The 59081-nt window shown below is 43.7% G+C and overlaps 1 protein-coding gene and 1 long non-coding RNA gene across 2 annotated transcripts; one reads left to right on the top strand and one right to left on the bottom strand.

Annotated features, from left to right (window-relative positions):
* Positions 1-7291: 7291 nt before the first annotated feature.
* Positions 7292-37832, bottom strand: Atp6v1c1 (ATPase, H+ transporting, lysosomal V1 subunit C1). Its single transcript, NM_025494.3, has 13 exons — positions 37653-37832; positions 26716-26879; positions 25772-25839; positions 23623-23708; positions 22123-22217; positions 20325-20416; positions 18571-18669; positions 16727-16795; positions 12840-12932; positions 12627-12720; positions 10514-10611; positions 9077-9203; positions 7292-8124 (listed from the first exon to the last, which is right to left on the bottom strand). Exons 2-13 carry the CDS (start codon positions 26845-26847, stop codon positions 8029-8031), a joined length of 1149 nt encoding a protein of 382 aa, NP_079770.2. The 5' UTR covers positions 26848-26879; positions 37653-37832; the 3' UTR covers positions 7292-8028.
* A 14222-nt stretch (positions 37833-52054) lies between these two features.
* 1100001I12Rik lies at positions 52055-58790 on the top strand. The gene is made up of 2 exons (XR_383959.1): positions 52055-52092; positions 58466-58790. It is a non-coding gene; the product is annotated as an RIKEN cDNA 1100001I12 gene (long non-coding RNA).
* Positions 58791-59081: the final 291 nt, after the last annotated feature.

The raw sequence follows: 59081 nt of genomic DNA, 5'->3' as shown, positions 1-59081 counted from the left end.
TACGCAATCTGAAAAGGAAAGAAGTGTTCGAGAGTTTGCAGCTGTGGTCACAGCAATGGCTGACTATGAGAGATTCAACCAGCAGCATACTCTGCATGGGGACAAAGGCCACGGTACCCTGAAAGCAAGACCTCACCCAGGAGTCCAGGGCGTAGCAACACAAAAAACAACTCAGGAAAAACCTTCCATTTGAAAAGTGTTCACTGGAATCCTGAGAAGGGACCGATCACTCCATATAAAATATACTTCATACGAAATACAGTTTTTGAAAAAGAAACTTCAAGCGGGGCAGTGGGGGAGCGCACCTTTACTCACAGCACTGAGGAGGCAGAGGCAGGGAAATATCTGAGTTCCAGGCCTACGCAGTGATACTCTCTCAAGAACAAAAGCAAGAGGTGATGAGTGAGGCCTCCAGCCTTAGGAACCAACCATTAAGTGAATGTTCCCAGGGCACTGTGGCCTGGGCATGGCGAGCACTAAAGCAACAAAGATATTGGCAAACTGGCAGAGCCCAGCCACAGCTCCTCAGCCAGGCAACTTCTGAGGGTGCTAGGAACAAACTGTCACTGTAGACACTGTGACCATCCAAGGGGACGTCAGTCCTGGAAGCAGAGGAAGGTTTGCAGGAGGCTGCAGCTGAGGCTGTAACAATGTGTGTGGCAAATGCAGAGGGAATGCACACAGAAAATGGGGAGCGAAACTTCAGTGCTCAAGACTCCTTACCCATCAAGAGAGCATGGGGGCGTGCATGTCCTCAAACTATGCAGGCAGACAGAAAGCAAATCACTATTGAGAATCCCAGATATCCCTAGGTAGGCTGTTTAAATTGAGTTTCATAAAATAATGTTTTTAAAATTGTGTCACATGGGGCTAGAGGGATGGCTCAGCAGTTAAGAGAACTGGCTGTTCTTCCAGAGGACCTTGTTCAGTTCCCAGAATCTACGAGACAGCTCACAACCAACTGTAACTCCAGTCTCATGAGATCTAACACCCTCCTCTACTCTCAGACTCACATACACACACACTAAAAAACTAAAAGAATTAAAAATTAGGTCACTTGAAGGTTTTTAGTATGTTCACAAAGTTGTACAACTATTACCAACACATCTATTTTTTATCATTTTCTTTAAAACCCTCTACCAATCGACTGCTATCACCAACCTCTTTGGTACCTTCCCACCACTGAGCTTGAGTCTATGGAGCTGCCTATAGATTTCATCATGTGATTTTTGTCTATCTGGCTTCTTAGTGTGTTTTCATGGCTCATGCATATACTTCGCATGCTTTGAACTTCCTAAGTTTTTGTGTGGTTTCAATTTCTTTGGTGTGTGAGATTCTCAGCAGCTAAGAACATTGGCTGCTCTTTCAAAGGACCTGGGTTCCCAATTCTCAGCAGCTCACAGCTGTCTGTAATTCTAGTCAAAGAAGTGCCTTCTTCAGCCCCCTGAAGGCCCTGCATGCACGTGGTGCACAGATATACACGCAGGCAAAACACCCATGTACATAATATAAAATAAAAAATAAAGGAAAAAAAACGGTTCCCAGAAAATTAAAAAAAAAAAAAAATTTGAAGAAAATTCTGCTTCCAGGAAACACAGCAAAGCCAAGTGTAAAAGAGAGAAAGCCCCATTTGAATAAGGCTTTTGTAGGCTATGAGCTCATGATTCAGAACTGTGACTGGCCATCCCCTGCCTCAGAGCTAAGAGGTGGGGACGAGTAGCCACCAAGGGGCTGTCAAATATCCTGGAGAAGACATAAGCAGCAGAGACAGCAAAGGAGACTCTGGCGGAGGGATATACCCAAAATGTACACGGTGCAAAGGGTAAGCAACCCTAGCCTGCTACTGGGCAGGGCAGCGTCTCTGCACTCAGGGAAGAGACAAGACTCTTCCTTACCTGCACACTACTAATAAAATGTGACCCTTTCCTAAACACAGTGCCTCTTCCCGAGGGCATCGGTGCCTCTCGCAAGAGCCTGAACTTCTCCCATTTGCTGTTCAACTGATCGTGTCATCCAGAAGCATCTCCTGATGTCTCCCCAGAGTCGGTGCAGTGAGTGCCCTGCACACAACGGATGCTAAGTAGGCATTGACAGACAGGAAATTATGCTCCCATCAGAAGCACACAGCTGTGTTTTCAGTTCTGCTGATTCAATATTTCCCATCAGAAACAGCTTTCGGTCTTTCAGTACTGCAAGCGGTTTCTCCTCGTGCACAGGGGCACAGAATGTATGCAGTCCTCTGTGATCAGAGGGAATGCTGTGTGCAGCAACCCAAGGCACATTAACAGTGATTCACACAGCAGTCCTTTCCTCCCCTCCTTTCTCAGATTGCTGGGAAATCAAATCTGGCCATCAAGGTAAATAGAAGCAGGGCTAGCTCTTCTGGTTACAGGAACATCAAGAAGGGGGGAAAGGGGTCAACAGATACAGGCTATGTGGCAGCAAGGGCAAAGGGGCTCACTACCAGACACGGTCACCACATGACCATGGAGCCACACAGACAGCCAAATGTCTATTCCTGTCATGTTAGTTACAAGTCAAGTGATCAGCACAAAGCCAGACTAACTATTGTATAATCATAGACAATTATTTTGAACAACGTTATCTTCAGCTAGACCTACTGTGCGGTTGGAATTAGCAAAGTACAGGTCTACAGGCTGACTTTCCGGACAGGCAGATGACACCATATTAGCTACATTTCTCCTTTGTGCCCAAAAAACTGGCAACAATTTAAGTGGAGGAGGATTTATATGAGCATGAGGTTTAAAAAGGGACAGTCCACTCTAGTGGGAAGGCATGATGGCAGGAATGTGAACGACCAGTGATACTGCCTGGATGCAAGGTAGGAGGAAGATGAGTGCCAGAGCGCCTCCTTCCACTCAGTCTGTAACTCCAAACCCTGGGGTCCAAAACACACTCACTCACACACACACAAATGAGGGGAGCAATTAAGTAAAAAAAATTAATTACTTAGCATTTTCTGGATCTTTTCTATTAATATGGTTTAATAAAATACCCCCAAGCAGAATGTTGCCCCGTGTGGGCTTCTGTTAACATCATATAAATTTTAGAACAAGGAAAGTGATTTCTTTTCAGCAGCACAGCAGAGCCCTCTGGTGGCAACACACGGGACCTGCATGGTCATGATTTTTATAGGAAGCCAAAGTGACTTTATGCTTTCAATAAACATAAAATCTGTACAAACCTACACTCAAAAGAATTAATCCAAATATAAAATGTGTAACTATGAGACATGGTGATCTGTGTTAAATAAAAGGAACTATTTGAGCAAATTAAGTCCTCCTTGAAAGAAAGGTGGACCTGCTGAGGTCCTCCATGTATCTGGCTCTTGGCAAAGTAAAATGAAGCCAGGTCAGCCCATTTCAGTCCCATAGACCTGGCAGAACATCTCTGCGTTGTCACTGCCTCCTGCTTAAAAAGTCTAATTTTCCTGATTTCTGTTTCTCCAGACAATGTTTCTCTAACAGCCTTGACTGTCCTAGAAGTCACTTTGGAGACCAGCTGGCCTTGAACTCATAGAGATCTACCTGCCTCTGCCTCCATAGGATGGAAGGTATGAGCCACCACGCCCAGTTTTACAGTCTCCATGCTGAACATTCCTGACTGTCTTTTCTGCAGAGCTAGACAACAGCAAAGGCGTCTCTGACTGAGTAACACTGTGGCTCCCCTCTAACCCCATCTCTCTCAGATAATGGAGCTTGTATCCAAACAAACCATGAAGGCAGATCTTCTGGACAATGAGATGCTTCCAATGCAATACATCCTTACTGAGAAACCAGAATTACATTCAGTCTTAACAGACTTGTTTTTGTGTGTGAGTATTTATCTGTGTGTGTGCAGTGTCCACAGAGCCAGAGACTCCTGATCACTCGGAGCTGGAGTTACAGGTTCCTGTGAGCCTTTAAGTGCTAGGAATCAAACCTGGGTCCTCTGCAAGAGCACTAACTGCTGAGCCATTAAAAAAAAAAAAAAGAAAAAATTCAGGGGCTGGAGAGGTGGCTCAGCGGTTAAGAGCACTGACTGCTCTTCCAGAGGTCCTGACTCCAATTCCCAGCAACCACATGACTCACAACCATCTGTAATGGGATCCAATGCCCTCTTCTGGTGTGTCTGAACATAGTGACAGTGTACTCAGATACATAAAATAAATAATTCTTCTTAAAAATGCAGACTAAGACTGAGTTTACACTGACATACTTTTTTAAAAAATTAGTAATGTTTTTGTTGTTTTATTTTATTTTTTTTTTATTTTTGTTTTTGAGACAGGGTCTTCTCTCTACATAGCCCTGGCTGTTCTGGAACTCACTATGTAGACCAGGCTGCCCTGGTCACAAAGATCCACCTGCCTCCCCAGCTAGGGACAGGATCAAGCATGCACCATCACACCTGGCAGTAAGGATTTTTTAACTGAGTGCTGGTCTCAAAATTGTAATGTTTTCCATGTTTTCTCTATAACACAACACTGTTACAGACTTTACAAACTGTCTTTCACTGACTTACTACATTTGATTTTAACCAAGAAACTGAGAAATGATTTCTTCTTTTACTAACCCTAATACAACAATGACCATCTATTTTTCTAAAGGTAGCAAAGGTTTTCACTGTAAGCAGTCTAGTATCTACACATGTGGTTTTTAGCTTTGTGCATATTTTCTTAAGGTGGAAAGGAAGCCAGTAGAGAAAATTGTCAACATCAATTCCTGTTTCATTTCCAATACCTGGGAGTATAATTCAGAAATAAGAGGAGAGATGCGGGGCTGGAGAGATGGCTCTGTGGTTAAGAACACTGTTCTGCTGAAAGTCCTGAGTTCAAATTCCAGCAACCACATGGTGACTCACAACCACCCACAATGAGATCTGCCGCCCTCTTCTGGGGTGCCTGAACAGCTACAGTGAACTTACATATAATAAATAAGCCTTTAAAAAAATAAATTAAAAGGGGGGAGGGGCACTCACAGTACTGAGTGGATGAGCACAAAGGAGTGCTCTGAAGACACTACCTGATGTGTGCCTGCTCTAAAATCCATCAGGACAAGCTCCACAGAGGCTCCTTTAAGAACAACTAGAGCAGAAGTGCAGAGGCAATCTATCTTCTGGGCACTGTGCTGTAGGTCACTAAAGCACGACTCACCATCTGAGACTACTCTGGGCTCCTGCCAAACACCAACACAGTTTAGTACCTGGGTAATCCACTCTCCAAGCTCATTTCTATTGCAAAGAGTAAGGGGTGTGCTCCGGCCACTCACATGACACCGAGGATGTCATGGGAAGATCCCAGCAGTCAGAAATGATAAGATTGAAACATGTCTCTGACACAAAGTTTGTGAGCCCAAGTTGTAGGGCTGGGGAATGTAGTGGTGGAATGACTGGTTACCTAGCACGTGTCAGCCCTGGGTTCTATGCCCAGCATCACACATGCATGTGCACATGTATGTATTTGTGGCTTAACTCCTACACTGAAACAGGGCTGACCATTCTATCACCACAGACAAAGGCTACGGCATCAGGTAAGAATGGTCTCCAAATGTTTTCAAGACGTCTTACAATTACCTAGGCTTCATAGAGGAGACCCAGGAGACTCCTTGGGAAGAAGGCAAGGGAACAGGACCAATCCTCTCCCAAATGGTGGCTGCCAGCAACACCACCACTACTCCACCATGGACTGAACTCACTGACACTGAAGCTGCTTTAAGACTATGCTCCCAGCCGGGCGGTGGTGGTGCACACCTTTAATCCCAGCACTTGGGAGGCAGAGGCAGGCGGATTTCTGAGTTCCAGGCCAGCCTGGTCTACAGAGTGAGTTCCAGGACAGCCAGGGCTACACAGAGAAACCCTGTCTCGAAAAACCAAAAAAAAAAAGGCTATGTTCCCGACACAAACTTGATTTGATTTGTCAGCATTTCTAGCCTTTAGACTCCCCAACAGTGTGTCCCCCAAAGTTCTATGTTCCCATATTAGTCACCGTGAAGCAGCTTCCAGCCATAGTAAACACATGTGTTAAGCTCCTGCCAGGCAACACTGAGCTATCTGTGCACATATATAGGGGGTTCCAGTTACTCATTACAATAGCCTTTTACCATCTCCACGGGGATGGGCCTGGGACTCACAACCTCTGTAACATTGTACACAACGAAAGGGACAGTAAAGTGCCAGAGCTTCAAACACACACTAAGAATTCACACGGGAGCAGGGTCTTTACCCACTCAGTTCAGAATTAGAGCCCAAACACAACCTTAAAGCCTACTGTCTAAACACATTTCCTTATCCACATCCCTCAGATACTAAGGTTCAAAGAGCACTTGCAAAAGAAAGGAAAAAACCTACAAAAATGTCTTGACACTGAAGTGGAAGATGTTCAGCTTCCTCCTGTCTACAGGAAACAGGAACTAAAACTGCATCCCTGCCACATGTGGTTGCCTTGCCTTTTAATCCCAGCACTTGAGGCAGAGGCAGGCAGCTCTCTTCAAGGCCAGCCTGATCTACACAGTGCGTTCCAGGTCAACCAGAGTTAAGTAATGAGACTCTGTGCCAACGACAATCACAGCCTGCATTTCTAACATGTCTGGAATTTAGAATTCTGACCAGTAATTTGGCAGCATGTGTCAAATTTTAATATATACACTCATAGAGTCTCTTACTGGGTGCATCTGAAGTGCAGAGACCTATGCAAGGATGTGTAAAGAGGCCCTGCAGCACTTTGGACACCTCGACACCAGAAGGCAGTGAGGGACACTTGGTAGACCAGCATGGTCAGGAAGGTGGAGAGCCGCAGCCACGTGGTCTCAGCGTGCAGTATAGTCCTTATTTTCTTCAAGAAGCTCTAAGTTGAGGGCGAGTGGAGGGAGCAGGGAGGAGGGAGACAAGCTGGGTAAGATAAGATGTTGGACATGGGAAAGGGCCACAAACCTCCTGAGGGTAGAAATTAGCAAGGCAGGGGTATCTCTCACATGTTCTGCTTTGTAGACATTTGTATGTTACTAGTAGATAATTACTTATGAAACAAAATGCAAAATCCCAAATAGCAAAGCTGCTGACGGCTGATTTTCTAACGGATAAGGCAGTGCAGACTAGTTCTCCACTCACAAAGCTGTGTGACTTACAGGAGTACAGTGTTACCTCAACTCCACCCTGAGTTCTTCCTAAATTTTACGTCAAGTTGTTCACTTCAGGGACTGTACCAGAAAGGCAAAGTAAAAGTGAGGCCTTTATGATTATCAACATCAAAAAAACAAACGTAAAGACTTAGACAAAATAAATGACTAGCACTGCATAGTTTTGCTACACTTTATTCAAAACTGGTCCCACTTCTTATTTAAGAGAGCTAAACGCCCAGTGTCCAAATATAAATATCACCATGTGTTGGAAAAATAACCTTCTGATTTGCGCTCTGACCCAAATTTGGCACAACTAAATCCTATGCGAGTCAGACAGGAGTGCTCAGAGCTCGGCAGCAGCAGCCCCTGAAGCAGCCCAGGAGGCGGCGGCCCCTGGAGCCTCTCAAGTCACACACAGCACAGTGGGCACAGGTTCTTTTATTCTGTCCTGTGGGGTCAACAGTGCTGACAAGATAGTCAGAGCATTCCAAAAGCACACACCTGAACGTTGTCACATAGCACTACATCACAACTTAGTAACTACTCAACAGTTATGTCTACTAATACAGTGAATGAAATGGTATGCTTAGACCATTCCCTGTAAACAAGGCTGTGCACAACAGTAACACACAGAATTATGCATACCATGATATCAAGGAGGAAAATACCTCTTTAAATAAACTATTCTATTTATAAATAAACTCTGATTTTTTTCAGTACACATTTACAGACCTGATCAATAAAAAGAAACAATATATATATTTTTCTTTAAAAAGCAAATGTTGAGATATGGACCACATGAGAAATTCATCTAGGGGAAGGGGAAGGAGCAAGCAGAGGGCGTGAGAGTTATGAGAGTTACTTGTGTGAGCAACACCAACACAAGGCCAGGATTGACTGGGAGGAGCTCAGTTTACTTGAATTCCAGCAAGTTGCAATCAATCTTGTAATACACATAGGGGTAGTATTCCTGCTGACTCAGGTTTAGGCCAGGGATATCCATGGGAGCCTGCAGAAAAACCACAAACAGCAGTCAGCTGCTTACAAGGTCTTTTACGGATACCTGGTCTGGCTGAAGTCATGCATGTACATGAATTTAATCTAAGTCTTCACTTAGCTGTAAGAACAGGAAGAGCCTATGCCTGCTGAGTCACGGAGAGGGAGCCAGGCCAGGCTCCGCCCCAAAGCCTGTCTGACTGACTGAACCATGACTTTCCCGGTTTACTATGTAGAACTGTAAGAGGTAACTTTTTAAATCTTGGGTTTAGGACACAAGGCTTTTAAAACGTAGTATCTAAATAAACCAAGTGTGGTTTGAAAGATTCCAGATCTATTTGTGCCTTGTAAGAATTTAGTGAGAGCAAAATTTGTACCAAAGACTTAGGATTCTTAGTTTCTCCAAGATTTTAAGATATCAAGTTATTTCCTACATTTTCTCTTATCAAGAAAACTAATTTTTCATTTTTCCTATACACAAGATCATAAACTATAGAGAAAACCAGCAAGATCTGTGAAATTTAAACTGTAAATCAAAGCCCAAGAATACAGTGAAATGATAACCACACACACACACACACACACACACACACACGTACACACGCACGCCCTTCCAAAATAAATACAAACATAAATTGCTAATCTACTATTACTTCTACAAAACAAAACTGAAATAATTTCATATTTCCTTCCTGTCCGCAATCTACAATTTTTAAAAACAATTAGAACATTGGTTGTTCCTGAACGTCTGCAACTATAAACATCTGATACATATAACAAAACAATGATGAGCTTCTAGAAATACCCAGAACAGCTGCAGCTAGTATATACAGCCATGGAACGTTTACCTAAGAAAGGGGGTGCTCAGGGGACACAAATGGCCTGGTGTCCATGCTTCTGAGAATCCTCATGCAGTCTTTTCTCCACCTCCCAAGTCCTACTGCCCTAGGCTAAGGTGCACTCACGTCAATGATGGCAGCCGCACTGCTGTCCAGATGCTTGTACAACTCGTGCAGCACTTCTCTTAGCTTCTTCACTGACTTCTTATTCGGCTGAAGGAGCATTGCTTGGAAGTTCACCGGCAAGCCATACCTTAGAGAGCAACAGAGACAGTGCACAGCACAAGCACAGAGAGCCATTTTCCTTGTAGAGCAAACAGCGTCCCGCGTCTCTCTTCATGGACACAGTGTGTTCTGTGTTAAATACTCCCTTTCCAGGTCTGTCACCAGCCACAGATGCTTCCACTAGCATGGAAACACAAACCTCCAAGCCCATTAGTGCCCTTTCAGTAAAAAGCAAGCCACTTTAAGGGGTGTGAGCTCAGGCCTGCGACCCCAACACTGGGGAGGCTGAGGCAGGGGTTGTACAAGCTTAAGGTTAATCTAGGCTGTAGAGGAGGAAACCCAGACAAGCCAATCGCTAGGAATTAATTAGTATTCAATTTCACAATAATCTATGAATATGCCAGTATGTAAAGACAATCTACGGCTAGAAGATCTGTTTGTACTTAAAAGCTGAGACTTTCCATGCCTACTATAAGCACTTGAAATTTAAAACTTAAAACTGAGGGGCATGGCTGCATACACAGCTCAAAACTAATGGGTTTCCATGAAGCTGGAGAGATGGCTCAATGGTTAAGAGCACAGGCTGCTCTTCCGGAGGACCTGGGTTCAATTCCCACACCTACATAGCAGCTACCAACTGTCTGTACCTCCAGTTCCAGAGGATCTAATGGCTCTTCTGGACCTCACAGGCACTGTGGTACACAGACAACACACAGGCAAACACAAACGGTGGTGCTCCCCCCATTACAATGGAGTTCAACATTTCTTAGCCTAGAGCCCTTCATTGCAGGGCAGTCCTGGGTTTATGGGGGAGCTGGAGTACACAAACCTGCCCCTCCAGGGAAGTCCCACATACTGGTCAGCACCAAGAGGCCATGTGGAGCACACATGACAGCACAGACCTGCACTTAGGAGGTTGAGGCAGGAAGATCAAAGTTTGAGCCAGCCTACGGTAAAACTGAGCTCCAGGTCAGCCTAGAGAGACTACATCAAACAAAACAAGTGGCCATGGTGAGTGAGCAACTGATTCGTACACCAACTACACATAACTACACAGTACATTGTGTGTGCCCCACAATGAAATCGCTAACTGCTCACACCGACTCTCCTTAAACAGTACATGACTAAATGTGAGAGACGGAGCAGTGTGGGTCTCTTTTCCTGAACCTGGTGTTAAAGAACCAGATAAATATGCACTTGACAAGCTGTGTGACCCTGACAGCCACTTCCTCCTAACTGGCTCTTTGGCTGGTCCAAATCACCTTCACAAGGCTGGACTGGGTCATGAGAGAGGCACACCGAACTCTGCGACTCCAGCTTTCTCCATAAATTTCTTACCTTAAAACAGACTCCACAAAAACCCGTAATGCTTTTATATGAATCCACGCAATAAACGCCTCACTGAAATTCACTTTAAGCCACCGCACAAGTGGTCCCTTTGAAAAGAGAAACACAAAATTACCACAAATTTGGTTTTCAAATGGCAATTAGACAAGTCAGGCATTCTTTTTAAGTGATTAGCCACAATATGAAAGTTTCAAATATTATACTGGATACAATTATCTTACCATGCTCTTAAACGAAAGGGTAAGCCACTACTCAGTAGCCTCAGCAGACTCTAGAGTGAACTAGGTACATCAAGAGCAAGAGGAACATGCCTTCATGAAAGCAGTTTAAAGTGGACTTGAAAGCTGTAGCATAAACACTTGAGCACACTATGATACTCAACATTCTTAACACACTAGCAGAGAAGCCAACCTGCAAATTCTCAGGAGCACAGCCATTCCCACCCAGAGTCTCTGAAACCTGCTCATGATTTATATTTTCCTGATTCTATGCAATGCAAGCTCTTGTTGAACTTAAGTCTTTAGTACAATTTAAGAACTTTGCCCCTTCTTAGAATTGGGAACAAAACACCCATGGAAGGAGTTACAGAGACAAAGTTTGGAGCTGAGACGAAAGGATGGACCATCTAGAGACTGCCATATCCGGGGATCCATCCCATAATAGCTTCCAAACGCTGACACCATTGCATACACTAGCAAGATTTTGCTGAAAGGACCCAGATATGGCTGTCTCTTGTGAGACTATGCCCGGGCCTGGCAAACACAGAAGTAGATGCTCACAGTCAGCTATTGGATGGATCACAGGGCCCCCAATGGAGGAGCTAGAGAAAGTACCCAAGGAGCTGAAGGGATCTGCAATCATATAGGTGGAACAACAATATGAACTAACCAGTATCCCCAGAGCTTGTGTCTCTAGCTGCATATGAATCAGAAGATGGCCTAGTCGGCCATCAGTGGAAAGAGAGGCCCATTGGTCTCGCAAACTTTATATGCCTCAATACAGGGAAATGTCAGGGCCAAGAAGTGGGAGTGGGTGGGGGAGCATGTAGGGGACTTTTGGGATAGCATTGGAAATGTAAATTAAATAAATACCCAATTAAAAAAAAAAAGAACTTCTTCAAAGATGTCAAACAATGCCTCTTCCTGTCGACCTACAAAGACATCATTGACTTAACACCTAACTTAGGATCATTTGGATGTACCAAACAACTATGTTTAGGCCAAGAGGATACAATAAGCTCTGATGGAAATGTCTGCTCTTTGAGCTTCCAGGCACACAGCATGTGACATCTGCCTGCTAGGAAGCAGAGCAGTCAGTGGGGTAAGTGGTTGTGCAGCTGTGCAGGGTCAAGGGTTCCCTGGTGTCTGAGGAAAGCCTGGGCTGGCCTGGGAGGAGCTGCCACAGGCATCTCCTTCTTATACACAACCCTGAGCTGCTGGGGATGGACACATATTTAATTGTACATCTTCATTACCTTTGAGACAAGCTCTCATGTAACCAAGGATAACCTAGAACTCCCTTACCCTCTGCTCTTCCCCCAGTGCTGGGATTACAGGGTGTGCCCCCACAGCCAGTGTTTGGCACTGTGGCACTGTGGCTTTGTGCACGTTAAGTAAGCACTCTACTGAACTACATCTTCAGTCCCAACATTTACATTTTTCAAGCACCAAATTATAAACTACATTTTCATATTTTCCTCCCCTTTCAGTATCCCCAGAATGTATTTTTCCATTTTCCAAGAATCAAAAGCAAAATAAGCTCTAAAAAAAATCCAATGAAGAGACTACAAAAGGAGGCTGCGGCTCAGAGGTGGGACCTGAGGTGTAAAGGGGCTGAGGCAGGCATGGACACACAGCCCAGCTGTGGGAGTGCTGACAGAGGGACCTGGCACTTGCTGGCTGCCTATAATCCCTACACTCTAAAGCTGAGGCAAGAGAGTCCCCGAGCTCCAGACGGCCCTGGGCCACACAGTGCATTCCACCTGACCATGGGATGAAACTGTCTCAAAAGAGGAGGATAGTAAAGGACCTCAAACCCTAGTCAGAGACAGCAGCACTGCTTCATCCTCTGCTGCACACTGACAACACTAAGGAAGGACACGTACAAACTGCTTCTTCTTGTCAGTAGACAGCCTGGTCATTTCTTCTTTATCTGCTTTCATCTCCTCCTCGTTATACTGGAAGTCACGAACTATGAACCTAAATATGGAGGAAAATCCAAATTTGTCTACACCACATATAGCCAAGCCAACACATTTAAAAAAAAAAAAATATACATCTCTGTATATACATGAGACAGATTAGACAGATAGACTTACTTGTTTTCTCTGGCTTTGTGTCTGAAATCATCAACTGCTTTTCTAAACAAGGTGACGTTACAAAGATAACTGTCTTGGTCCTCTGAAAGAACACTAAAGGGGGAAAAAGTCATTTTAAGCTCTATACTTAAACAGCAGAATTGAGAAACAGGATGAGAAGGGACCCTCACCTCACTTCATCTGCACCACCTCCAACGGGAAAGACAATGGGCACTCCTGACAGACAGGCCTTCACACCCTCTACCACACCTCCTAGCTAACAAAGTTATCTGCTCACACTCTGGAGCGTGCAGTTCAACTTCTAGCACCAGTCTGCTTGGTCAAACTGTCTCTTCTTGTCTCATGAACTATTCTTCCTCTTTCCAGTCTAATCCAGCCAGCTCACCAGGGTCTGCCTCAACCACTCTGGACTGCTATCAACTCCTGTCTCCCCACCCACCACACCCCCAATCAGAACTTGCCAGCTCGGTAACAGAACCCAGGTACTCTCCTAACCACTGAGCCACCTCTCCAGCCCATAGTATTTATTTATAATATGGTGATTCTAAAACAGAAGCAAGACTGATGAAACTGAAAGGGTTCTTGAGGAATTTAAATGCTTTCTTTTTAATTAAATAAATTAAAATTAGACAAAGTATTTTAAGTTTCATTTTCCCCAGAAGCCTAGTGAACTCCTCATCCGTCCAGTAAATTCAGGTGCTAACTACAGAGCTCACCTAAAGGCTGGCTTTAAGAACTAAATCTGCCCTGGCTCTTGACCAATCAGCTGGTCAGTCACTTGAGGCCACCTCCACAGCACAGGACAGGGAGGGCCTCACCGCCATCATCAGTGAAGTGCTCCTGATTCAGAACACTGACACCTCCTTCCCTAAGCCACCCTATGAAATGATCGCCTAGTTCTTTTCCTAGTGCCTTTCAAACTCAGGTGGACAGTGAGCCACAGGAAGGGTTTTAATGAGAGCTGGAGAGATGGCTCAGCAGTTAAGAGCAGGTTGAGGTTGAGGTCTCAGATTCATAACTACAGTTTCAGGGGAGCCAATGCCTTCTTTGACATCCCTGGGCACCAGGCATGCACATGGTACACATGTACACACACACACACACACACACACACACACACACACACACACACACACACAAACACTCCTAAAAGAATCTTTCAAATTTAAGAATATTAGTTGAAAACAAATAAACCTGGATGTGATGGATCACACCTGTGATCCCAACACTTGGGAATCTGAGCCATGAAGATCATTAGGAGTACAAGGCCAGCCCGGGCCACAGAGTGAATTCTAAGCTAGCCTGCACTACAGAAAGAGAATCTTTCTCAAAAGGAATCCAAAATCTAGGTAAGATGATACCCACGTATGCACTATCTAGCTAAGATGGTATTACTCAGCCCTTGGGAGGCAGAGTTGAAAGGATCATGAGCCCCAAGCCAGACCTGGCTACACATATGTCAAGCTTGGCCTGGTGGAACATACAGCCCTTGAGAGATAGAGACAGGCAAAGTATGAGTTCAGGCCAGCCTGGGCTACATGAGAAACTGTCTCAATAGAAATAAAAAGAAAAGGAAAGGAGAGAGGGAAGGAGGGAGGGAGGAAAGAATAGAGGAAGGGAAGGAGGGCGGGCAGGCAGGTGATCAAGTGATACTATCTATGTTTTTTTAATACTTATTTCTATTTTGAGTACTGGTGTTTGCCTGGATATATGTCTGTGCATCATGTGTGTGTGTATGTGGTACCATTGGAGGTCAGAAGAGACCTCCAATGTAACTTAAGTTACAGGTGATTGTGAGCTACCATGTAGGTGCTGGAACCAAACCTGGATCCTCTGCAAGAATAGCCAATGCTCTTAATGGCTAAGCCAACTCTAACCCCATCACTATGATGTTTTGCCTGCGTGAATGTTTGTGTGATGGTAACAGAGCCTTTAAAACTGGAATTTTAGGCAGTAATGAACTGCCATGTGGGCACTGGGAATTGAACACAGGTCCACTGAAGAGCAGCCAATGTTCTTAACCACTGAGCCATCTCTCCAACCCTACTACCCATATCTAATTTACTTAGTTTGAGTAAAGGCTTGAAACAATAACTACCTCGGGGTAACTAAAATTTTAGTTAACCGAGATGAGGATCAGAGCAGGCTACTTGCCTACTATGTGCCAAGTTCTGGGTTTAACCCCCAACACCACACACCCAAAATGAAAAATGTTAGCTACAAGGCAAACAAAAATCTTTATCAAGCCAGAGTTCCTTCCTGAATAGTGGGTGCCAGAGCAGGGCCCTGAAGGCCTAGCTGGCTTGTGTGAACTATATGCTCTGCCCATTGCTACTTGGCTAGCTCTATGTTCTCCATGGACATTGATGCCAAATGCACTTTACACTGTGAGGTGGGGCTGGGGATCCAAAAGGCCATTAGGACAAGTACTGCCTGGATTTTACTATCCTTCCTTTAAATTATTAAAGTGATTAGCAAACAACCTAACTCTCTGAAATGGTATAAAGTCCTTTCAAAATCAGAGCTTATTCACTAACTTATGCAGTCCCCCACCCAACCCCGAAGCCTGACTTCTACATGTCTACCACTAGAGGACACTGTGCACTGAGCCTCACCCTCCTCCTGGATACCTGCTTCCAGAATACTGTGTTGACCTCTGAGCTCAAATGATGTAGAGAAGTTACTACTGGTCAGGATCGACGGCCCAAATGAGACTGCATGTTAAGATACAACCACTGTCTTCAGTTTGCCATGTGAAGAGTTGGCTTTAATAAAGGGTATTACTCCAAATACAGGGGGAAAATCACAATGAGCTCAGATTTGTGACTTATTTCTCAATACTTGTCAAATGTCAACGATACCTTATGTTTTATATACTCTATCACGTCTTAAACTAACTTCCTAACTTCTTTGACATTTGAGAAAAGACAGTGGGACCCAAAAGTTCAAAGACATACCCAGGCAAGCTAGAAGAAGAACCATCAATAGGGTCCATGATTTTCCATTATACCAAACTAACTCCTGTATGGCACAATGAGCTGGAAAAGAAAGTACTTCTGGCCTGAGCTTACGAAGTTCACTTTCTCACTGTCTTTGATACCTTCTCTTTAACAAGGCATGTCATGCAGCAATAACTGGCCACAGACTGGTGATATAGGTCACAAGCTACAAAACCATTGTCAACCCTGCCTTGCCTTGCCATTGGGCACTTGGAAACCATATGCTTTAGACCACCTAAACACAGCCTCCTATCCTATGTAGAAATTAGCTGGCTAAAGTGCCTCACAGCACTGCTGTAACTAATAAATAGACAATGCACATTAAACTCATAACTCAAAATGCTTACTAAAAAGGCAAGCATTCTGTGGCTTTTTAAAGACTATACAGATCTGGCCCCATCATCTACTCAAACAAAATTTGAAGGTTCACACATTCCAGGAGCTACCTGATATGACTCCTTTGCTAGGTAAATGAAGACTTAGTTCCTAGAGGAGACACAGCAACAGCGGATGGAAGCTTCAAGGAGGCAACAAGATGTAGCAGAAGCCCCATAGCTGGCCCTGGCCAAGCTCCTTAAACCCATGGCTGGCCCTGGCCCTGGCCCTGGCTCTGGCCCTGGCATCATCTTCCCGGTAAGTGTGGCTCTGGCCTCACCTTATAGTCCTCACACCTCCATCTATGAAAATGAGGGGTCAAGCCAGGTATGCCACTCCCTTCTAGATATGAAATGGTGATAACTAGAGTTGACAATTTATGAAGTAAAAACAAGGGCTCTAAAATTACAGATTTACTGCAAAGGAAACACAGACCACAAAGAGATTTCCTAATCCCACAAGCTGTTGGAAGACTTGTAGGAAACAAAGCACTGTTGCAAGATGGCTACTTACTTGCTTGACCTTGGTACTACCATTTCTGCGAGCGTTTCATACTGCTTAATCCAGTCATTGTGGTTCAGCCTGCAGAAAGGACACAGTAAACATCAGGAAGGACAGACAAGTCCCATTTCTGCCATGTCCAGGAAGAGAAAACATGGGACACATGGGAAATGTGGCTCCAATAAAGCACATCATATGTGTAGCAAAACATCAGTCTCCTACTGAGGGCGCCTCACAAACACGGAATGAAGCAAGAAGTCTGGACTGCCTCCCGCACAGCCAGGGACTGTTGCGACAGAGGCACAGCTTGGCTTGTTAACGTGGCAAAGCACAGTACAGATTCTACATTATTTTTAAACTGCATGGCTGGAAAACATTAATTTATACCTCATTTAAAAAAACAGAAGAGGCCATGGGAAATTACTACCATTTGGTGGCCATTACAAAAGGCTAACTAAAACCCTATTTTACAGAAAGCAGGGCGTACCTCAGGAAGTAGCGAGGACACAGTAACAATAAAGGAGACTGCCTCAGAACACTGTGCAACAGCTTTCTGGAAAGGCCACTGGCTTTGGGGGTGTGGAGAGATAAGTATGTGTGATTTACAGTAAAGGTTGGTAGACACAGGTAGCTGACTATGTAAAGTGATCTACAGGGGCTCTTGTTTACATCTTATGGTACAAAAAGCTGAAATTTTCTCAACACAATTTTAAAATAAAGCCAAGTAAGAAAAATATGGGCAAATATAAATAGGATTTTAAAATAAATATCATGTTCCAATGTTCTGGGAACAACTGTGCAAGAAAAGCATGGAGCAAAGCTTTGCACCCTGGGCACAGTGATGTATGTGTGCCTGTGACTCCAGTACTTGGGAAGTGAAGGCAGGAGCAGGGCAAGCCCCAAGCCAGTCAGACCATAGTGCCAGTTCAAGGACAGCCCTAAAGAAAAAAAAAACCAGAAAAATCCAAAAGCCTACACTCTGAGGAGAAATGCTCCAGTCAGGTACCATTAGGGAAACTGATTCCCTTACTATTCCTCTCCATCCTCCTCCAGGAGCCAGTGTTTCTCTTTTATTCCCAATTCCCTAACCAGATAAAATACAGAACAAAGAAGGTAGGCTTCATGCAGTGATATTCTAAAAAAACAATGCAGCCTGTCTCAGCTTAGAATCCCCAGAGATGTCAGCAGTGCAGGACCTGAGGCCACTGAACGTGTCTCTCCAACACAGGCTTTTACGCCCTTCTTTTGAAACAGGGCCTTACCATGTATCTGGCTGGCCTGGAATCTCTTGTGCAGCCTAGGCTAGCCTCAGCTCACAGAGATCTGTCTGCCTCAGCCTGCCCACTGCTGGGATTAAAGGTGTATGCCACACTGTGCAAGCCACCCACTCAGTTCTACTCTTTACTTTCTACTCTTTAGATTCTCCAAAACTACACATTGAGCAAACATTCATACAGAAGTCAAAGGGAGACCTCAAAGGGTTATTAGATCCAAAGGTGAGCAAACTATGTGCATTTGTGTTAGTAAGCACAGTGCTTTTACTTCGCCTGTTCACAGACTCTGCGGCTGCTTCAGCTCTAACAACCAATTGCCACGGTAAAGCACAGCAGTTGTTAAGAGTGGCAAAGCCAAAAAGACTGCCCAGCCCTTTATAGGGAAAAAACACATTCTTCACTTTCTGGGGTCTTTCTGTTGTTTTTTTTCCGAGACAGGGTTTTCTCTGTGTAGCCCTGGCTGTCCTGGCACTCACTCTGTAGACCAGGCTGGCCTCGAACTCACAGACATCCACCTGCCTCTGCCTCCCCAGTGCTGGCATTAAAGGTGAGTGCCACTATGGACTCTTGAAACAGACATACTTGGGAACTACCACCAGCAATGTGACAAGATACTCCGAATCAAGAACAAAGTCATCTTTCTTCACGATTTCCGCCAGGCTTCGCGTTAGCAAACTTCCCCTGAAGAGTAAGAAGAGAATCACTGGTGAGTACATGTCCAAATGCTTCTGTAACCCAAGGAAAGAAGGGCAGGGTGATCTCGTGGTAAATGCACCTCAGAGGCATCAGTCTTAGGAAACAGTTTTGCTCCATAAGAAGTCAACAGTTAGGGGCTGGAGAGCTGGCGACTCAATTCCCAACACCCACATGGTGGCTCAGCTACCAGGTATCTGACACCTTCTTCTGACCTCCAAGAAAGAGCCCTAGGCATGCACTTGGTCCACATACATACAATAATACACAGAAAATAAAAACTTTTAATTAAAAAAAAAATGTATATAAGAAGTCAATAGTTAGCCAGATGTATCCTATCCCTGCAACCCAAGAAGTGCCAATGCCTGTCAAAGTTTGACATCAATGTCCAACTCTGTGCTTATTTTAATTACCATAGCTCGGTTCTTCTCTTAATTACATATCCTGGCTGGGACAGTACGAGTTACCAGATACCAGAGTCTATTTCACTGTAATTATGAAATTATGTCATCTAAGCACAACCTCTGCTTTCTCTCTTTCCCCAGATATAATGTGATACTATTTGGTCTTCCATAACGAAAATGCCTGTCCTGTTTGTACCACAGACCATCTCCATCCAGCTTTCTCCTTGGATGATGATACAACTTTGAACAGCTATGTACTTAAAACTACACTTGGCGGCTAGAAAGATGGCTCAGTGGTTAAGAGCACTTGCTACACAACCATGCAGACCTGAGTTCAGATACCAGCATCCATGTAACAAGCTATGCACACCTATAACCCAAAGAAGTGGCTAACACCAGGAGGGAATCTGATGACTCCCCTGTTCTCCGCATGTACACACACAGACTCATGTGCAATTCTCTCAAATACACCACATACATACATACACACACACACACACACACACACACACGCACACACGCACACACGCACGCACAAGGAAACTACCAATAACAAAACAGCCTAAAACTACACTTGCAATAATACTGTAAGATCAACCAAATAAGATTCCAAGTTAATACTTTAAAAAATCTAAACCTAGAAACAGAGAAAGTAGAAAATAATCATTATAGCACAATTACATAAAAAAAAAACTTTGAACCAGCAAGTGATTGCTATGTAATAAATAAATTGATAAAATAATTAACTTTACACAAATTTCAGTAAAACATCAAATGCATTAAAGGAACTAAACCATAGCTCACGTGACAAGTCAATTTATAAACAGTTTAATAAACCAGCAAACACTGATTTCTTCTCATTGTTCAAATTCTGTAAAATTACTGAACTTTCTCTATGAAATACTTTAGAAATCATAAGAAGTATTTTCCATGTGTGTACACGTAAAGAAGTGTACGTATGGCACACATGCGGGAGCCTGCAGAGGTTAGAAGAAGAAATCCGGATCACCTAGATATGAAGTTACAGACAAGTGTCAGCTACACGCGAGTGCTGGGAGCCAACTCGGGCCCCCTGCAAGAGCAGCCAACACTCTAACTGCTGAGCCATCTATCCAGCTCCCCACAAATCATTCTGATTACAGAAACAGCACAAACTAGAACTTTCTAAACCCTAATGGTGTCCCGCACAACATGCATGCATGCACCACACACACACATTTAGCATCCACAAAGACTTACGCGTTCTTTCGCTCTAAATTCTGAAGATTCCCTTTCAGGTTATTGTATGCAGACGCCCGAGACTTTAGGTCATTATCGATCTGAGTCACTCCCTTCAAAAGAGAAGAAAAACGGGCAAGTTATTTCTAGGTTTGCCTCTACCAATATAATTTAAATATTTTCTGGCATAAAAATATATGATTTCATTAAAACTTTAAAAGGACATTTAAAAAATAATCAACTTCACTGCCTTTAACCCCACTTGAGAGGCAAAGGCAGTTTGATTTCTGTGAATTCTAGGACTGTCTGGTCTACAGAGTGAGTTCCAGGACAGCCAGGGCTTTACGGAGAAACCCTGTCTCAAAAAACAAACTAACGCAAAACAAAAACAAAACTTCATTATTAACAAATTTCCTATGAATCTTTTTTTCTTTTTTTTTTTTTTTTTTTTTTTTTTTTTGAGACAGGGTTTCTCTGTATAGCTCTGGCTGTCCTGGAACTCACTCTGTAGACCAGGCTGGCCTCGAACTCAGAAATCCGCCTGACTCTACCTCCTAAGTGATGGGATTAAAGGCATGCGCCACCACGCCCGGCTCCTATGAATCTTTTGTACTACATTAGTCCACGTAGTTCATTTACTTGCTATTGCCACATTACTTCCTAAATCAAGTGACCCAGCCCACTAGGTGGAAGATTACTAAACAAAAATCTTCTAAGGCTAGACATGACGGCACACACCTTTAATCCCAGCACTCAGGCGGCAGAGGTAGGAGAACCTGAGTTCAATGACAGTCAGGACTACTAGAGAGACCCTGTCTCAAAAGACAAAACAAAGGGGCTGGAGTGATGGCCCAAAAACTAAGAGCACTGGCTGGCTGCTCCTCTAGAGGACCCCAGTTTAATTCCTAGCACCCAAATGACAGCTCCCACCTGCCTTTGCCTCCAGTGTAAGGGGTTCTGACACCCTCACACAGGTGCAAGCAAAACACACCAATGCACGTACAATAAACATCGAAAAAAGTTTAAAAAAGGAAAAACCTAAAAAGTATTTCATGGCGCTCTCTCTCTCTCTCTCCCTCTCTCTCCCCCTCTCTCTCTCTCTCCCTCCTTCCCTCCCTCCCTCTCTCTCTGTGTGTGTGTGTGTGTGTGTGTATGTGTGTGTATGTGTATGTAGTGTAGCAGAATTTTCCCTGTCCAATCAATTTAAATATTAATACAAGAAGCATGTGACTGGACAGAGAAATGGGAGACGGAGCTAAGAGTTTTAGAGACAGAGACAGGAGAAGGAAGGAAGATGGAACAAGTGGAAGATGATCCAGATTCCATGTGCTTTAAATAGCCCCAGGTAGCTATGAATATCACAAAGGATAGAATAATTGGGATAGCTTGTCTAATCTAGGTGGGCAACTTGTATCATTATCAATTGGCTCTGAAATTATTGTATGGGCATCTTGCGACTTGAGAATCTACTGATATATAAATCTGGCTGATTACTTGTAAGTTTCTAGAGTTTTGGTTTTACCAGGCTACTGGGATTTGGGACCACTAACCACAGGGGTGGATGGCTGGGAATGGGAGCAGAATCTACAGAAAGAGAACCGTGATGGGTCGCTGCATGTGGCAAGCCTAGAGGCAGCGAGACAGTGGGCAGCGAGTAGCAGGGAATAGCGTGGGATGGTGCCAATTTTTTAATATTTCCCACAACATGTATGTATATATGTATACACACACATATATATGACACATATCCATGCACATACATAATTTAAACAAATCTTCTATAAATCAGTGTGCCCATCTGCCTCATTTCGTGTCTTACCTTGGCAATTATTTCAGAAATATTTTTCAGAGACTGCTTGATTGGATATTTAGCCATATCCCACTGGAACCTTGTTATGTAAGTAACCAAGTCAACTGAAATAAGACAATAAATTAATTACTGAAGAGAAGTAGCAGCATTTTCTTGTGGGTTTTGTTTGTTTGTTTAGATTCTTTCAAGACACAGTTTCTCTGAGTAGCCTCTGCTGATTTAGAACTCACTCTATAAACAAGGCTGGCCTTTAACTTAGAGATCCATCTGTGTCTACCTCCTGAACATTGAGATTAAAGGCATGCCTCACTATGCCTGAGAGTTTGCTTGCTTTTAACACAGGCAAAGATATGATTTCCAAAGGGTCCTGATTAAATAAATGTGAATGAGATTAGAAGAACACTAAACTTAAGATTTATTTTTTAATCATGTACATGAGGTGGAGGGCATGTGTGTGAATATGAATGCAGGTGCCTGCAGAAGGAGGCCAGAAGAGATTCCCTGAAGCTGGAATTACAGGTGGTTATTAGCTACCCAATGTGTCTGCCAGGACTCAAACTCTGCAAGAGCAGTATGCCCTCTTAACCACTGAACCATCTATCCAGCCCCAGAAAACTAGAATGTTTAAAAGTGATATTGTTAGATGTGGTGAACACCCTTTTTCTTTCTTTTTTTTTTTTCTTTCTTTCTTTTTTTTTTTTTGGAGACAGGGTTTCTCTGTATAGCCCTGGCTGTCCTGGAACTCACTTTGTAGCCCAGGCTGGCCTCGAACTCAGGAATCTGGCTGCTTCTGCCTTCCGAGTGCTGGGATCAAAGGTGTACGCCACCATGCCCGGCTTGCTGAACACCTTTAATTCCAGGTAAAGGTAGGATAACTTCCTGAATTCAAGTCCAGCCTACTCTACATAGTGAGTTCCAGGCCAGCCAGGAAATCGGAGACTGTCTCAAAAACAAATTAATTAATTAATTAATTAATTAAAATCAATAATAAATGAATAAAAATCTTCTTTATAAAGTCATCATCACTGAGCAGGCTCAATATAAATATTAACTTATAGCTGCAGGCAGATATCTGTATCTATATAGAGATATGGATATGTATAAATTATGGGTACTAAGACAGCAATACTCTAACTTTAATGGAAAAGAGGCATTACCATGTAATAAAATCAATCACTTCCTGGGTACTATTAAGTAGAAAACAGGAGGCATCTAGCAGCAATAAAACTGGGATGTCCAGCTTTAAGTCAGCAAGTAGTTCCCGACGGAGCTAAAGAAACAGCGCTTCTGCAGGAGGCCTGATGCCGCACCTAACACTACATGTACCACCTAAGAGTAACATGGAATTGTGTTCCAGGGGGCAGATGCAGCTAGTAAATCACCAGTCATACCCTCCCTCAGAGCCTTGCCAAAGCAGCCCACCCCCCATCTGTGATTTACCGTCCTTTCTGATGTTTCTAAGCACGATGTCACACACTAGTAACCAGGAATCATAACTAATGAGCTCACCTCCGCTGGCCAGCAAGTTCTCCTGAACTTTATCTTTGCTGTCCTCCAGCACATCAGCCATGTACTGAGCCACTTTCTTGACCACACTGGGAAATTAAAAAAGAAAATCATCATTTTTTGAAAAAAAAAAAAAATCTTTGTTACATAGACTATCATACTATACAATGAATCCTTATATAAGACATAAAAAATGAAGTGGATCAAGATTTGGTTGTGCGCAAAAAGCAACTGCACAACCGTAGGGTTTTACAGAGACTACATGTAAAATGTTTCTCAGTCTAGAAAGTCATGAAAACTGGTCACAGTGGCACATTCTTGTAATCCTAGCACTTTCAAGGTGGAAGCAGAAGGATCAACTTCAAGACCATCCTCTGCTGCATGTGGACTTACAACCCTCATCCTAACTTGATACTTTTTTCTCCTTCATGCTTTTTCGTTTTAGTGGGCAAGCCCCTGACCTCATTTGAGGCTTCCCCCCAGCTTGGTTCTATGACATCATACAGTGCAGGCTGGCTTAAACAGGCAATCCTCATGCCTCAGCCCTGCAAGAACTGGGAGACAGAAAACAGGTGTACAGCATGGCTCAGTCACTCACCTCTTCTACACACAACTGTTGCCTACAACAGGCCTTCTTTTCTTGCCTTCAATATTTTAGAAAACCAATACAATATTGGGACTACTTTCTTACTGCAGGCTCTTATTTTAAAATAATTTCTCAAAATGAGCATGGTAGTGTACAACTGTAATCCCAGCACTCCAAAGGCTGAGGCAGTAGGATCATGATGAACTGTCTCAAGCAAATAAATAAATAAAAGGTCAAGGGAGGGCCTCCAGAGATAGATGGCCGAGAAGCTATGAAAAAAAAAAAAAACATAATTCTAGAGAACTCAAGTTCAGTTTCCAACACACCCACGTCAGGTGGCTCACCACCAACTGCAACTCCAGTTCCAGGGGATCTAAAGCCCTTTTCTAGTCTCCACTGGTATCTGTACTCATACTGCACATACACACACTGACAACACATATATACATAAATAAAAATATACATAAATAAAAATAGGTCCTTACAAATAAATAAATAGAATAAGCCATACATCATTAGTTAGAGTAACATGAATGAAAATCAGAATGTGGCCAGTCAGGACAGGCCTTTAGTCTCAGCACCTGGAGGCAAAGGCAGGCAGACTGGCCTACAGAGAGAGCTCTAGGCCAGCCAGGGCTACAAAGTATTCCTCTGTCTCCAAAACAAAACAATCAAAAACAACAAACAAACAATGAGATACTGCTTTGTACCCACCAGGAGGGTTACAGTAAAATCAGTTCATGGTAGGTCCTAGCACAAATGCAGCAAAATTAAACTGATTCAGCACTGATCACACTTGTAGTCTCAGCACTGGGAAGACGGAAGCAGAAGCACTCTAAGTGCTGGGCCAGCCTGAGCTACACTGTGAATTCCAAGGCAGCATGGGCAACAGTGTAAAAACCTGTCTCAAAAAACAAGAACAATAAAATCTAATAATGCAAATAGGAACTGGTACAGCCACTGTAAAAACAGTTCTTCATAAAGAACCAAGAAACCCAATGACTCCACTCCCAGGCACACACACATTCAAGAAAAACAGAAATGCAGCTCACAAACAGTACATAAGCCAGAAAGAGAATAAACTAAATGTTCTCCAGTTGATGGATTAATAAGGCTTGATATGTAGTGGATAAGTGATAATATCAGGTATGTTTGCAAACTCAGGGTTGGGAAAGCAGACAGGAGGATCCCAAAGGTTTCCTGGTCAGTGGCCCAATTGAATCTGCAAGCCCTGGGGGTTCCAATGAGAGACCTTGTATCAAGGAAAAAAACAAACAAACATACAAACAAACAAAAAAAAAAAACCCAAGGTAGAATGTGCCTGACATCCATGTTCACCGGCACACACAGTGCATGAACATGCTTGAACCATAGGTGCACATGTGCACACATCCATACATTATACACATAAAATATTCATATACAGAGAAAAATAGTCATCTCCCAAAATCCTTCAGCTAGTGTAGCATACACATGGACTAGAACAGTGTCTGGAGAGACTCTCTAGATAGCCTGGTACTGACAACTGAGTCTCTCTGTTCCACCCCATACATGCATATACATTACCCTTCTACAAATGCATCCAGTTTAGCCAGTTCATCCGACAAGCCAACCAAGACATCCAACGTGCCAACCTACAAGGGAAACTCAGCTTAGTACTCAGCTTTTGTCATGTCCATCCTTTTGATTGAAGAGGGATCGTCTGCTTAGCTCTGACACTGCTCTTACTGTGTGATCCAGATGAGCCTGGGGCTCCCATTCCTCCTCTCTCTCTCTTCAGTGCTGGGATTACAGCCTACACCACCCCACCCAGCTCCACATCCCTTTACTTTTTTTTTTTTTCTAAATAGATGGTGTATCTTTATCTGAAGGGTCTACAAATCTTTTATTTTCCACTTATTTCATAAAGTATAGCACAAAAAGTTTGTTGAACATTTAAGTCATTTGAATGTATGAGTTAATTCTGAGTCGGAAAGCACCATTTAGAACATGAAAATCTGGCACATAATGAACAGATCTGTATTCAACAAGCCCAGGAACAGTGGCAATGTGAAGCTCTGCTTTACAAGGCCCTACGATGGGTCTATGAATGTGTATCACTGGCAGGTTGATTACTGGTCTTCAATGAATGTTTAAATACATTAACTGGATTAAATAATGCCTAAGTAGGTACTGTGGTAACAGAATATGAACTTAACAACAGACATATTACTGTGATATTTAAAATATATATACTAAGATTTTTCTCTTCTGAAAATCCCACTTTGTGATCCAATATCTAGGCTTCCCTATAATTTATGAAAACAGAAGACTCAAAACAAGATGTGACTTCAGTGGTGTCCTTGTGATATTCACAGACTCAGATCCACTGAAATTAACTCAACCGCTAGAAAAGACTGACTTTTCCTCTCAAGGAACAAAAACCTCGATTCTGCCAGAGCGGAGAGAACCTCACCGGGCTCCTGACAGACTCACAGTCCTCTGCACTGTGAAGTCACCTGTGACCTCACCTTTAGGTCAGGAATGTTGAACTTGGAAGAGACGGCAAGATTATTGTTCTTGGTGGTCGCTGCATGTAGTTTCTCCCATGTTTGCTGACAGGTTTTCTCCCCAGGAGCAGATATGAGCCAGAACTCAGTCATGTTTGTTACCTCTTTGGCAAGCAAGGGAGAAGCTGTAATGTTAAAACAGAGCAGTAACATTTAATGTCCTACAGTACAACCTTACAGCAAACACTTAGGATCTAAAATGCCCCAGAAACCCCAGTGTCCAAAGGCTTGATTCCCAGGCAGTGAGACTACTGGGAGACTATAAAACAGGTGTAGGGGTGAGACCTTATAAGAAAAAGTTAGGCCACTTAGAAAATGCACTTGAAGCAGATATTAGGACCCTGGCCCCTCCCTCCTTCCCCTGTCTTTATCTAGGGTCTGATTATTCTGTCCAAGCTGGCCTCAAACTTTTGAGCTCAAGCTATCTTCCCACTCTGGCTCTCCAAATGGCTGCAGTTACAGGAACATGATGTCATCAAACTTGGCTTCTCTTTTTTGCTCTCAGCAGCATGAAGAAAACAATTCTTCCCAGCTACAACAGCAGGCTTGATGCACTGAGACACCAGCAGCCCCAACGGTGGTTGGCCTCTTCACTGCTATCTTGGCTATTCAGCCTAGGCTATTTTCCCATCACCCCAGATACTAATCAGGAGACTGTCTTGACTACACAATCAACAGCTTTTATCAGAGAATTACCTGTATCTCTAAGGCTCTGGTTGCTTGCTTTGTGTACATACAGTATGGAGCTTAAAGCAGGACCTCAAGCACTCCTATGACTGAACCTTTCCCAGTGGTCCTCAGACAGGGTCTCACTAAACTAAGTTGGCCTTGCACTCTCCTATAGCCCAGGCAGGCCTTCAACTTTTAATCTTCCTGCTTTGGCATCCCAAGTAGATAGGATTACAGCCCTGTACCAAGTCTAAAACACCTTTAATAATACTGATTTCCTAGGTGACCACAGTTTTGGGGAAGTGGATGTTTTATTACATGTTATACCAGCAGATCTGGTGAAGTGTACTTGTGGGTGTATTTTCTACTTGCTGTCTCTCCAAAGGGCAGGTAAGGAACACAACTGTCCTTATTCTTCCTGACAGCAGTGTCACATCTGCTGAGCTTAGCCTTTAGCCTCTCTCTAACACTGTGAGCCAGCAGATGCCTGTTCCACCATTCTAAATACCTTTCTTGGCCCACATATGTCCAAAAGACTCCCAGAAACAGGAGAGAAAACCCTATTTTCTCAGCTGTAAATACCTGCCTCTATACTCGACTGAGTTTTTATCAGCATAAAAGGAAATAATGTCACAAATCATCCTATACACAGTGGAGCAGTGTCTGGGAAAGTCATAGAAAGCTCTCTAAGTCTTGCTTTTAACTGGAGCCCTTTTAAGGAAAAGGCCACTGTACTGCATACACAGGGCTGCACACTGTCATGTTCCATTCTCACAATAACCCTATAAAATAAACACTCACAGAGCTTAGTCATTTACCTAAGGGCACAACACACAACTGGGATCAAGTCTAACATGGGACACCAAAGGCCACGCTCTCTAAAGGACTCTTTCCTAGGCTGTGCTAGGAAAGAATGCTGGTGTGTGTGTGGGTGTGTGTGTGTGAGCTAGCACCCACTGCACATGTGTGGAGGTCAGAGAACTCATCTTGGGAGTTGCTTCCCTCCTAGTTTATTAGGCAAGGCAGGGTTTCTGGTTTCTGTTGCACCGTGTTCTCTGGGGTGATCTCCATCTCCTTCCAGCCCCATTACAGGGGTGCACTGCTGCACCTGGCTTCCAGGGTCATGAAGTTTGTGCAGCTAGGACTTGCCTTCACCCACTTAACATCTTCAAGTACTGTTGAATACTGCTGAATGAATAACCCTGAGGATTAAATGAACTAACAGGTAAACTGAATTATAACTAGTCATCTTCTTTCCCTTTCCTACTCTTGAAATATAATCTACATACAGTGAAACACACCCATCTTAAGACTTCAATCAGTTCCTGAGCCATGTATAGACTTGTTGAGCTACCACCAAAACTAAAATTAAGAACATCTGTAGTATGCCTAGCTCATGCCTTTTACCCACCCCAAAAGGGTTTACGTGTGTGCATGCACACACCCCTAATCAATCAATCAATCTCAATCTCTCTCTCTCTCTCTCTCTCTCTCTCTCTCTCTCTCTCTCTCTTACACACATACCAGTGCCCTCAGATGTCAGAACAGGACTGTGGATGCCTTGAACTTGATAGAGTTATGAATGGCTGTGTGAACTCCATGTTGGTGCTGGGAAGTGAATCCAAGAGTTCCCTGTAAGAAGAGCCACGCTCTAGCCCTGACTTGGTTGGCTGTGTGGTCTGCCATTCTCATCTGATAACATTGTACTTCACATACACTTTCCAGCTTTAAGTTCTATCTCTTACATTTTTCCATTTACCTGCTCATTATGATTCTTTCCAGTAAAATCACTGATCATATTTCTAATTCATCGTGCTACATTATTGATTACTGCACTGTATACTCCTTCTGAGATGGTGGGAGGGCTGAACAGACGGCTCAGTGGGTGAAGGAATGAACACAACACCAAGCTTCATGACCAAGCTGCATCCTTTAGGAGGGATGTTTCCTACAAGCTGTTCTCTGACTTCCACACATGTTCATGCACATGCATGCACATACTAGCATGTGCATGCACACGTGATACAATTTTTTAAAAAAATGTTTGAGATAGGATCTTACTATATATCCCTGGCTGGCCTGGAGTTTGTTATGTAAACTAAACTAACCTCAAACTCAGAGACCAGCTTGCCTCTGCTTCCTAATGGCTGAAATTAAAGGCTTGTGACACCAAGCCCAGACTTTTTTTTCTTTTTAAAGACAATGCTGTGCTTTGTTCTAAATCCCAAGTCTGGATTCAGAAAAAGACAGGGGTGGGGGGGGCAGGAAGGAGAGGGCAGAAAGGGAAGCTATTGTACTGGCAACTATTCAGGTACCGCTGTCTACTCATTCTTCGCTCGACCCACTATCAAGAGCCCTACAAAGGCTGCTCATGCTTCTCTGTGGACTTTACCTGCCAATTACCTAGATAAACTTTCATCTAGCCTGATGTCAGCAAGATCCACGGCTACAGTGCAACACATCTTCGAGAAATCAGGCCAGCTTGGGCAACACAGTAAGTTCTTGTCTTGAGTGAGTGTGGGGGTGGAGGTGGGGGATAGTGAATTTATCAAGCAACAGATGGCTTAATGCCCACACTGTTTCCTCGCCAGGTAACAGAAGGCTGAGTAGCTCATTACACATATGCACCAAGTTCTGGTTCCCCTTGGAATGGAATTTGAATCTACCCTCAGTCCTTGGTTCCATTTTTCCTGCTTTACCCTCACAAACTTCCTGGATCCTCCTTTTCCACCTTAACCTCCAGTTTGCCCTTCCTTCTCTTTCCTATTGTGCTTTTTGGTTCAATTCATTTTGCACAAACTCTGCCTATAAAAACCACCCAAGCCATTTCCTCAACTAAGTCCATCTATCCACCAAATCAATCAACATATGCCCAACTACATCTCTCTCAATCCACAGGCACTGAACTCAAGTAAACATGTTAACTATATTAAGGCAGACACATATGTCTAGTCCCTTACTATTTAATTAGCAATTGTTTTCCATTTAGGATCTTATTCCCCTCAAATCCCTGGAGCTGTACTTGTGTTTGGGAAGCAAAACGAATGAAATGTAGTCCCTGTCATCAAGGAACTTGAATGATGGCCACAGATCTCTATGAGAAGGTGGGAGGGTGTAAGTAGGTAGAGAGAGAGATGAGAGGGAGGCCCATGCAGAGATCAGGACAAGAAAACAACCTCAGCACAATATATTAGCAGCACAAGGGCACAAAGCCCAAATACAAAGAGGGAAAGCATAGGTCCAAAGCTCCGGGATTGCTTAATTACTACATCTCTTACCTAGGGTAATTTGAAGGCTAGAATTATTCTCCTACTACACTGATATAAAGAAAAAAACAACAGTGTAGTAACTTACATGGCACCACAAAAGGTGGGGTACTAGCCCAGGCAGATCAGATCAGCTCGCAGACAAACTCAAAGAGGGCAACCACAGAAAACAGGATGTACCCCAACCCTACACTGATTTTCATGCTTTCAAGAAACAACACTGTAGTCCAGCTGTGGTGGCATACACCTATAACCCCAGCGCTTGGAAAGCCGATGCAGCAAGGTTGGGGCTATCCTGTATGACAATGGTGACTTCCAGGTCAGCTTGAACACAGTAAGACTTTGTCTCAAAAGGAAGGATGGATAAAGGCAAGAAGGAAGGCTGCTAGCTGGCTGGCAGTACACTGTTTCTCTGAAATGCACTCATCCCTAACAGTAAGTGCAATTCCATATGAATTAAGGGTGGAAGATGGTCTAGATGCAAAATGACTTCCTTTTTGGTCCTTCAAATTACAGTCAGTCAGTCTTCCACACCCAAGGTGTCCTATCTGGAGGAGAGCCAGTGAGATGGCTCAGTGGGTAAGGGTATTTGCCACCAAGCCCGATGACCCAAACCCCAATACACAAGAACTCCATGATGAGAGCACTGACCACACACCACACCCACACTCTACAGGAACTCCATGATGGAGGGCATTGACCACACACACACCTGCAAGTCATATGATGACCTTCACAAAAGCACTGTGACACATGCATACATACACACATACACACATACATACACACATACACACACACACACACACACACACACACACACACACATACACAAACAGTTTTTAAAAGTCAAAAAATATTGTGAGGACATATGTACCAGTGATATCCATGTCTAGATATGGACTCTTCCTTTATCATTATTCCTTAAAGCAGAACAACAACTTACACAGCCCGTCCACTGCACATTTAACACTGACAGTTAATACTGGATGGTTTAAAGTGCACAGGGCATGTGTGTAGTGACAAGGAGACAGGGAAGAGGGAAGATGCTGACGGCCAAGCATACTAAAGCAGTTTATTCCAACAGGCGTAGGAAATGGCAGGTTGAGGTAACAGCACAACAGCCCTCCAAACAGCACTCCACCTTTACAGAGGGGTCAAGATGAGACAAAGTTGTCACACCTACCCTTACAATACCATTTATCCTATACAAAGAAGTGTTTCCTCTCTGCATGTAAAAATGCTACCCTTCACAGCAGAAGCATCTTAGTCATAACTGGTGGAGGGGAACTTGTTCCTGACTTGTTTAATTGTTTCTAGCAACTAAAGGAGAGCTTACCTTTCAATATTTCCAAGATATATATGAGATCTAGAACTGACAAACTATGTATTATCAATAAATACATCTTAACTTTTTCAAATTTTTAAGTGAAACAATATTTACTTAAAGACTACCTAAGTGTCTTCAGCACATTTAGATATGAAAGAAAGCAATCTCTAATCAGTTTTGTTTATAAACAGCTATCTTGTCATCCCACTGTCAAGAAATAGATTTGTAAACAGAGAGTTTTGCAGACACCTATCAACAAGTAGGAAGACTCCAAGGCATGTTAGGACCAGCAGAGCAAATTTCCGTTACTACCCCAGCCCGCTGTCCTCTTGGAATGTACTCAAAACCCATTCTTTGGAGACGAAGAAAGTAGCTCTGTTGGCAGAGTACTTGTCTAGCAAGCCTGAAGCCCTGGGTTCTATCCCCAACACCTCCTAAGTTATGTGTGGTAGGTAGCACACCAGTATTCCTAGCACCTGGGAAGTAGAGACAGGAGGATCCAAAGTTCAAGGTCATCCTTGATTATATTTAGTTCTAGTTGAGACCAGCCTAGGTTACATGAGGATATTTCAAAAAGAATAAAAGAAAGTCACTATACAAAATACAATGTTGGAAAGTACCTAGTAATTTCTGGTAAAGCTATTATACTTGAATTGACACAGTGGCCAACAAGTGCAATCTGTCTATCATTGAAAGCCATTAACTAGAGCTCTCTCAACCTGGGAAAGTGACTCACCTTTAGAATCTCAGCATCTAGGAGACTAAAAGGTGAGAGTTTGGGGCTAGCTTGGACTTTATAAGGAGCATGAGGCCAACCTGGGCCAGTGTGAAACCCTAGCTTATAAAACAAAAACAACAGGGCCAAGGAGAGGGGTAAGAGCCCTGGCTGTTCAGCCTGGGGATCCAAGTTCTGTCCCCAGAACCTGAGTAAAGAGGGCAGCCTCGGTGGCACACAGTGTAACCCCAGTAAAAGATGAGAGGCAATGACAGAAGACTCACCCAGAAGCTTACAAGTCAGCCACCCTGGTGTACACAGTGCAATAGAAACCACAGGAAGAAATCAATGCTCAAAGTTGTCTTCTGACCTCCACACAACCCATACCTCAAGAGCCCCTGAGCCCAGCTCTCAGGACTTCCCTTTTCTTTGTGGCTGGTCATTTATATAATCATTTTTAATTTATAATGATCTCTCAGATATACTATGTTCAAGTCTGAAATTCAAGTTAAAGGTCTAAAATCAGGGCTAGGGACATGGCTAACATATAGAATACACTCCTGTCTAGCTACACACAAGACTCTGTCTGATTCAATTCCTCACATCGCCTCCCTTAAAATAAAAACTGCTTCAAGGACAACACATACTGAATCATGAGTAATGAAAAGCACTTCAATATGTTAAACAATTTGGTGATAAATTCCTCTAGAGCAGATGCTTCACTGCTCCTTTAGAGCAGAGAACAGTTAATGAAGATATCTGTCCAAAGTCATAGCTAGTAACTATACTTACTGAGACTGATTTCATCCATCTATTTAAGTTCTCATACAGTTAAAAATAGTAAAATGTGTTTCTCCAGTTAATAGTAAAAACCATAAAAGAAAAACTGAATTCACAAAAGTATTACTCTTATTTTCTGTATCTTCAATGTTGAATATTTGCCAAAGTATGTAATAACAGTGCATGCTTATCTGTCTCCGTGAGAAATGCACAGGACTATTTCAAGTACTAGTCAGAATGTGGTGGACGGACATGTCTAAACATGGGAGACTTTTGTCTAAAATAATGTTAGCATTATAGTTCTGAAGCCCTAAACTGGTACAACCTCAATGGTGAAGTTAATAGGCCAGGGGCCGGAGACGGCTCAACAGTTAAGAGCATTTGCTGCTCTTGCAGAGGAACCAGGTTCAGTTCCCAACTCTCCTCTCAGCTCACAACCACCATCCAGTTCCAGGGGATCCAATGCCCTTTTCTGGCTTCCAAAAGTACCAGGCACAAGTGGTATATATAACATACATGCACACAAAACACTCACACACAAAATAAAAATAATTTATTTTAAAAAGTTAATGTGACAGTTAATTGTGTTAACTTAAGTAGCCTCTTTATTCAGTCTGCTTTAATCGCTTAGTAAATGCCCACTCGGTAATATATAGCCCTGGCTGACACTGAACTCAGAGATTCTCGTGCCTTTGTCTCACAAGTACTGAGATTAAAGGTGTGCATCACAAATGGCATCAACCTCTATCTATAAAATGTTCATCCAACATTGTATTTTCAAACGCCCACCACGTTCCTCACTTCAGATGTATGTCTTATCCTGCCATAACAGAAGCACCTCTCCTCCACTGACTACTGGACTCAATTCTCTGAACTCGTGTGTGTGTGTGTGTGTGTGTGTGTGCGTGCGTGTGTGCACACGCGCGCACGCGAGCGCATGTGCGAACAACAAGTGCATTTCCCTGGCTTACAGATGAGAGAGGAGTTCGGTGATGCAGGGCTGTAAATTGATACTTAGGAGGCACAGGTAGAAGGATCGGGAGTCCAAGGCTCACCTTGGTTTAATGCCTTGAACACCATGCTAATGCTGTCTTTAACACTGATAATAGTGGGTGCGTATTGGCACATACCTTTAGTTTCAGCTCTCAGAAGCAGAGTCAGGCAGAACTCTAGAGAGTTTGAGGCCAGCCAGGGCTGTTACACAAAGAAACCTTGTCTCAAGAGGGAAAAAATGTTGATGAAATGGAAATCAAATGCAAATTAATTTGTAGTTAAAATGAAAGAGCTCTACATCCAAATGGTGAAAACAACACAACCTTAGACGGAATACAGTCTGGACAAGGCAAACTATAGCAGACACTTAGTCAAAACTACTGTTATTCCAAGCAAAATCAAGTACAAAGGGGGAAAGGGATTACAGAACTGTGCCCCAGCTCAGGCCGACAGTGTTCCAGGTCAGCAGGATACACAAGTCAAAAGGAAGGCTTACTGCCCACCAAGGGACTGGTGGCCTGCAGAGGCCCTTTGCCAAAGTTCACTGTGGCATGCTGGTCTTGCTCTTGACCAATGGACATTATCCTACAAGTTAGGACAATGATGCAGAATCCTAAGTTTTAGGTTTAAGAAAAACGAAACAAAATAACTAATATAAATAAGAAGGCTAAGATTTATAAACATGCTGAGTGGTGTAGGCCAGCCTGGTCTACAGAATGAGTTCTAGAACAGCCAGGGCCAAACAGAGAAACCCTGTCTCAAAAAAATAAAAAAATGTATAAACATAAAAAAAAAATTATAAGCACGCACATGCCAGCACTCAGAAGCTGAGGCAGGCTGCTTGCTGGATTGGAGGACAACCTCGTATACATAAAGAAACCCTGTCTCAAAAAAAAAAAAAAAGTAAAAAAAGAAATGCACACACACACACACACACACACACAAGTCTTTAATCCCAGCACTCAGGAAGCAGGTGTATAGCTGTGAGTTCAAGGTCAGCCTGGTCTATATAATGAGTTCGAGGATAGCCAGGGACCCTGTCTCCAAAAGTTAAAATTAAAAAAAAATTAAAAAGATGTGTGTGTGTGTGTTGTGTGTGTAAATCCTGCCCTGTTTAAATGCAGACTAAGAGTAGCCCCTAGCTCTCAGCATTCAGGATGCAGAGCACTATTTCTTGAGATCCGATCTGGTACCTGCAAAGTAACCAAAAGACAAAAGGATCCTGTAGTTTTGAGCAGAAAAGCCGAGGCTCCGACTTCAGCACAACGAGACTCACTTGTTGCCAGACTTAACTGCGATTATCACCGTGAGCACTTTAGCTCACCTTAGGGCTCTTTATCTCCTCCAGCTCGACAGCACACAGAAACCCAAAGCACTCTCACAGAGCAGCTCTGGCTGGCCTGCAACTCACTCTACCTGCCAGGGCGGCTCAAACTGTGGAGGACTTGCAGGGCCACACACAGTCTGTCTCCAGCACCTATGATCTTCACTGGATTCCCTGAGCAGTCTGACTCCAGCTCTCCCCACACACAGGCCAGTCTGTCCACATCCCACCACCACACCTTTCTCATTCCAGGTTCTCTGCAAGTTCTGGAAAGGCACGTTCCTCCTCTCACTTCAAGGCCTTGACAAACTCTGTTCCCTCAACCTGGAATGTCCTTTTCACTCCTGCCTGCTCACCCCCTTTTCACACCAACCTCTTCTCAGTCATATCCTCAACAAAGCCTTCTTTGAATCTTCCACAAAAGTCATATTCCTGGGAAACATCTCTGTACTGCTCCATTACTCCTTCGGAGTAGATTTTACACACACACACACACACACACATTTATGTATATGTGTGTATATATATGTATATATGTAGATGTATATATATATGTGTGTGTGTGTGTATACATATATATATAGAGAGAGAGAGAGAGAGAGAGAGGGAGAGAGAGAGAGAGACAAGTGGTCTCACTATTTATTTAGCTTTGGTTGGCTCTGCCTCCTAAGTGCTAGGACTAAAGGTTAGTGCTCTATCACACGCCAAATGCACGACTATTAAAACCTATCTCCTCTGAATCTGTCTGGAAGCTCTGACAGCAGAGTCCCTGTCTGCTTCCTAAACCTTAGCACTCCCATAGTATCAGCCATAGAGCATGCAGTATATGAACAAGTATCACCAGACTTCAAAACTATTTCCCACTTTTCCACAATGCAGCCTACTACAAAAGCCTGGCCTTTGGCACCCCTAAATCATGTCTTCTTCTCTCATCAGGCCCTCAAATAACGAGGCTTTCACTGAGTAAAAAGTTCTCCTCTGTTGCCTCCAATCCCACCGACTTGCCAAGACCCAAACTCAAGTTTTCTTTCCTCCAGGATACTTTTCTCCTCCTTCTGTTTTTACCAGTTCTATACAACCTCATCTTTCCCCTGTGACTTATCTTCCCACCATCAATGTGAACTTTTAGGGCTGGGCTATTCACACCCGACCATTTCATTCCCGGGGCACCACTAAGTACAGAGTAGACAATTTTCCCCCTGATAACATTTTTCCTCTGAAAAGAACACAAGCTTCCCTCTTATGCCTCATAGGTGATTCAATCTGCCTTATAAGAGACTCTGTCCACCAGTTCCTTTTCGGGGATGTTGTTTAACCTCCCCCAACCCCAATCTAGTGAAATGTTTTTAAGCTGCCTGTATTCCTGTTTCATCCACTGCCTACAATGACCCCCGTGTCCTCTGTGACCGCCCCCTGCCTGCAGTGGGCACCCCTTCCGCCCTGAAAACTGTAATCCCTTCTATTCACATACAGGCGTAAACACCCAGTGGAGACTGCACACACACGCCGGTGAACCCTGAGCCTCACCTGAGGCATTCTGTCACTGTCCACCTTCTCACAAGTGACCAGGACTCGCTGGGATTCCCACCCAAGAAGGACCCGAATGTACAACACTTCTCCCTTCTGCCACTGAGTTCCCCGTCTGGGCCCCTTCCCCCTCCTTCTTCTTCCAAAGACACCAACCCTAGGCCCTGAGATGCGGAGAGCCCGCACCCAGGCCGGTTGCAGGTCCGACGCCACAGTCTAGGCCCCCGCGCCGCCCCCATCCTTCCCCGGCGGCCACTGCAGCGTCAGCTCCCCGCAGGGCTATCGCTCACTGACCCGAGGTGTCTCAGGAGGCGGCGGCGGCGACAGGTGCGGAGGCAGGAAGCCTGGTAGACGTTAACCGCTCAGCGCTCCATCCCTCCCGGACCTAAGCTCCGGCCTTTCGGCTTCCTCGACCCCTGCGCCCAGAGCAAGTCACGTGCCAGCCGGAGCAGTCAGCTGACCGCGGCGCACGCCGCTCCGCCTACGCGCGCGCACCACTGCGCGCAATCACGATGCGGCCAGGCCTCCGGAGAAGGCGGGGCTGAGAGAGCGCGCAGAGCGGGCTTCCGGGTGGGCGGAGCTTGCCGCTCCTCCAGATGCACCTGCGGTGGTTGGCCAGCCACCAGAAAATTCCCGCCCACCCTAAAATTACCCACAGGTTTCAGCCATTCAGACTCCCCCAAGCTCCTGCACTGACTTCTGCACTGCAAGTTTTGACAGTCCAGGTTTCGGGGAAATTTTTTCTAATAATCCACTTCAGTAGTTTCATATTTTTCATCCAATCTGGTATCACTTCGTTCCATAAAGTGATAAAGTGTTCAGGTTTAGTTACTCAGCACCAAACATTGTTAATTAGTTTTTTAGAATTAGCTAGTGGAGTGACCCCCTTGCCAGGAACTCCAAACTGTCTGGTTTAGGGGTACCAAAATGGATACAGGAAGTCAAGAAAGGTTTATGGACAGGGAAAAACCATCAGCCTTGGGTTCCAGAAAAATAGATATCAACCTACTCTCACAAACCGTGCACATCTCATTGGTTGAGAAGTTAGGTGGTGCATATCTCAGCATTTTAGGTTGCATAGAGGATTGGGGACTTGTCTATTTTAATCGTTTTTAGATTTACAGCTTAGCAAAGTGAAGCTCCAGAGGTTATGGTTCTGTTTGCACAATGTGTGGGCACTCCTGGCTGTTCTTACTAGCAAGCGGAATAATAGATTTCCATTGTCAACCTGACTGGCTTTAGAATTGCTAGGAGACAAACCTCTTGGAGGGAGTTTCCAGCCAGGTTTAATGTAGGACATTCACCTCGAATATGGGCAGCAGCATCTTGAATGATAGGAACCAACACAGAATGTTTTTTTTTTTTTTTTCGAGGCTTAGAGAGATGGCTCTGAGGTTAAGAACACATACTGCTCTCACAGAGGATCTGAATTCCTTACTGGCACCCACCTGGAGTGCCTTGTGACTCCAGCTACCTCCAGGAGATCCGATTGGCTTCATCTGGCCTCCTGCAGAACCTGTAATCATATGCACTCCCAGGAAGACAAAACACTCATACACATAAATACAAATAAAATTAATCTTTTAAAAATGATAAATAGGATTAGAGAGAGAAGGTTCAACAGGTAATGGGGCACTAACCACCAAGACTGATGGCCTGAATTGTATCCCCAGAACCACAAAGTGTATTCTGCAAGATAGCCTCCCATCTCCACATGCAAGCTGTAGTACCCACAAATAAATAAATGTAATAAAATTGTCAAATAAATAATCTTTTTTTAAAGGAGAAAGCTAAGCATCAACATTCATTGCTCTCTGCTTCCTGACTACCAATACAATGTAACCAGGGCTCTCAGACTCCTGCCTTCAGAGCTACAATTACTCTCACCACCTTGCTGAACTGTGAGCCAAAAGAAACCCTTCTGTATTCATTGCTTTCCTATTGCTGTGATAAAACACATTCCAGTCCATTACCATCACAGCAGGGAAGTGTGGCAGTAGACAGACATAGCAATCATAATAGCTGAGAGCTCACAAATCAAATAACAAGCAGGAAGCAGAAAGCAAAGGAAAAAAACGGTATGAGTCTTTGCCCCTTACAGTGACATACTTCCTCCAGCAAGGCCACAGCCCCTAAATTTCCTCAAACAGTCCCACCAAACAGGGACCAAGTATTCAAATTCCTAAGGCTGTGTAGGATGCCTCGTTCACCAAACCACAGCTTCCTTCCTTGTTTTTGTCGATTATTTTGTAGCAACAAAAAAAAAAAAAAGGCAATACACAAAATTGTTAGCAAGGAACGGGTTCTTCAGTCTAATAAACCTGTTTCTTAAGTCTTTGAAATTGGTTTGCAGGATCTGTGTGTGAGAGTTTGGCGCTGTGGCCTAGAGCAGCTCTGGAATGCTTTATGGATAGTTTAGTGAGTCATAGTGAGTGGGATCCCGAAGACCAGAATGCCCACAGGAATAAAGGAAATCTGGACTCACTAGGTTTTCGATGGGAACAATGATTTAACTGGGAATCAGACTAGAAGTCCTTTGTATCCGATTCTGGAAAAGAACTTGGCTGCATTCTAGCTCTGTCCTGAAATTTTGTTTCAAATTTTAAGGTTCAGGTCAAAGTGATGGACTAAGTTATTTGGCAAGGGATTTCATGACAGTATAACATCCAGCCTGTAGAATGGTTACTGCTTGCTGAATTTAGCTTTGAATCAGGAAGAAGAAATCTATGAAATAAGCAGTTTGATTGAAGGATCTTGAACACACTTAAAACAACAGATAAGGTAGATGGAGAGAAAGCAGGCATTCCATTGATACCTCATTTACAGAAATACAAATTGAAGGAACTCTGGCCAACCCGACCATGGCGACCATGGCGACCAAGGTGAGTGTGACTCTGACAGACCTTGCCCTTATCCCCAATTCCCTCTGCCTTGCTAAAATCTATTAGATTACATTCTTGAAGCCAGCCACTACGGTCTATTTCCTATTTGGCCAATTCCTCCTCCAGAGGCTGACTACCAAGGTCCAGCAGAGCTTCTGAAGTATTGAAATCCAGCAATCAAAAGCCCCCTTTGACTCACCTAGTTAGCATGCCCAATTAAAATTAAACATCTCACCCTAACATGGGGTTTTCCTTTTTGCCTTTATAAACTGCCATTTTCCTATGGGCCACATCTATCTTCTCTCTATCCAGAGGAAGTCTTTTGTGCCCCCATCCTCTGGGACAAATATCCCTTTCCCTTCTCCCTCATCTGCTATCGCCTGCCTTTGTCTCTTATTACCTGCTTTCTCCTAGCACAAATAACTCATCTTTGTGCTAAGAACTTGGTTGCGGGGTGCCCTGAGCTGCTACTGATCACTTCATAAGTACAGTGAAAAGGAGAAAACCCAAGAAGAGTATTGCTGAAGGAGCCTTTCTTCAAAAACAACTGCCTTCAAAAACAAGATGGCTCAGTGTTTAAGAGGATGTTTTGCTCTCGCAGGGGACTAGAGTTCAGTTCGCAGCACCTACAGGCAGCTCACAGCCTCTTCCAGTTTCAGGAGTTTCAGTGACCTCTTCTGGTCTCCTGGGACTTGTTTGTGAGGTATTGTCTTGATTAATGATTGCCGTGGGAGGGCTTAGCCAATGTAGTCAGTGCCACCCGTAGGTAGGTAGTTCTGGATGGTATAAGAAAGCAAACTGAGCAAGCTGTAAAGAGCAAGCCAGCACACAGAGTTCCTCCAAGATCTGTGCTTCAGTTCCTGCCACCAAGTTCTTGCTTGAAAACTTGGCTTTGCTTTCTTCCATGATGGACTGTAGCTGTAAAATGAAATAAGCCATTTCTTCCTCAAGTTGATTGGGGTCAAGTTGGACAAGTAGACAGTGTACTTAATATAAATTATGGAAGCAAATGCCTGTCAAAACATTATTGGCATAGCTGGTTCTTGGTAGGAAGGGATATTAGGATACTCTGATTATCAAGACCTGAACACAGTGAACCTGGGCTTGTAAGGGGAGGAGAGCTGCTTTTCCTTTCTTACAGGGGCTGGGAAGGGCCACAGACTAATACAATGAGTCAAGTAGGCCTCTGCTACTTGCTAATGTTTATGGGGCTCAATTTAGCCATCTATAAATCCCAATTGGCTTATACAGCAGATTCTGTAAGATGATGTGAATAATGCAGTTAACTAAGCACCTGGCTTCATTTGTCTCCTCAAAAAATGCTGGTCGTAATGTCATGGTGACTTTCATAAAAAGAATTGAAATACAAAGAAAAGATTGAATCTCAAAAAGGCAGTAACCGAGTTCCAGAGGCACCTGGCCAGACAGGCAGACAGATGGTGACTCTGAGCCACAGTGTGGTGAGCTAGCTATGTAGGTTCAGGCATTTGAGACACGGTGAGCCCTGAGCCTCAGAGACTTTAGGGAGTTTGTTGTCACTGTTGTTTTTCTTAAAGTTGGTTTTTTTGTTTGTTTTGTTTTGGTTTTTGGTTTTTCAAGACAGGGTTTCTCTGTATAGCCCTGGCTGTCCTGGAACTCACTTTGTAGGCCAGGCTGGCCTCAAACTCAGAAATCTGCCTGCCTCTGCCTCCCAAGTGCTGGGATTGAAGGTGTGCGCCACCACGCCTGGCTTTTTGTTAAAGTTTTTGTTTTGCTGTTGAGACAAAGTCTTAGGGTGTAGCCAAGTTGACTCTGTTGCCCACAGTAACCTAGAACTTGCAACCTCTCAGCCTCCTGAATGCTATGATTGCAGGAATACACCACCACACATCTGGCTTAAATTTCCTAACAAATAAAGGGTGAGGGGAGCAGGTCATGGTGGTGCATACTTCTAATCCTAGCTTTTGGGAGGCAGAGATGGTCAGATCTCTGCGATTTCTAGGTCAGCCTGGTCTACACAGCAAGTTCCTAGACCAGGTGAAGATACACAGTGAACACTGTCTTAAAAGGGGGTGTGGTGGGCAAAATGGATAACAGGGTAAAAGTACTTGCCACCAAGCTTGATAACCCATTTTTAACTGCCCGGATCCCATGGTGCAAGGAGAAAACTGACTCCCTCGAGTCTTCCTCTGATCTCCGCTGCACACATGCGTGCACACATGCACACACATGCACACATGCATGATGAGAGTACACATGCACAAAGCAAGTAAGTAAATATAAATTTTAAAAACTTTTAATTTTAGCTCTTACTTATATCAGCTAGGCGAGGCGGCTCATACCTGTAATCCCAGCACTAGGAGACTGAGGCAGGAGGATTGCTTGAGTTTGAGAGTAGCTCTAACTATATATCGAGGCCCTATCGGAAAAAAACTAAAACCTAAATAATAAATAATTACATAGGTAGGTAGGTAGATAGATAGATAGATAGATAGATAGATAGATAGATAGATAGATAGATAGATAGATGAATAAAATGTCACACCTAGGTACCCTGACACTTGTCTTCTTTTGTAGCACTTGGGAGGCTGAGGCAGAAGGATCACAAGTTTTAAGCCAGCCTCGGCTGCTATGTGACTCTGTCTCAAAAAAAAAAAAAAAAAAAAAAGGAAACCGCTGGGCTTAGTGATGGAGCTACTATAAAGGCTAAGGCAGGAAGAATAGGATTTCAAGACCTGCCAAGGCTACAGAGAAAGTTCAAGGCCAACCTAGGCAACTTAGTGAGATACTGATTAAATATATAATAAAAGGTGAAACAAATGTCTGACTCTGGATATAGATAGCTCTGTAGCAGAGCATCTTCACAGGTCCTGGATGATTCAACCCTCAGCACACAAAACAAACAAACAAGTCTTTGCAACATCAAAAGATAAATTGCCAGGCGTTTAGTTTGTTGACTCACAAATGTTTTAAGAAGTAAGTGTTCTATACATAGAGCTATTATCTTTTTTGTTTTGTTTTGTTTTGTTTTTGTTTTGCTTTTTGTAATTGTTGTTTATTTGTTTGAGGCAGGAAGTCATATTATAACATAGGCATACCCAGAACTCACTATGTAGCTAGCTCTGGCTGGCCTTGAACTTGTGGCACTTGTTCTATGTTTGTCTTCCTAGTGCTAGGGTCTTCTCACCTCTTTCCAGTCCTTGTCACAGAAATGTCATTTGTTTGTCTGTCTGTCTGTCTGTCTGTCTGTTTGTTTGCTTGTTTTTTGAGTCCTGGTTTCTTTGGATGTCCTGGAACTCACACTGTAGACCAGGCTGGCCTCAAATTCAGAGATCTGCCTGTCTCTGCCATAGTGCTGAGACTAAGGGTGTGTGCCACCACACCCAGTTGGAACTGGCATCTCTTCAGATGCTGGAAGGATTGTCATTAAGCATGCAGAAGTATTACCATGAAGTCATGCACTTTAAGCAGTCCTTCTAGAAGGCTTTTATCTGGGTTTCAGCTAGACACCTAAAGATGGCTTTCTGGCCTTCAAGCATCTTGTTCTTGTAAAATTGTTTGGATACTTGTCTCCATGACAGCTTAAAGTGCATGGCTTTATTCTCTTCTCCATTCTCTTCCTCCAGGTAGCTGCTGAAGATTATAGGTTGCCTGTTGTGGTAGTTTGAGTAAGAATGCCCACCATAAGTTCATATAGTTGAATGCTTAGTTACTAGGTGTGGCCTTGTTGATGGAAGTGTTTCACTGAGGGTGGATTTTGAGGTTTCACAAGCACACACTGGGTCTAATCTCTTTTGAGTCAATTTTAAAGTCTTCTATTAATGAGATAAAAAAAACCTCAAGTGTATCCTAATTTCCTCTGTCACCCATGAATGAATATCAAAATTCTAGTGTAAGTGTTATGATCTATGGAACTGTCACCATAAAGTCACACCATGCAACAGATCTCAGTTTGAAGGTTTATTGGGAAGGGGGTATACAGAGGCTGCCTCTGGGCAACGGTGGAGGGAAGAAGAGAGCAGGAGAGGTGGAACTGGCCTTTTATAAGTAGGTGTAGCACATGTGCATCTGAGAGAATATTCAACTTGTGACAGAGGGAAAGTGGCACATTTTGGTAGCTAGTGATGCAATGTCTGCTGTCAGTACTTAAAGGACAGAAAAGGGAAAGAGGGACAGGAATCGCAACTTCTCCCTTTTTTGGATCCTAGTTGGCAATTGCTTAGATTATCTAGAGACATAAGGTGGGGGTGGGATGAAGAGTGTCAGGTGGAACATGAACATCTCTGATGACCAGCCATTGCTGAGGGCCAGTGCTGGGGAGCTGATAGAGTAGAGAAGGAAAACAAGTAATTTTAGTTCTGGGAACTAAGTTACTCTGGTTTTGAGAATTGTAATTATTTAACCAAAGTAGAGGAGCTTTTAAAAATGATGTGACCACAGCGTGTTTATCCTCAAACATAAACAAGATGATCTGGGGAGATACTCAGCTCAGTACCTAGACAGCACATGCAGTAAAACTATGGCCTGATATCTCCTCCCAAACTCATGCTGAAATTTAATCGCCATTGTAGCAATGTTGACAGGTAAGAAGACCTCTAGGATATGATTTGAGTCATCTAGTGGATTAGTTTTATGTCAGCCTGATACAAGCTGGAGTCATTTGAGAAGAGGATCACTCAATCAAGAAAATGGCTGTAGACACGTTCTTGATAATGATGGATGTGGGAGGACTGTAGAGTGAGTCAGTCTGATGCTGCTTGTATCAGATGATAAATTCTGTACCCCAAGATCAGCAGATACTCATGTATACCAGCTTTTGTTGTATGAACCTTGTTCTCCAAGTTATCTGTGATTGGTTAATAAAGATACCCACAGCCTATAGCTGGGCACAAGAGAGGTAGGCGGGGCTTTGGTTACCAGGCTTGGGGTCTGAGGTGAGGACCAGGAGAAGGGAGGAAAGGAGAAAGAAAAAGAAAGAAGAAGTCACCATGAGGTCGGTGGATCATGAGCGCATGGCCATAAGGGCTAGCCAGCTGGAGTAGGAACAGATCAGGCAGAACATGGCCAGTGATATCTCAGGGTTATTGACAGGGAAGTAGACAAGCAGTACAGAGGGTTGATACCTGCCCAGCTCTAGTGCTTTAAGGCTTGTTATAAATATAAAGGTTTCGGGAACTAAATGATTTAAGATCAGATAAAACCCCCTGAATAATATTTAGCAAACAGCTCAGCCCACTGTGGAAGGGGGTAGGCGAGGGTGGGGGTGGGAGATCTGGGCAGGTGGTCCTGAGCTATGTAAGAAAGCATGCCGAGCAAGACACGAGGAGCAAGCCAGGAAGCAACACTCTTACTTACACAGCCTTTGCTTCAGCTCCTGATTCAGTTTCCTGCCTTGAGTTCCTGCCCTGACTTTCTCTCATGATGAACAATGATGTGGAAGCATAAGCCTTCCCAAGCTGATGTTGGTCTTCATGTTTTCTAACAGTGACAGAAAACCTAAGTTAAGAGACCAAATCATGCCTTTAATCTACACAGGAGGCAGAGGCAGGCAGATCTCTGCGAGTTCAGTGCCAGCCTAAATCATGACTCTATGTCAGTAGACAAAGATTTCAGAGACACCAGATATCTTCCAGTCACCCATACAAGTCTTAAGAGGTTTTATCCTTCTGCTTTGGGTTTATATTAGCTTCTTCCTACTCCCAGAGACTGAAACTGAACTTATTTTCCAAGGCTCAAGTCAAAGTCTAAAATTATCCTGTCATGTCAGTTGGGCCAATTAAAACCAATAGCTACTGTGGTTAGGTGCCGACTCTGTGTGAGCCACTGTACAATCCCTTAAATGTGGATAGTAAAACCCACCTCATTGAGCTACCATGCTAAGTCAATAAGCTGATATACACATAGGGTGTACCGGGTGTACCTTGAAGTCTGTGGAAATGCCCAATGAAAACTGATTGAAATGCCAGGACTTGTGCCATTGAAATGTCACAATAACAATTCGTTATCTGTCAAGATTTGCCACATCTTGGGCATCTGCAAGAGAGTAACAGTGAGGAAGTAGTCTGGAGAAAGAGAGACCGAACCAGGTCCTCCCTGAATCTCTTGGCTTGACTTTCTGAGCCTTCTGGCAAATACAAAGGTTTGTTCCAAATGAGTCCTATGGCCTGATGAAAGACTAGTTCTTTACATTTCCATGATGTGTGCCTCTGACAGTTTCCTTCACTTCCCTGTCCTGGGCTCCAAAAGCAGAACTCAGAGAGCAATGGGACCCAACAAGTCCTTCCCAAGGTGATAAGTGGGACTGGGTGTGGGAGGAGTGCTTAAAAGAAAGCTCAGTCTTAGTGGACAGGTGCTCTTCTCCCAGGCTCAGTCCCTGTAGAGATAACAGATGTCAGGCTTCACTCCGAAGCTGGGGAAGCAAATAAACAGTTCCTCTTTTTAAAATAGAGAAGAAGGAAGGGAGAACGCTGTGTGCAACTGTCATTCCCGAAGCTGAAGCAAGGGTTCAGAGCCAGCGTAAGACCCTGCCTGAAAACCAAACAAGACCAAAGGGATGCTCCCAGGCACCCCACACATCCCCTTTACAGCGCAGAGTTCCTGCTTCTGGGAAACAAAAGCAATTTAGGAGAGGGTTATTACCTAGGAATGTCAAATGTGTGGGTTTCACACTAAACCTGTGACATCCTTTCATACAACTCGGTACTGGAAAATTAGCAATTTAAATCTCACTTTGAACTGTGTGCAGTGGGAGAGCATCCAAAAACAAAACAGAACAAATTAAAAAAAAAAAACAAAAAAAAAAAACCTCTACATTCAATTACACCAAGTTAGAACACTGTGATTACCATAATAAATATTAGTTAATAAATATAATTTATAAAAGGAGCTGTTTAGAACCAAAGGGACTCTAGTGTGGCAAACAGGGCTCTGGCAGGACTCACTCTTCCCTTTACCTCTCCCTTTCCCTCCGCCTTGCTAAAAACAGATTACATTCCTGAAGCCAGCCACCAAGGTCTATTCAACTATTTCTTCTCCTGAGGCTGATTACCAGGGTCCAGCAGAGGCACTGAAGTACTGAAATACAGCAATCAAGAGCCCTCTTTGGATCACCTAATTAGCATGCCCAATTAAAATTAAACACCACATCCTAACACGGGGCTCCCCTTGTACCTTTATGAACTGCAGTTTTCCTATGTGCCATGTCTGTCCCCAATAGCTGCCCCTCCACCCCTCCCCCATCACCCCTCCCCCTTCCCTTCCCTTCCTCTTCTCCCTTCCCCATCTCCTGCTTTGTCTCTTATTCCTGTCCCTCTGGGGCAAATACATCTTTGTGCTGAGAATTTGGTCTTGGAGGTCCTGGACCAATACCAGTCCTTTCAGAAACCCACTTTAAAAAGATTCATATAGTTCATGGAAAGCCCCAAATATGGAGCTTTGAAAAACATGGGGTCCCATATTACCTGAAGGACAGGAACTGAAATGCTGACTATGGGAGGTGCATCTGCCCTGGATGGTAACCTGAAAGGGTCCTGTCTATGGAAGCCAGGCACACATGAGCATGCATGTTCCTCTACCCTGTCTAGGGAAGCCAGGTACACATGAGCATGCATGTTCCTCTACTCCTAATGTTATGTTATGAGATATAATGTGGTCAGGAGGTTGTTTGATTTCAGACCCAGGACTAGGAATTGAGGTGCATAGTTTACATATCAAAGCAGACCTGGCCTCCCGGTTCTCCCAGTATCTCTCAGTCACTACCTGGTATATCTGCCCTCAACCATGAACTTTCCAGCTCAGCTGCTGGGCTGCCCTTTCCCCAGAGGCTCTTCCCCAAATAATCCAGACATTTTTGCTCCCCCAACCCCGCTTCCCTCTCTGTGTACAGGTTCCCCTTTCCCCATGGTGACTTTCCTGGCCTCAGTTCTTGGGAGAGAGAGAGAGAGGCATAAACTTGCCTTAATATAATCTAATCTGGTTTTAATTGGCTCATTGGCAGTGGTGAAAAAATAACCTATCAGGGTCCCTGGCGGGCCCATGCCAAGGTATGGCCCTGAGTAGTGCACACCTTGGTAAATGCCACTCAACAGATCTGGTATAAAAGGTATTTATTGGGAAAAGGAGAGGAGTAAGGATCTGGAGAAGGGGTAGAGGCAGACAGACAGACAGACAGACAGACAGACAGACAGACAGAAGCAGAGCTGTGAAGGTAGAGAAGTAGGGGGCAGATAAAGACAGAAATGGGGAAGAGAGAGAGACTACCAGGAACACGTGGCAACAGAGACAGAGCATGCTTTGCTGGAGTGATGGTGGGGGGGGGGGGTTCCTTTTATACAAAGCCCATACCTGGTGCATCTGGTGGCCCCCACAGATGATGACATAAGCCATTGCTAGGTCCCTGAGAGGAGCCTAGTGGAATAGCTTGTAACTTAACATTCCTCCCTTTTTGTTTAATGAAAAATGAGGAACTAGGAAGGGGTGATGGAGTGATGAGGCAGGGATGATGAGATGACGAGGCAGGGGTAGTTGTAAGCTAACACCCAACCTCCCTAGACAAGATCCCTCCTTAAGCTTCACCCTGAAATCAGCTGCAATGCTGGTTACAAACACATCACCAGACTTGGAGATGGGCACATATGTAATCTCAACACGTAGGAGCCTAAAGCAGGAAGGCTTACAGGGTCAAAGGCCATCTTGGGTAACAGTGAGAGCCAGCCACAAACAAAGAAAAGGCACCTAGGGGTAGCCTGAAAGTGGGGTGTTGCTTGTTCCTCTGATATATCTTGGTAGTAGTCCCCTGCCTTTTTCTTCTCTTTTCTTTTTTCTCTTTCAGGTAAATTCTTACATATGCCAAGCAGACTTGGATTTGTTCTAAAGCAGAAGTGTTAGTCCTCAGGCTGCCCAAATATCCAGAAATGAGCTCAAGCTAGACTATACGGCATCTGGCAGTTAGAGCAACGCCAGCACTTCTCAGGAACTTGTGAAACTGGTTCCTCCCTTCCAAAAGGAATCATTTCCTTTACCACCAGCGAAATAAACATATGGCTACATGTGGTGGCATATCCAAGCACATGTGGTCTCCAGGGCCTCAGAGCAACAGGGCCACAGACCCTAGTAGGCCCCAGATCTTAGCAAAACTGACTCCATGATGGGGGTGCCATTCAGGCCAAAGTTCTCAGCACGTAAATAGCACCACCTATCAAAAATGAAGACAAAGACCTAATCCACCAAACACATAGTTCCGGGAAAGGCTCTAGATGTACTAACATTTTTTTTTTAACTTCTATAGTTCTGCTTCTGGCTAACTCTTCTTGTTAACTGAAGTGTGTCAACCCAGAATGTGTTTTGTGTCCTTAAAAACTCACCCTGAGGGGTTCAACAGTTAAGAGCACCAACTGTCTTTCCAGAGGTCCTGAGTTCAAGTCCCAGCCACCACATAGTGGCTCACAACCATCTGTAATGGGATCAGATGCCCTCTCTTGGTGTTTCTGAAGTGAAGATAGGAAGAATGTAGCCATATACATAAAATAATAAATAATATTTTTTTAAAAAGCTCACCCTGAGAAAGGCTCAGTGGTATATAGGGATCTGGAACCCTCAATGTAGTCAATGGCTGGCTAATAAAGACTTTCTGGTGGCTTAAACCCATGTCTGAGCAGTCTTCTCTGGTGGACACCTACAACATCAATAGCACAAATACCTGTTATACATCTCAGAGCTCCATGCTAACATGCTGGCGTCTCATCTCTCCAGGCTTCCCTCCTCTGAATACTGCTTGCTCTCTTTATAAAGCTCTCCCTTGCTCTGTTATTCTTTCTCCCATCACAGAAAGCTCTGGGCATATGCAGTCTGCTGGCCATGTGCAGTCTGCTTCTTTCTTTCCTCTGGACTCTTCCAGATCTCTCTCCCTCTCTCTCTCCCTCTCCCTCTGCCTCTTCCTCTGCCTCTCCCTCTGCCTCCCCCTCCCCCTCTCCCTCTCCTCCCCTCTCCCTCTCCCTCTCCCTCTCCCTCTCCCTCTCCCTCTCCCTCTCCCTCTCCCTCTCCCTCTCCCTCTCATCTACACTAAAAACCTTAACCATATCATAGAGTGCTCATGTTGGCAGTTTCTTTGTTGTGCCCCCTCAAATATAAGAAGATAGCCTTGACTTTCTCCTTTTTCTTCCTCCATCTCCTGAGTGTGAGTGCTGAAAGTATGTGCTACCTCTGGTTTTCTTAGTTTCCAAATATGGTGACTATAAATATTCTTAAATATTCATTGCAACAGTAATATATAAAAGCACCTGTGATTTCTACTGGTGACAAGGTCACAGGAAGGTTTGTTTTGTCTTATGTAAATGAAGATGGTCTTGAACAGGTCAATCTCCTATTTTCACAGTGTCAAGAATTACAGGTGTGCACCACCATGTCTGGCTTCAAAGTCCTAGGAACAAGTCAGTTTTGTTGACTATAGTTATAATTAAAATTTCAAGTTCATGCTAGGCATGGGTGCTATAGTAGCATGAAAACCCCACCAATGGAAAGCTGTTGTCTCCTAGCCAAAAGAACAGGATCTACTTCTGGCATAGTTTCTGCCCTTAAGAGTTAAGAGGATAGGGGATTTGGGGGGGGGAGGGTATGGGGGACTTTTGGGAGAGCATTGGAAATGTAATTGAGGAAAATACGTAATAAAAAAATATTTAAAAAAACAAAGAGTTAAGAGGAGGTGGGCAGAAAAACGTCAATTTGCCTAAGACTATCCCTAGGGTATGCGGGGTCCCAGATAAATAAATTTTAGCCTATGGTGGTGCACATCTTTAGTCCCAGAATGTGGGAAGGAGATACAGGTGGAACTCTGTGAGTTTGAGGCTGGCCTAGTCTACTGAATGAGTTCCAGGACAGCTAGGGCTATACAGAGAAACCCTGTTTCAAAAAACAAAACAAAAGAGTTGGTCTGGTTGGTTCGGGAAGGGGTAAGTAAGTTTTCCTTTTTCCTCTCTTCTGTTTTCTTTTTGACCTTGACCAGAAGAAGTCTGCTTTTCCTGGAGAAGTCTGCTTTTCCTGGTACTTCAGGCCTTTTCACTCTTCCTGTAAAGCTTCCCTCCTTACCTTATGGCTGTTTGTCTGTGCAGTGGCTGGCTTCCATGTTGCCTAACTCAAATGGCAAGGCTATTCTGTTTCTCTATTCTCTCTCCCTCTCTCTCTCTCTCTCTCTCTCTCTCTCTCTCTCTCTCTCTCTGTGTGTGTGTGTTGTTATCTATCTATCTATCTATCTATCTATCTATCTATCTATCTATCTATCTATCTAACATCTATCTATCATCTATCTATCTATCTATCTATCTATCTATCTATCTATCTATCTATCATCTATGTATCATCTATCTATCTATCCCCTTCCAGCAACTAAGATTTACCTGCCCTGGGCCTTTCCTTGAAAATTCAAATTGTCCTTGAGCTTCTGTTTGAATCCATTTGTTTGTTTATTTGTTTGTTTGTTTTAAAACAGGGTTTTACTATGTAGCCCTGGCCTGTAACTCACTAAGAGAACCAGGCTGGCCTATAACAGAGACCTGCCTGCCTCTATCTCCTGATTGATGGGATTAAAAGTTTGAGCTACCATTCCTAGTTTAAGTCCATTCTTTAAAAAAATGTACATATTTAAATACACACACATTGCCACACCACCTCCAGTAGGATCTGTGTGACGAGTTCCACAGACTGAGGCAGTTGACCTCAAAAGGGGAGGCCTCCTGGAACCGGTTGTGGAACTCTTCGATGGAGAAAAAATATTGAGCTGTAGTTCTCATGGCAATCTATCTTTTTTTGTTTTCTCTGATTCCTTTTCTTATTTACATGTTCCTGGTAGCCTAGGACAAGATCTTAAACGAGAATAATGGGTAAGAAACCATCCCTAGAGATGGGGCCACTAACATGACCTTATCCCCAGGGAAACCAATGCTTTTACTTTCTAAATCATTTACAAAACTATTATGATAAAAACTTTCCCAACAATAAAATTTCATATGACTACACGTGTGTCATCTGAGGTAGATTTCGGTATATAGTAAAGAAAGCCTTAATGAGAAAGAATTAAAATAGTTTAAATTTATATATTGAAGATTTATAAAAAACTCAGGCACTAGATGTTAAATAATAATTGACCATGGAGCTGGAAAGTTAGTTCAGCGGTTAAGAGCACTGACCGTTAAAGATTTATTAACCTGCTCCTGGAAATATGCCACTAGCCTTGGACGACAGCCCCCACTGAATACATCCTTTTAGAATTGTTCTATTTTGATGATTTATAATGATGTTACCTGTTCTGTTTGTGATTCACTGAATACATAGTTTCAGAGTTGTAATGCTTGGATGATTTTTGTGCTTCACTGTGCCAAATGATGTTTGTTGGTATTTGTGATTGTTCCACTGGATATAGTTTCTAAGAGATGTAATGTTTGGGTTTTTTAATGTATAAAATCCCCTGCTTGAGAGCTACAAAACACACTCAGATTCAAACTGCCTCTGTGTTTGGTTCTGTTTGTCACTGCCTAATCCTTACCCACCTAGCTTCAAGGACCCTCATTCCAGGGACCCCCATACCCGACTGGGGTGGTCGGTGGCAACACATATCTATCTATCTATCTATCTATCTATCTATCTATCTATCTATCTATCTATCTATCTACATTTGCTTGTGTGTGTGTGTGTGTGTGTGTGTGTGTGTGTGTGTGTGTGTATCACATGTGAGCTGCCTGCCATAAGCCCGTGCCGGGTCTTCTGATAAAGCATCAAATGACAGGCGGTGGTGGCACATGCCTTTAAACCCAGCACTTGGGAGGCAGAGGCAGGAGAATTTCTGAGTTCGAGGCCAGCCTGGTCTACAGAGTGAGTTCCAGGACAGCCAGGGCTACACAGAGAAACCCTGTCTCGAAAAAAAAAAAAAAAAAGAGTTACAGCATCAAATGCTTTAACCACTGAGCCATCTCTCTAGCCACAGCCCTAAGAATTCTAGGAGGGACCTTGATTTTCTTGGTATCATAGTGACAGAGGCCTGTAATCCCAGACTGAGTCACTATATGTAAAGAGATCACAATTTCAAGGCCACCATAGACTACATATTGACATTCTGTCTTGAGTGAATGAATGAATACGTTTCGTTCAGGAATAATGAAAATAAAGATATAATTTCCCCCTGCATCCATGTATCCATGTTCTCAGATCTTTTAACATAAAGGTCTCTGGGCTCCAGGTTAGGAATTCTTACCCTGAAAATCAATGGCTTAATTATTTTGAAGAAGTGTAAGCATTGTATTATACTGGCCAGAGCAGGCCCTTCCAGTACAAGGAGTCTGTTTCTTTCCTAGTTAAACATGGGGGCGGGGGGGGGGAGGGGGCTGATGCACCCCAGGATGGCCTCAGACTCCTTGAGGATGATCTTTGAACTCTTTTTTTTTTTTTTTTTTTTTTTTTTTTTTTGAGACAGGGTTTCTCTGTGTAGCCTTGGGTATCCTGGAACTCACTCTGTAGACCAGGTTGTCCTCAAACTCAGAAATCTGCCTGCCTCTGCCTCCCAAGTGCTAGAATTAAAGGTGTGAGCCACCACTGCCTGGCGATCTTGAACTCTTAATTCTCCTTCGCCTTCTAAGTCGTTACAAATGGTACCATCATACAGTTGATGGAAACCCAGGGCCTTATGCATGACAGGCAAGTGGTCTACCAACTGAGTACCCCTGCCCACAAACAGTTCTCAGGCTCTGGCAGTTACCTCCCACTTTGCCTGTTGGGAAGGGATTAAAGTGAAAACTTCTTTTCTTAGAGGATTTTGTTCTGGTTTATGTTATTCATTTGTTTAGTGAGGGCAAGGGAGATATGTGAGTGGAAGTCAAAGGAAGTTAAAGGTACAGGAAAAGGAACAAGTGAGGTGACTTGGGGACAAAGTAGGTCTTACTTCAGAGTTGCCTCCTAGGAGGTAAAAAATGCAATTACTTACATCTCTATATCTGTGACAGGGTCTCATACAGGCCAGCCTGGTTTTAAACTTACTGTGTAGTTAAGAATCACGTTAAACACCTAATCCTCCATTTCCAGAGTTCTAGATGTTGGGATTATGGCATATGCCACCATGGCTGGCTCTCTCAGTCAGCAAGATTGTTGAAATGGGCTGGGCGTGGTGGTGCACACCTTTAATTCCAGCACTTGGGAGGCAGAGGCAGAAAGATTTCTGAGTTCGAGGCCAGCCTGGCCTACAGAGTGAGTTCCAGGACAGCCAGGGCTACACAGAGAAACCCTGTCTCGAAAAACTGAAGGAAAAAAAAAAAAAAAAAGATTGTTGAAATGGGGAGGACCAGGGAACTCCCCAGATACTCGGGGCTCCCTTATGCACATAGGTAAAGTGGCTTAGTCAGTGTTCTATTGTTGTGAAGACATACTATGACAACAGCAACTCTTCCAAAGGGGCACATATCATTGGGGCTTGCTTACAGTTTCAGAGGTTTAGTCCATTATAATCACGGCAGGAAACATGACTTCATGGCTTCAGGCAGACAGATATGGTGCTGGAGAGTTAGATGAGAGTTCTGTATCTGGAACTGAAAATGGCAGAAAGAGATAGAGAGCCTCTGGGCCTAGCTTGGGCTTCTTAAATCTCAAAGCCAGCTCCTCCAACAAGAGCACACCTACTCCAACAAGGCCACACCTCTTGATCCTTTTAAACAGTCCCACGCCCTATGAGTCCATGGGGGCCATTTTCATGCAAAGCACCACAGATAGACAGAAAAGAAGGTGGGCCACAAAGAAGAAAGCACACCCAGGCCATGAGCCCTCTCAGAATCCACTGTGGTAATCTGCAATTGGTGAGACACCAAGCGTAGAAACAGAGTTGCTGCTTTGTGTCCCTAAGAATACTAAACACCATTGAGTGCTGAGAATAGGCAGCTGGAGAGGAAGTGCTAAACCAGGAGTCAGGAGGTCTGGCCTTGATGCTAGTCTTGCCATGTGAGCAGTTGCGCAAGGGTGCATCACTCATGCATGTGTATGGGCGCATGTTCCAGTCCTTATGGCCTTCATAAGTACACAGCTGGTGGCTGAAAACATGCTATTATTTCTGCCCCTGAGAAACCTGGGTCTCAACTGACCTCCAAGCTCCCTTTCTGGGAGGTTTGTAGCCATGAGGCTTCCTCTGATTTGTCATTGTCACAGACTTCCTTCTAAGGGAATTGGCTTCTATACATGTGACTCATCTCCACAGAGGGAACTCATGAGAGTCATGTGAAATGAACTTAACCTTGTACAAGTTAGCTGTGTGTTAGTAACCAGGCAGGCTAGGTGATCCTGCATTTCCAGTGAAGAATGGGAAGCAGGCATTATTCAAGATTTTCTATTAGGAGATTTTAAAAAGGAAAATACAAGTCACTATTGCTCGTGTGGTAACAAAAGCATTGCAAAGGAAGGTGTCTTTGTTCCAAATATGTATGAGTAAAGACACACCATTTCAAAAAAAATCTCCAAATGAAATGTATGCTTTAACTTACAGTGTCATTCCTTCAAGTCTATAACTGTTCTGCATTTGGAACAAACTTTTGTCAGCCCGTCTAGTTGAAGCATAGCTTGGACTGAAGAATGTGATTTTAAAGATATAATAGAGCATGAGTGTCATCCTATTTGCCCTCAAGGAAAGGCAGGCCACCTATAGAGTTTGTAGAGCAAATAACATTCACTTGTCAGCTCCTCCAAGGACAGACTAGGAGCAGTGGGGACAACATAGGCACTGCCATTTGGCTTAGGCAAACTGACAATCAGTGCTAACTCAGGATCTTCGTGCAAGGTTGCCAACGGCTTCGTTTTCTTGACATCATAACTAACTTCTTCCCCGGGACCATCTTGCTTCTGCTCACATCTCATTACAGCTCAGAGAGTTAGTAACTACCCTGCATTCCAAATTTCCAGAGGCTCTGATCTCCCTCAGTGGGTACTGGGTATGGTCTGAGAAAGTAGACAATACTGTGAGGTTTGGAAATTTGATCGCACACCCTCAGGCTACTCATTGGACCCCATTCACTGGTGGCCAGTAGAAGTACTAGCAGAGTTGGCAGCTCGGTGGTCACATCTTTCCCTGGGATGGACTGAGAGGTGCCACAATGGGAGCTGTGAACTAGCTGGTCCAGTGTATTTATCAAACGTTTGAGACTTTGAAGAAAAGGCTACTGGGGTAAAAAAGTTGGGTGTGTCTTGCTGTTCAATCTCCACAGAAAGGAAAGGGGCAGCTTTGATGGCTGCAGCCAAAGCCCCTTGGGTCACGCAGTGGTAGAACAGAATAAGTTTAAGACTTACAGAGCGGGCTGGCGAGATGGCTCAGTGGTTAAGAGCGCCGACTGTTCTTCTGAAGGTCCCGAGTTCAAATCCCAGCAACCACATGGTGGCTCACAACCATCTGTAACAAAATCTGATGCCCTCTTCTGAAGTATCTGAGGACAGCTACAGTGTACTTACATATAATAAATAAATCTTAAAAAAAAAAAAGACTTACAGAGCAAGTTCCTGAACTCTGAAAAAGGATGGTCTGTGTTAAAGTCAGGGCCAAGATTTGAGAGAAATCCTTTAACCCTGAGAGAGGAAATGCAGATACCTGTGGGTGTCTCCAAAGATTTTAGCACTCCAGACTCTGACCTTCCTGAGCTGTCAATTGTGCCCGTGGCGTGACGGTAACAGAGACAGAGTCAACAGCACAGAAAGACAGTCTTCATCTTGCATATAATATAGGCTAGGAAAATCCATCATTGTCTTTTCTTCCTCATCTCTGAGGAGGGTGAATAAACAAATGGATTGTAAAACTAAAGCTGGCTAAACTACTGGAATCCACTAGAGTTCCCTGGCCAGACATTTTACCAATGGTGTTATTGACAGTTAAAACTAGCTCTGCTAGAAATCACAAGCTTGATGCCTGTACCATTCATGACAGACAGAATCTCATTGTTTTCTAAATTGCTATTCTCTGGTATGACTCGGTAATGCCACACCTTGATTTATAATGCTAAAGTATATCTCTAGCCTGAGAGGTGCCTTCTGTGTTCCATAGATGGGTGACCAAATCTTTCATTACTTGGAACCCAAAAGACTGGTTCTTTTAAAAAAGAAGATACCAAAGAAAGACCACTCTCGGGCCACACTTCAGCCAAGTCTCAGGCCCTTAATTCTCAGATCCATGTCCCTCAGCTCAAGAACCTCTCCTAACTCTCTGAGCTGGGTACCAGTTGGGGACCTCACAGTAAAGTGGCAGGTCCCTTCCCAGAAGCAGATGCTACTGTGAATGTGAACAGTTTCCATAGATCACAAATCAAGGACCCTTTCTTGTTATCATGTAGCTCCTACCAAGTTTTCTCTCCTATTCTTGTTCTGCCTTTTCACTGAGCTATGGCAGATCACAAATTTCTTGCATGACTAAAGATCCTTCTTTCTGTCTTGTGACAATGTATCAGACTTTCAGATTTTAGATTGTTGTAGAATTAAACTTCTAGAGACCCGTTTGTTCCTCCCTCCCCCAAAACCCCTTTGAAACAGGGTTTCTCTGCATAGCCATGGCTGTCCTCAAACTTGCTCTGTAGATCAGGCTGGCTTTCTGCCTCCCCAGTGCTGGGATTAAAGGCATGTGCCATCACCACCCTGTGAAACCCATTCATTTTTATTCTAATTTAATCTAATTGATGCTCAGGTCTACTGACTATACTATGTAGCAGAACATGTGAAACCAAAATAGGAACCACATTGTTATTAAGAAGCTACACTGTTATAAAGTCTCCACCGTTGGTGTTAAGGAGTTACATTGTTATACATTGTTACTAAGTCTCCATCTTCCACAAGAATAAATTTTAAGTTTGTTTCCTAAACCTAATGTATCCTGCAAACCATGTTTTTCAACCTATGCTGAACTTGTAACCCCAAAATATATACTCACCTGTTTGCCTTGCTAAACTACGGGACACCTGTGGTGACTCTTCTTTTACAAGCTATGTCCCCTGGGCTTATCTACCCTACAGGTGGCCCTGTGTCCTGAGTCCCCCATTCATCTGCCCAGGTGCTAACAGCCAATTATCTCTGCTGTTTTCTATCAACCCTAACACTTTCCCATTAAAAAAAAGACCTCAAAAGCCAGTGAGAGGCTGCTCTCTGAAACCCCCAACTTCGGCAGAGGCAGTCATCTGGTCAGTCCCTTGTGAACTTTTAAATATAGATTGCTTTAATCACAGTTGTGAAAATGTTTTTTTTTTCCCTCAGGTCTAACAAACCAAGAACAATGTACAAGAATGCCGATCTACCTGCATATTTGGCAGCCTTATACGATATAATAATTTGGCTTCAGTCTCCCAAATATAAAGATGTCCATCCTGATGCTTATGTCCGAGTAAGTGCTCAGAAGTGAAGTCACCCAGCAAAGAGCTTTGTGTGCACCCCCAGAGTACAACTTTATCTGCAGAAGATTTAACTCAGCCATGTGCTTCAGTCCATTCTGTTTTTGATGAAAAGCCATGGAGACTAAGAGCTTTGACAGTTCCACTGTTACCTGGTACAACATGGACAAAAATTAAACATTAACCCAGTCCTCTAGTCTGTGTGATGGTTAATTTTTACCTTCAAGTTCACTGGGTTTGGAGTCGCATAGGACACATACCTCTGACCACATCTGTTGGGTATTTCCACACAGGCTTCATTGCAGAAGAAATATCCACCTTGAATGTGGATGACATCATGCAATAAGCTGAGATCCCAGGCTGAATGAGGAGGAAGACAAAGAGAATGGAAGCTAAGCATCACTGTCCATCTCTCTGTAATTTTCTGAATATTGACGGAATGTGACTACCTGTTTCCTGCTGTGGTCACTGCAAGAACTGTT

Source organism: Mus musculus, chromosome 15, assembly GCF_000001635.26.
Source record: "Mus musculus strain C57BL/6J chromosome 15, GRCm38.p6 C57BL/6J".
In the NCBI taxonomy this organism is placed as follows: domain Eukaryota; kingdom Metazoa; phylum Chordata; class Mammalia; order Rodentia; family Muridae; genus Mus; species Mus musculus.
Note: the sequence above shows the minus strand (reverse complement) of the source record. Positions and strands in the feature narration are given on the sequence as shown.

Coding starts and splice junctions, on each gene's coding strand:
- Atp6v1c1 (NM_025494.3), bottom strand. CDS start 26,847: ATGACTGAGTTCTGGCTCATATCTGCTCCTGGGGAGAAAACCTGTCAG. Junction 22,218..23,622: donor GAACTTGCTGGCCAGCGGAG/GTGAGCTCATTA, acceptor GTCTTATTTCAG/TTGACTTGGTTACTTACATA. Junction 16,796..18,570: donor TTGCTGGTGGTAGTTCCCAA/GTATGTCTGTTT, acceptor TCCTTTCTGCAG/GCTGAACCACAATGACTGGA.